Source organism: Rissa tridactyla, chromosome 2 (assembly GCF_028500815.1).
Source record: "Rissa tridactyla isolate bRisTri1 chromosome 2, bRisTri1.patW.cur.20221130, whole genome shotgun sequence".
NCBI lineage: Eukaryota > Metazoa > Chordata > Aves > Charadriiformes > Laridae > Rissa > Rissa tridactyla.
In genome coordinates, this window is record NC_071467.1 from 19,038,824 (window position 1) to 19,110,912 (window position 72,089).

Sequence of the window (72,089 nt, forward strand, 5' to 3'; positions counted from 1 at the left end):
TACATATATATGTTAATCTGCATCATGATACACGTGTGCATGCCACTGAATATGATTTATACTATGAGAAGCCCTAATCTGTGATAGATTGCAGTGTATGTCTAGCAAGTGAAATGCACATTTCATACTTCAATCTCCTACTGAAATACCTAATTGATTTGGCCTATTTTAGTAAGTGTCGGTGAATTTAGTGGAACTCAACATGAAAAAAAAGCACTTGCACTTATGCCAGAATAAAGGTGTATAAACAATTTTTCTCTCTTTCAGCACAGTTCATTGAAGTTTTGAAGGCAGAATATACTAGCAGTCTGTACAGATTCACAAACCCTGGGTAAAATATCCTATTCGCTAGTAAATTTTATGGGCCGTCTTTGTATTTCAATGCTAATATTTTCCACACTAGACTAGAGTAAGCTACCATCAATATGGTAGAAGATACAATAATCACTCCTTCATTTTTCTTGATATGTCTTAATCAGAAGCAGGATGAAATGGTTCTTGGAATAACCAATAAATCAAAAAGACATGATTTATAACTGGAGTATTTTTTATTTCAAAGGTTTTTTAAAAAATGTAAGCAAAGTGATTCCACTGTCACTCATTTATAAATTCTTCTGATCCACTCAGCAAACTTTAAATGTGACACGTTATTTGTAGACCAATGATAATTTTGTATTACTGATAACTCCATTAGTGATAGCGATTACTTTATATTGAATACCTGGATTCTTGGAGATTCTATCCAAAAGATACATAGCGTCTGCATATAACAGCTGTTAATCATAAGAAAGCTCAATGGATATAAAATGGGAAACTATATTTTAAAACACGTGAATTATTCAAAGCCTTAAAAGAGACAGTGACTTACCAGACAAAAATGAGTTTATAGCGTGATGCTGTGGCTGAAAAGAAAGTCATTCTATGAAACTGTAAACTCAAGTAGGGCAGTACAACTGAGACAACATACCCATTTGTGGCAGCAGTTTCTAAAACAGTGATGAAACAGTTGAGAAGCATGCTAAGAATAATGCACTACCTCTGCAATCTGCCTCATGATAATAGTCTAAGGAGGCTGAGCTGGAGCCTAATGTTTTACTACTCTGCAGTGACAGCACTAAATAGACTACTTTCTTGTTAATTCAGCACTCCAGCACAATTTTGTCATTAGACTGAACTGCTTTTGGCAAGAAGTTTCAAATTCCACCTGGGGTATTTCACATGCACATCACAAATTACACATCTTTTCTTTTATCATACTGTTCACTGTGGCTTTTTTACCATTAATCAGTATGATCAACAAAAATGAGAAGGGTAAATTGGTAATAAAAAAGTTTATATCATTATAATTAATTTTACATGCAAATCTTCAGCCTTGCACTCAGGAGGAAGCTAAGGAGATACCTGGAATGTGGTCAATAAGTTGGATAAAACTATGGTTTATGCATTCCTAATAGCCGAGAACTTTTTTTAAAAATTGTAACAAGTTTATATTTTAACCCTGAAAGGAGGTGAAACACAGCTAGACTACAAATAAAATACAAAGTTTAAAAAAATTTCTTCTACTGTGAGGGTTATTAACCACTGGAACATCTGTCCCAGTTCATGCTGCAGAATTTGCACTGGTAAACATTTAAGACACGGATCAGATATCGTATGAAGAGTCATTAATTGGTGCACATCTATGACTGGCTTGTGTTATACAATAGACATGCATCATTTTCCTTTTTGGCCTTAAAATGTATGAATCTATCAAGACGTGATTAGGGAGACTGCTGTAAAGTAACAGTTGTCAGCTATTTGACCAGAGAACTCTACACTTCCAGAGAAGCCAATGAGAGCTGTGATTTACAACAGAAGAAACCATGTAAGAATGTTATCACAGAAGAAAAGATCTGGTTTAAAAGGAGGAGGCTATGAGTACAGTACAAAGAGCATGAATGATAACATAATCCATAGGAAGTGAATCTGAGCGATGATTAATCAAGAGCACCCACCGGAGTATTTCACACATTATAATCTTGTTTTGTTCCATTTATGGAAGACAGTGAAAGCATGTATCAGGTCATGCTACTCATAGTGGTATTAACTATGAAACTATGCAAATGAAACTTAAGGAAAAGAGGAACATAAAAAAAATAAATTACATTTAACTGCTGTACATTTTGGTTCACTTGGTGTGAACCTACATAGCAGACTGCCATGAAATTACCCCAGTGTAGTTTTAAACAAGGCAGCACAGGTTCCACAGAAATCTAGTTTTGATTTGATCTTGGGTTAATTTACTCTTATCAACAGAAAGCAGTATGTATTTCCCTTAAACACATTTCTGTCTGCCAGCTCCCTTTGGAAACTGGGGAAGGAAGGCACAGGGAGGCTATTAAAAGAATGAATTTATACACTGAACACTCCAACTTTTAATATCAAGAATACAGGTCACGGAATCATTAATCCACCTTACTAAAGCTAATTTTCTAAACTTTCCTTTGTCAGTTAGGCTCCAGGATCAATATTTATGGGGTTTTTTGTTTGATAGACTTAATTTTCAGAAATTCTGACTCTGTAAAACCCCATTTAATGGAGTTAATGAAAGACACTTTTAAAACCAATAACTGATTAGAAATTGTTCAAGAACTTTTGTATCTACCCGCTCCGTGGAAACTTACTCCATTACATAAAACATACGCTTCAAAAGAACATCATCAAGAGATGACTGAGAGTATCTTTTGAAATTCCTTAGAAAGCTCAGGGTTTGCAGCCTTTATGGCCGACATTTTCAGTGTAAGTACAGAGTAGTTGTGCACAAACAAATACATATTGTTTATTTATATTCTAATCTCAAAAGTAAATTGATAGTTTCTAAAGAAGTTATAGAGCCTCTTATAAATAATTCAGAGTAAAATTCTATTTGGTTCAGCATAAATTCTACAGCCTCACATGCTTGATAGCTAATTTGGTCTCTTTAGTTCCTTTTAGTCCTGTTGTCAAGCATAAAATTTAGCATGAAAAACTAAGCGAAAAATCAAGCCCTAAACTCAGAAGCAAGCAGTGCAGAAAGGTGATTCAGAGACTTGCTAACATTAAATCAGTTTATTTAATGAAAATATAAAATCTATAGAGTTTAGTAATCTTTAAATCTTAGTAAACCAGGTATATTGCTATTGCAATATATCAAATATATATATAAACCAAATATTGCTATTGCTCTAGCATAATTAGAATATTATTTCATATACAACAGTCATTCTAAAAGCATACAGTTTAATCTGCTTTAAAAAGGTGTTCGGCGATAGTAGAAAAAGCCAGAGCATTTCTACCATTTTTATTTTATTCTGTAGACCTATGCTTTTCCAAAAAAAGCAATTTACTCTTTACTTGAGTGCTTTTCCTTATTACAGTTTTATATCTGTAGTTCCTCTGGGAGGAAAACCAATCCTTGATTACAAGAAAAAAGCTGCAGGTCAAAAAACAGCACCAACATGCTTAGAATGTAAATCTCAGCATTTCAGGAAAAGCTTTGTTAATTCTGGCAGCTAGTCATTAAAACCAGAGCTGCACAATGCTCAAGATAACCATATGCCTTATTTTCTGTGAAGGGAACATAATGTCATAGGTTTCTTCTTTCCAATTGTGTGTGGATTTTTGTTCCTCTTTTGTGGAAATGAGTGTATTTGCAACATCACATTGGGCATCTTCTAATGCCAGATCTCATTCATAATAACATCCCAGGAGACCTGTCTCTTCCTTTGTTCTTTCTCTCCATAACCATTTTGTTAAATACCACTCTTGTGAGCTTTCCCTTTCTAGCAACATCTAGGCTTTCTCCAGATCCTCTGGACACTCTCCCATTCGTTTCTCTCCCAGCTGGAGCTGGACTCATAAGTACTATAGTACATGTAATTCTCACATCCGAAATATATCTCATTATGGCTTTTGTGTCTTTTTCTTTCCTCCCTCATTTCCCTGTCCTAAAGTATAAAAATCTGTGAAGTTATTAGTTACACTGGAAAAATGCAAGTGTTTGTTCTTCCACTTCACTTTTCTTTATGTATTCAAATATGTACAGATCATTAAATATGAATACAATGAATGTATGTATACATCTTTTGAGGAATCAACTGCTTTAAACTGTGTAATGCTATAGATAGCTTGGGCTGGATATCTTACTGATGTCCACCTTATGGAGAAAATTTCATCTGTGTGCAGTGACTGCGAAGTGGTGAAAATGACTACTTTTCTGATTTAATGATGTTTTACATCCTCTTTGCTCTGATGTAAATAAATAAAGTAGATCACAATGAAAAATAGGACATCTGATGTGGAACCTAACATATAGTGCAGTTAGCAATGGAATAGGGTGACACAGGCAAAACTGAGATGTGGAAAGTGGGAGGAAGCCATATCCCTGCATAGTATGAGAAGTTGTACCATGGCAGCTGTCATGAAAATCTCTTAGAACTATTTCTGAATGCCTGCATTTTTGATCCATCATTTTATAGTATTCTGCTCTTAAAATGTCACATTTTATTACTCTCTAACTTGCTTATTCATTTAGACTGGTGTGAAGTGCCTACAGGGCTCACCTGTGGCCTGAATAACAACAGATGTTAAGACAGAAATGTGAATATACACAGTGTGTGACAATGAGACTCCTAAAACTCTTTGGAAGGGTGCTGTTTGGGAGGGTGTTCACCCAAAACTCAGCATGTTAAAGAAGACGATGACCATCAATCAGATGAAACAGTAGCCAGGGAATCATATAGAGACGTTTGAAACAAAGGAATCAGGTTGAAAAGAGATATAAAAAAAATACAAATATTTTTTAACAGTAGGGAGAGACCTTGGAGAGGAAGCAGCAGCACTTGCTGCTCCCTACCGGCATCGCAACCTGTCTACTTGTGTGAAGTGCCTGCCCCCAGGAGCTGGAGCACGAAGATGGGGTGCAGCACACAGAGACCCGCACTCGAGGGATGTGAACCTGAACTTGTGGTGTGCATTGTCACTGGTGTGGGCATCAGTGTGCTGTTGGCAGACACACAGGTTGGTCCAAATCTGCAGCACCCACTAAAGGGGCATGCAGGTAAGGGAGAGTGCACCCAGGAGAGTGAGTGCACTTGCAACTCTGTATGTGCACTGTATATGTCTGTGTGTGACAAGAACATTTCAGGATTAGTAATACAAGGCTGTTGAAAAATTTGTGGGTAAATAATAATATTTCGGAAGAGCCTAGTAAGTGATTTTCCTGTTGAATTGTTGATAGTGATCTTGAATCTATAGTTCACTGATTGCTGATTAATTATGTGTCATTAGTAAATCAATAAGCTACTTAGTCTTGGTTCAGTTTAAACTATCTGAACTAAGAAATACTGAGAAAACCATAGACTCTGCCAAGTCCAGATAACTTAGACTAGCCAAACAGACCACATAAGACTTCCAGCCTGTTACATACTCACCACCTTTTTATGGGTAAAAAGGGAAACACACTGTACATGTGGAGAAAAAAATTTGTTGTTAGTTCAGCTACTGATTTTGTATCCTTATAAAGATATAAAAAGCATTTTTAGTTCAGTTGTACTGCTAATGTCAGTGTTTATATTAATACAGAAAAGTTTCAGTAATACCCTTAAAATGATTATATAGGAAAACTTCAGAATATCCGTCCTTTTTCTGTGGTGTTATATTCACCCTTCCAGTGTCCCCCTGTGCCTCAGATCAGCAGCACCAGTCTGTCTCAAGAACAGAGCTGCGGGAGGTTGTGATGTATCATAAGCATACTTGACGTCTTCCTCAGGAGAAGTACAATGGTTGTGGTGGTGGACATCCCTTTCCGTTCACACTTGGGTATTTTTGAGGCTATTTTTAAGTGTTCTCTTATCCTGGCCTGCTTCCTTCACACTGGTTTCTGTCCCCTGCCTAGAAGGTACACCGCAGCCTTCCCCAGCCCCAGGGAAAACGTCTTGCAGTGACTTCTCCAGACTTTCCCATCTGTGGCCATTACAGGTGATCAGCTCAGGCCAGGCAATGGTCCTGTGACCAACAGGTCATTGTTGGTGCAAGCTGGCATCACCTCAGACCCAGGCAACCCCAGGCAAGTGCTGAGCCCTGCCCTGGCACCCCAGTGCGACACTGTGGCTTTGTGGTAATAATGGCAGATATCATATTAGTGGGGCCACGATAGAAACGAGGAAACTGATTGGCTCCTCCATTGTTTTAAATTTTTCTTTAGCAAAATGACACGATTTGGATAGTCTTTATCTAGTTTTGCTGTGCTATTCTGCTAGAAGCTTCAGAAAAATGTTCCTTATTCCAAATTAACTTTGATATTTAAAATGTGTGACGCTTCTTAGCAAAATGGAAACCAATCCCTTTAGAAGTTTTCTTTCAAACGTGGCACAGGGTCATGAGAATGAGTAACAGTGTGAGAGTTAGAATATCAACAATCACTTCCTTGGAGCCCTAATTCCAAGCTATATTTTCTTTTATATGGGCTTCATGTGAAATTTTAAAGTAAGAATTTTCACCTTTAAATGGAAAACATTTTCTTAATATTCCACTGGATGCATCAAAACACAAAATTACAATTTCAGTAGATCAGCATTTTATGATGAAAAACAACAGTGTCATGAAAAATTCTTTGCAAGTTCTAGTAAAACTTTTCATGTATTTATAGGAAACCTTTATGAAAGCATGTGCTAACAGAACAAGTGCTGAACTTAGATTGTAGTCTGAAGTGCTGAAAATAAGATTGTAATTTTTCTACTCTTTGTTGTTAAAATCTGTCCATTTACTTATCACCCCTTCCATTTTTTCAAAATCTGATCACTTACCCCCAAAACGGGCGAAAAATAACCAGAGAGCAAGTGATTATAAAAGAATGCCAGATGTAAACGCATGATGTATCACAGAGCCTTCCAAATAAAAAATTGCACCATAAATCATTATTCCCAATTGGTTCATAATACATTACATTCCAGTTGAATGCATTCTGTCATGAAGCCTTTACAAGCTAAGCTAATATCTCAAATGTAAAAATTATACATCATATAAAATAGAAAAAGTAAGGTCTCATTAATTTATTCCTTAGCTTTGATCATATTTACCTACAGCAGAAAGTATCAAAACAATTAAGTTAATTTTGGTGCAGTTTGACCATTCCCCATATCTTTCCATCATCCATTATCAACCCCAAAAGTGAATGTGTAAAGACTATTAAAGAAGTTTAGCCACCCAAAGTTTTTCAACCATTGCAGCTGATTTGAATCAACAAGAAAATAAAATGAGTAGATAATGTTTATAGGAATATCTATCACTTTATTCTAAATTCAAAGAAACATTTTTATTAATACTTGTGACCATGTCTGAAGCCCAAACTAGCACTAAGATTTGAAATTTCCATATGAATTTTTATCTCATATAGGATAAACCCTGTTGTTCTACATTAGCTTTCTTGAATCGGGATCTGTTAACTGTTTTCAAAACAAGGTCACTTTCAAAATACCATAAAAATCAAACGTGGGCTTAACAGCAAGAAGAGCATGTGCAAAGTATAGTGCAGATACTAACATGTTTGATTCTCAGAGGGGAATGTGCAAACCTGTAGATAGGATTTATGTTCCTTCTGCATTAACAAATGAGATGGCCAACACAGACTGCATTCCTTTATTGTCTCTCCGATGTGTCTGAAAGCACCTGAAAAATTCAATGCAGAGAGACGTGAAGTCCTACCCTACCCATGTACAGGATTGAAAGTAGTTTTTCTGTGTTGACTCCACATAAAATAATGGATCTTACTAGCATGAGCATCATTTTCTTTGGTTTAGCTACTTTCCCTGCACAGCCCAATGCTGTACTGAGGGACATAGAGTTCACTATTAGGATTAAGTCAAGATACTTCTGAAATCTTCACTATTCATAGAATCCTAGACTCTTCATGGTTGGAAGGGACCTTTGAGATCATTGAGTCCAACCATACACACACAAAAAACACCCCCTACAATCTGTGTCACTAGAGCATGCCCTGAAGTGCCACATCTACATGTTTCTTAAACACCTCGAGGGATGGTGACTCAACCACCTCCCTGGGCAGGCTGTTCCAGTGCCTGACCACTCTTTCAGTAAAGTCATTCTTCCTAATATCCAATCTAAACCTCCCCTGCCGCAACTTCAGACCATTTCCTCTGGTCCTGTCATTATTCACCTGGGAGAAGGGGCCAACACCCACCTCTCTACAGCCTCCTTTCAGGTAGTTGTAGAGGGCAATGAGGTCTCCCCTCAGCCTCCTCTTCTCCAAGCTAAACATGCCCAGCTCCATCAGCCTCTCCTCATATGACTTGGTCTCCAGACCCCTCACCAGCCTGGTAGCTCTCTTCTGGACACGCTCCAGCACTTCCATGTCCCTCTGGTACAGAGGGGCCCAGAACTGAACACAGCACTCGAGGTGAGGCCTCACCAGTGCCGAGTACAGAGGCACGATCACTTCCCTGCTCCTGCTGGCCACGCTATTCCTGATAGAAGCCAGAAGGCTGTTGGCCTTCTTGGCCACCTGGGCACACTGCTGGCTCATGTTCAGCTGGCCGTCCACCATCACCCCCAGGTCCTTTTCTGCTGGGCAGCTTTCCAGCCACGCTTCCCCAAGCCTGTAGCGTTGCTTGGGGTTGTTGTGACCGAAATGCAGGACCTGGCACTTGGCCTTATTAAACCTCATACAAATGGTCCTGGCCCATCGATCCAGCCTGTCCGGGTCCCTCTGTAGAGCCTTCCTACCCTCAAGCAGATCAACACTCCCACCTAGTTTGGTGTCATCTGCAAACTTTCTGAGGGTGCACTCAATCCCCTCATCCAGATCATTGATAAAGATCTTAAACAAAACCGTCCCCAAAACTGAGCCCTGAGGGACACCACTGGTGACGGGCCGCCAAGAGGATTTCACCCCATTAATCACAACTCTCTGGGCACGGCCATCCAGCCAGTTTTTAACCCAGCGAAGAGTACACTTGTCTAGGCCATGATTCGCCAGCTTCTCCAGGAGAATGCTGTGGGGGACAGTGTCAAAGGCCTTACCAAAGTCCAGACAGACAACGTCCACAGCCTTCCCCGCGTCTAGAACGCAGGTCACATGGTCATAGAAAGAGATCAGGTTGGTTAAGCAGGACCTCCCCTTCCTAAACCCATGCTGGCTGGCCCTGATCCCTTGGCTGCCCTGAACTTGATGTGAGAGCTCACTCAAGATGATCCTCTCCATGATCTTTCCTGGTACCGAGGTCAGGCTGACAGGCCTGTAGTTCCCCGGATCCTCCTTCTGACCCTTCTTGTAGATGGGCGTCACATTAGCCACCCTCCAGTCATCTGGTACCTCCGCTGTTGACCTGTTCTTTAAGTAGGCATGAGTCTATTTATCATTTTAATTTTAGCCTCCCCCAAAGGTGTTTTTTTTGTGGGTTTTTTTGGTTTTTGGGTTTGTTTGGGTTTTTTGGGTTTTTTTTTTAAAAAAGGCTCCCTGCCAAGAACTTCTGGAAAAGACTGATTATAAGGCTAATCAGTGTGTGTGATGTGATCCCTGAACCACCTTAGCAAAACTCAGCCTGAAAAGCCTCTTTGTCAAAATCAAGATGTTTCCACGTTTCACAAATCCAAAAAGCAAACCAAAAGATTATTGTAAAAAAGTTCATATGCATCCTGAATATAATTCTGCATAAAGATGTTAAGCTATTGCTGACAGCCATGGAATCCATTTATTTTCATGCACAGTAATAGTGGCTGGGACGTTCTTAATGTAAACAAAAAAAGTTTGAACTGAGATCTTCCAGGAAATATTTTGGAAGATTGATTGAAATTAAATGAAGACGCGGAGGCAAATACATATCTTGTGTCTTAAAATAACAGTACAATTCATTCTTCAGAAGAGAGTATGCATAGAGTATCTACCTATATTGTTTTCACAGCATGAAAGAAACTTCACTTGCTTAAAATCCCAGCCTGTAAAGTCTTTACTAATGATGTTTGGTCAATTTAATTATTTGCTGATATATATATGCGCTTCCTTCAACCATCCTATAAAATAAGCATACATCTATATGCATTCTCCCAAATAGCTTACCATAATAAAACACATACCTGTTTCATTTCTGAGGATGAGAGAAACTGCTAATCACACATGCCAAACGCAATACTTGACACCTGCAAAGCTGGAAATGGGGAAAAGGAAGCACTCAATGATGTGGCTATGATTTGGTTATATAGCAAAGATAAATCAGAGTCCATCTGCTTTAAAGTGTATCTGTGATGCATAAAGATGCTTTAGATTCCTCCAGCATTGTTGTACCACTGCAATACACAAGTTGACAAAGCAAGTACAGGGTCATTTGTGTCCAGTTCAGTTTGTCCTAATAGCAGACGGGAAAGCCATTTGCAAAATCAGATTTAGATTGCTGGTTTCCTCCACGATGTCCAGTTCTTCTGATCATAAAGCTTTAGCCTTAAAGTTTGTAAAATGGAATATCCAAGCAGCCAACTTCTGATTGTATAAAGAGAAATAAAATACTCATAAGGTGCACTGTCACAATGCCCAAAAAATGGTGTAATGCCAAAAGAGTCGCTGAAATAAAGTGGCTTTAAACATGTTTTCACAATGTATGATTTTTCTGTCATACCACTGCAAACAGTGCTTTCAAAGTCTAAGTACCTGAGGGAAAGTGCTGATTAATACTCCTGTTTAAACTGAGGTTAATGAATTGTGATAGAGATTAATTGGTCTCTCCCCTTCTCTCTCTTTGAAAATAATTTTTGTGATGAGACCATGACACCTATTAATCCATATCAAAGACTTATAAATGTAGAAATAGTGAAAGGGGGAAGGCAGAGGAAGATTTCAAGAATATAATTCTGAGAAAAAAAATGAACTGAACTAAAATACAGGCAAATTCCACTTTACAATGATCTGTTGATTTATCAGTCAGATATCGGCTGATTTATCAAGCAAGTCGAGGGAGGTCATCCTCCCCCTCTACTCTGCCTTGGTGAGGCTGCATCTGGAGTACTGCGTCCAGTTCTGGGCTCCCTGGTTCAAGAAGGACAGGGAACTGCTGGAGAGGGTGCAGCAAAGGGCTGCTGTACAGCAAAGATGATTAGGGGGCTGGAACATCTCTCTTATGAAGAAAGACTGAGGGTCTTGGGTCTTTTCAGTTTGGAAAAAAAGACGACTGAGGGGGAAACTTATCAACACTTTTAAATACTTAAAGGGTGGGTGTCAGGAGGATGGGGCCAGGCTCTTTTCAGTGGTGCCCGGGGACAGGACAAGAGGTAATGGGCACAAACTTGAGCATAGGAAGTTCCACCTAAACATGAGGAGGAACTTCTTTCCTTTGAGGGTGGCAGAGCACTGGAACAGGCTGCCCAGAGAGGTGGTGGAGTCTCCAACTCTGGAGACATTCAAAACCCGCCTGGACGCGTTCCTGTGCCACCTGCTCTAGGTGACCCTGCTCTGGCAGGGGGGTTGGACTAGATGATCTCCAGAGGTCCCTTCCAACCCCTACCATTCTGTGATTCTGTGATCTGTCACAGGAAGTGTGCGTGGAAACATGACTAATGGCCATAATAACATATATATATTCGTCCAAGCTATGGTCCAGTCTTGCAAGACACTGATTAAAAGAGCCTTATTGCTATCAATAGTGACTCGCTTTAAAAGAAGTTGAAGGTACTGGGCATTTTAGGAAGCATTTATGTATTTAATTGGAGGTCACTTGCCTAGACTCAGATGATTGAGACAAGACTTCCCCCCCTCACACACATACTTAACAGAAAAGCTCTTTGAAACCTATATATCCTGACAGATGTCTTAATATTCAGTGTTAGTACTGCAACTACATAGTGCAAGTGTCTTGAAATAAGGTATTTAATGGCAAGCAGACAGACAGAAATGGCTAAAACAGATTATATGAAGGGAAAAATGTAAAATCAAAGCCAGAATGAAAAAAAAAAAAGCGAACCCCCTCACATAAAAATGTGCTCCACCATGCCTTAAATGAAGTTGTTCCCTTACATACACTTGAAACCTGACCACCTATGGTATGTCCTATCATTAGAATACAATAGTGTCTGGAAAATGTAGTGCAACTCTATGCATTTGAATATTTAGCCCAGTAAAAAATGTCATTTTCTCTATGCGTAGCAGGTCTGGCTATATATTTTTCATATCTCTTATACAACACTTTGAAAATCTTCCCTGCTCAAAAGCTGTGGTGAATAAAACCCACAAAAAACTCCCCTACAAAAACCTTTCAGAAAGAACGTATAAAAATTAATGTCAAGTAGTTATTATTTTACATATTTTTTATTTTAATCCATTATTTAATATCATAAATAGTGGTCAAGAATTGCTTGAATATGATTAACAGTATACTGTGTAATTACATAGTTTAAACTTATTTCTCAAACTGATACTTGCTGCTACTTAGAACTATTTGTATCAGCTTATCTGGGAAATAAACGGTTTGACTCTTCAGGACTGGGAAAAGTGTGAACACCTTAATCAATAACAATTCACAGATGTTTTTCTTAGTGAAAAATACATCATCATATTTAATGTGTGGTACACATTCTTGAGCATTCCCATGTTAGATGGTACTGGTATCTCTTTAATGTCAAATAAACAACAACAAAAATTCTCTATAAAAAAAGAACATCCAGACATGACATTTATGGAACTTATATTTTAAAAAACAGATGCCAAAATTAATTACTTTTTTTAATTGTTCTGTTAGTTTGACTGAAATAAATAGCGTCATAAGAATCTGTGATTAAAATTTAAATTTTCCAAGCAGCTCAGTCATATGTTTGGAATTTTATTTTCATGCCCTCTGTACAGCCAAGCAGTGGAGTGCCGGGGCTCAGTGAGGATGGGTGGCTCCCTGGGAACGGGCACTGGAACCTCAGTGACTTGGCAGACAGAGCCTGTTCCATCGCCCCAGCCAGGAACCCGGGGGAACAAGGGCAGCCACATTCCCAGGCTTCAGGCACCTCCCCAGACATGGGGATGTGCTGGGGCCAGGCCAGGATGTGGGCTCAGCGAGGCCCATGGCCGAGCGGGGCTGGGCTGCAGGGAGCTGGAGACTGGCCCTGCTGTGACATTGCTGGGGCAGGGGCTGATGGCCCTGGGAACTTATATGGGGTCCTGGCCCTTGGGCAGTGTGAGGGGAGTCCATGGGCTGGGCAAGGTCAGGCAGGCCAGGCAGTATCCTCAGAACCCTGACAGAGGAGTTCACAAAGCCATCAGGCAGCAAATGATTTTTGGAAAGAAAAAAAAAAAAAAAACAACAAAAAGGAAAAAAATGAACTTTAGTGCAAACTACTGTAATGAAATAGAACTTTGTACCTTTCTTTAAAATCAATGATATGTACATTAAGAGATAATAGATATTTTAGATAGATATTTGTCCAAAGACACCAAGAAACTGTACAAAAGCAGGACATGGATGTGCTGCCTAAGGCTGTGAGGCCCTTTCATTTGTCAAAATGAGAACATTTCCATGTTCGGTATGCTCACACTTTTTTGCATAGTCAACAGATGAACAACAGAAAAATATCAGGAACCCTTAGAAATCTTCCTAATTTATATGCACAGAGTCTAATTAAGCAGAAATGTATAGAATTGCATTAAATACATATATATATATACCAAGTCTTATTTCTAGCTGTTCCAAAGAGCAGAATGAGTAGTATTGCTCACCAGAACCAATATCCCGCATAGCTGGGAGTGACTACTGAGTAGCTGACACTTATAGACTTGCATATGCAAGAGTAATGTTAAAAAATATTAGTTTTACACAACCCTGTGATAAGTAGACTGCATTCCCCTGGTCTCTGCTCTCTTAATGGTGTCAACAGTTAGACCAAAAAGCTCGTGTCATTAATCCAATCTGGAGCCTATGATCTTTCCCTAACATCACATTTCTATTATTATCAACTATTATTAAAGAACTCAGAGGGTTGTGACCAGCAGCATAGAGTCTAGTTGGAGGCCTGTAACCAGTGGTGTCCCCCAGGGGTCAATACTCGGTCCAATTTTGTTCAGTATATTCATTAATGACCTGGATGATGGGACAGAGTGTATCCTCAGCAAGTTCACTGATGATACCAAACTGGGAGGGGTGGCTGACACTCCGGAGGGCCGTGCTGCCATCCAGCGTGACCTGGACAGGCTGGAGAGCTGGGCAGAGAAGAATCTAATGAGGTTCAATAAAAGCAAGTGCAAGGTCCTGCACCTGGGGAGGAAGAATGCTAAGCACCAGTATAGGTTAGGGGTGGACCTGCTGGGAAGTAGTTCTGAGGAGAAGGATCTGGGGGTCCTGGTAGACAGTAAATTATCCATGAGCCAACAATGTGCCCTCGTTGCCAAAAAGGCCAATGGAATCCTGGGCTGCATAGGGAATAGTGTGGCCAGTAGGTTGAAGGAGGTCATTCTCCCTCTCTACTCTGCACTGGTGAGGCCACAACTGGAATACTGCATCCAGTTTTGGGCTCCCCAGTTCAAGAGAGACAGGGAACTGCTGGAGAGAGTCCAGCGAAGGGCAACTAAGATGATTGAGGGACTGGAGCATCTCCCTTATGAGGAAAGGCTGAGAGAGCTGGGACTCTTTAGCCTGGAGAAGAGAAGGTTGAGGGGAGACCTTATTATGGCATACAAGTATCTAAAGGGTGGGTTGAAGGAGGATGGTGCCAGACTCTTTTCAATGGTTCCCAGTGACAGGATGAGGGGCAATGGGCACAAGCTGGAACATAGGAAGTTCCATTCAAATACACAGAAAAACTTCTTTACGGTGAGGGTGACAGAGCACTGGAACAGGGTGCCCAGGGAGGTTGTGGAGTCCCCTTCTCTGGAGATTTGCAAGACTCGCCTGGATGCAGTCCTGAGTAATGTGCTCTAGGCAATCCTGCTTTAGCACGGGAGTTGGCCTAGATGATCTCTAGAGGTCCCTTCCAACTCTGAAGATTCTGTGATTCTGTGATAATTAGGTAGATTTGTTGGCTACTTTGCAAACATGCACATTTAATTACTGGAGAACTTTAAGGAAACTGTTCATATGATGTTAATGTACCTCCTTGGTGGAAAACCTAATTACATTTTAATCCTTTCAGGATGGATTCCACATCTGGTTGCTCAAGAAGTGTTTTTGACTTCATGTCCAATTGCTGAACTTCCTGGTAAAAATATCTCATGATTAAACCTTTTGTCATGTACACTGCAACATAAGAATATTTCCTTTATTATAGATTATAGGAATGCATTTAATGGCTTTGTTACTTGTTTGTGCACAGAGCAAGACATATGTAGGGTGTTCACAAAAAATATAATATTCTGCTATTGCATAACAAAACCTCTGGGTTTTTTAAGATATTTAAAGCAGAAATAGCTCTTTAAGCCCAGTTAAAAAAAACTGATGTAATTATATTCCAATGCACTTCTTTTAAATTGTAGAGGTTCTGCACTACAAAACATTAGTATTTGACTGTGTGAAGGATGACATTTAAAATTAACTTTTTATTCTTTTAATCGGCTTCATTTTCCGTTTGGTAAGATGAATTCCTGTCACTTAATTGCTTCAAGTGCACCAGCTGCAAAAACACTTGACTTTTTCAGAGGGCCCAAAAAAGAAATCCAGATATGCTATTTGGGAGTAAATAAGAAAAAAAAACCTCTTTACATGTTGTTTTGCTGAATTTTTTTCAATAGCAAATGACTCAAAAAGGAAAACAATTTTTCTTTAAAGCACTACAATGTAATTAAGTTCCCAAATTCAGTATATTCAGTGTATTCAGAATATTGTTTCAACCTATTGGAATTTAGTTTTTAGCTTTTAAATAATCACCTATTACTCATAAATTGGAGAAAAGTCACATAAATGCACTCCTCATCTACTCCCAAATGCTTGATTTCAGAGTGGAAAACAAGCCAAACAGCTTACAGTCAGCCTTGTTTTCTGCAGCCACACAGTTCCAATAGTGTAAATTGTTTCCTAAAGTTCTCTTCTCTGGCCACTGTTCACTAGTTTTGAGCACTTTTTCAGGTGCTCTGATAACAACTGTCTGTCTGAATTTGGTGCACTACCCAAACAGATAGAAAGCTCTAGCCAAGATCGTGGGAAACAAGTGCTCTGTGTTCTATGAAAAGACACAGCATTTTCAATCATTAAAATGGTTAAAATAATTGTTAGGAATGTAAGGTTATTAAAAATGCATATATAACTTTAAAGGCAAGAACTTTTTACTTGTTGCAGTTTTCATGCCGGAGAGAAAATTTTAACAATCTTGACAAGAACATCATTTACCTGACTGTGTAATTAATCACAGCTAAATTACAAGACAGAGGAATATCCTACAGATATGCTTCCAGAATGGGCACTTGGACTACAGCTCAACTGCAGACTAAATATATCCTCCTTATATCCTGATGTCCTGGTATCTTGATCATCCCTACTGAGGTGTGAATTTGAGTGCACCATGGCTCCCGGTCTGAGCCATGTGCTCATACAAATTCACTTCTAAGGTAAACAAGTCCAGTATATATTAAAGTATTACTCCTTAATGTAGGTGCTTCCTTGCTTTGTCTTCTCTTGCTTTAAGCAACATAAGGAGTTTAATTATACTTTTCTCTCTTTCTTTCTAGCATTAATAAATTAAAATTTCAAGTGCATAATGTCATGACTTTCAGACAAATTATACGAAAGTGGGGGGGAAAGCATGTCTTTGGCAGTGAAATTATTTGTAGACACATTTCCTTTGGATTAGTCTTTTATATAGTCTATTGGATAGGTAACAGTTATATTTTGGTTCCAAACTGGTATGGGAGATGTGCAAAAAGAACCACACTCACAAAAACATTGAATGCCTAGCGTGAGGAGGTAGAGAGCTGCTAGTAGTATCTTATTTCAAATGAACCATGCAAACTTCCTGATGACACAATTATCTGATCTGTGTTTAGGACAAAGCATCAAGCTGGGTAATGATATTATGCCTACTTATATGGGCACAAATGCTATAATAAATTATATCCTGTCAGTGAAAGTGTGTATACTTATGGTAAATCATCCTGAAGTAATTACTAGATGGTATTTTACATGCCTTATTCTAAATGGTTTGTTTTACCTCAGAGTGCTGTATGTGGATGCTGAGTTAAGTAATTCCTGTATGGCATTAAACTATTAGTATTCTATTTGTTTGTAAAGCACTTTGTGATCCACTGGCATAAAATGTAAGATGCTATCAAAAGTCTAGGCAGGTTCTTTCCTGGTAAGTTTAATACCATTTAAGTGGTTGAGAATTACCAGGCTGAAATAAAATGAGAAAATTAAAGACTCCAGACGAAGTCTGTGAAGATGGATTCAAATGAGAGTGGCAAAAACTGAGGAACCTGACTCCAGAATCCATTCACACATAATCTGTAGAATTATGTATCATATACATCATTAAAAGTGCCTGTAAACAGAAATCGGGTTGCTGAATAATATTTAAATAGCGAAACTATCCTTCCTTTCATCACACTTTGTCTGATAAGTGATTCATAGAATGAACAGTTATAGTGGGAAGTCAGCTGAAAGAGTGAAGAAAACCAAGGCAAAGAACTCACCAGTACAGGGTCCATCTCTTATTCACCAAGCAGATTCTCTGTTTCAAAAGTTAAAGTGTTAATGGTCTCCAAGGTTACATCCATACCTTTTAATGCAACCAATCCAGGAAGCAGGGTCTGCCCCCAGGCTAGCAGGGGCTGAGCAGTCATGTCCACATTGGCTGGGACTACCACCCTTTTTAGCAAATTGGTGCATTCACACTTCACTGAAGAAACCCCCATGTGGTGACTCTGCAGTCCTCAGACAGCAATGTTATCTTACCTTCTGTGTTTTTTATTTCAAAATAATAATAGGTTGTTCTGTTGTTGACCAGAGTGACTTTTCTTATGAAATGAAAATAAGTTAATGAAATACATGTTGTGCAACTCCTCTCAGTTTATGAGAAAGCTTTAGGACAAAAAGCTTTCTGAGACAGTGGCAGATGACTATATAGGGCACAACAAAATAAACACAATGCTACTGTGTCTATGCGGTCTAATGGAAGGGTTCCCTTGAGTGAAGTATCTCCAGAATAAAAAGAAATGGGTTTGGAAGAAAAAAAATAACTTAAAGAGAGCCCAAGCGTAAATGAAAATGTATCCAAAGCAGGCTATCAGAAACCTGGCAGCCAAGAAGATAAATTATTTGGCAGAGGGGACATACTTAAAGATACAGTTAGACTGGAAAGACAAAGACACTCCCCAAATATGCTAAAGTAGCAGAGAAAGAAGACAGTTTAGAACTGACATCATTCTGTGCTAAGAAAGAAGTCTATACTGCAGGCAGTACCACATGCTCCTCTGCTCAGTTAGAGACACAAGTGAGAAAGCTGTAGGAGTCATAGACACACATTATTTGGTTTCTATGATAATTAGTTGTTGCAAGGAAATTCAGTTCTATCCTCATATAGTCAATTAAAGAAGTACCATCAACTACCATTGTAACCAGATCAGGAGTACAGACATGCAGCTGATCCTGCTACAACTGCTAAAATTGGCACATAATGAAGTGGCTTCAACGGAATTTGAATATGATTTTTAATCCCTCATTACCCCTTTGATAATGTCTTATCTTACGACTTCCCAGTGGGAAAATAAAACTAGATTGTGGAGTCATTCTTAATCTTAGTAGAAATTTCTAAAATATGATTCCTTGCTTTCCTAATATACAGCTCATTCTAAAACACCTAAGGATAGCCAAAGCCATGTGAGGTGCTCACACAGAAAGAAAGGTATTTCAATATTTTCTAAGCATGAAAGTAATTTACATTACAATAAACAATCCAAGATCGTGTACACTAATAATAATTATAAAATCACAAATCTGCTTATTCTTTTTCTTATGACTCTAGATATATAATCTTATAAATACACAGATACATTTTTAAGTACAAATATATACATATGTATTTAGTTTTGAGACATGACCACTCCTTTTCACCTAAACGCTAAGATTGCTCAAGGACCATTGACATTAACTCTGTGAAAGACTGCTATTTGGCTATTTTAACTATTTTGTTTTTCTCCCACATGCTGAGATAATCTCTTATGAATCCACAATGTGTCCTCCTGACTCTCCTTCATGTTCTTCTCATCTTCATGCTTTAGAGAAAATTTTCTAGGAGCAGCTACTCCCACGGTATTATCAGTAACAGGATTCTGAAACAAACTACTACTCTTGTGCACAGACTGGTGTCAGGCATAAAGGCCAAATAGAGGGGGAAAAAAAAGCAATAATCTTGTCAATTCTGAAATTGCCTTTAAGACATTTTATAGCTCTCTTGATATAAACAGTGGTACATGCAAAATGGAACAGGCTTAGGAAGGAAATCTACTTTAAAAAGCATTATTTAAAGACTAGTATCACCATGCTATTGATTATTTAGAAGTTGTATGCAGTATACCTCTTTGTCTTACATACTGTCTACCTGTGAAGGGGACATTTAAAATGCAGGTCTTACGTTCCCTGCAGTATTGTTGAGAATGAATGAGAAGTGAGTGCCTGAGCAAACTGACATCCAGTATGCACTCTACAAATATAGCTGTATCAGCTATAGCTGATATGAAATTATATGGAATCTGAAGCCTGTTCATATAGGTCTCTTGGTTTATTGAGTAATGTTTCAGACAAAAAGAATACTGTACCGATGTCCAAAGATCTCAAAACTGTAGCTATTTGTATTAGAATCTAAAATCAGAAAAATTTAGACAATTATCTTTTTTTTTTTTCTTTATTCTGAAACCTCATATCCTATCATGTTGACAGCTATTTCAATCCTAACATGATTTTGAAGAAAGTTAGCTGTACCAGTGTTTTCACCGTAAATGGTTCTCAGGCCTCAGTTTCACTTTTCTCTTTGATGGTTTTTTGATCAATTCATCTTTTCTACTTTTTCGTTGCAGAGGAAAACAAACCCAATGTTTTCTCTTGGAGATGCAGTGACAACACTGAATAGCACTGAATTCCTATGCAGTGCTTCAGGCATTCTGTGTGTGTCTCTCTCTCCTGCATCTTATATGGACAAAAATGTTTGGCCTGATAAGAAACGAATTCACTCTGGTTTTGAACTATCAAGACAAATGTGAATTTCAACCACATGACACACTTCAATAATAGTCTTTTCCAGGACACCTGGAAATGCTTCGAATAATAGCAGGTAATACACAGGTATATATGTGTCATGGTTTCATCACCAAGCCAGAGCAGATGGTTACAGTCATGTTTGGCCTCAACCTAGAATCATTGATAATTTTATCTCAGGAATCTCAATCAGAAGCTTCCCAAGGTTAACAAAGATATACAATGTTGGTTTAAAATATAAGATTCAGTTCATCAGAGTTGTGCTGTAATGCATATATGGGGTCCAGCATAAAGGAAAAAATGTTAGGGTAAAGATAGGAGGGAAAAAGAAAACCAATCCATTTCTGAGTCAGTGACTTTAAGGACTGTCCAAGATGGCATCAGATCCACCAAAGAGGTGAAAGAGGAACAGCAGGAGATTCTCCAAGAAAAGTGAAAGGAAAATAATTTTTAGAAGAGAAAGATAGAACCTGCAGGGTATTCTTGCAGGTGTTCAAAAACCAGAGTGGTTAAAAAAGTTAACATCCGTCAACATACAGATTTCTTCCAGAAGGTTGTAACCTGAGACACAGGGTGCTCAGAGGGAATCTATCACACAGAAAAAGGCTCTGCAAAAGGTCTGCAAAACTAAGTATTTAGATTTGACTCGTGTAGTTTCTTTTCTTTAACCATCCATGCCATTTATAAGCATTTGAAGTTTCACTGCCCCTGTCAGTTGAAAATTAATAGCTTTACTTGAATTTTACATTGTTCTGAAAAACAGACAACTATTGATCTTCCTCATGACTGTGCATACTAAGTTGGGTAAATCCTCTTCAGTTTCTCACTCTCAAAATACTTTTCCTTAATGACACAAGGAAAAGAAGAACCAAAAAATTAGGAATATGAATTCTCAATATTTTGCCAAATATTGGCAAGACTTAGTATGGGGGAGTAAGATTCAAATTCCTAGTTTAGAGGAAACTCCACATGGTAAAGCAAGAAGTTCTGATTTAGAGTGATGCCGTATTCAACTACAAGTAGTGCATAGCTATACAAAGTTCTGAACCATTTTCTGTTATTCTGTAAAGATTGTGCAACCATAAACATGATCTTGCACCTTCAGATTACCAAAGGTGATAATATTGCATGTCTAGAGGAGAGAAAAAAGATGGCACTTGGTGGATATTAGACTTCAAAAATTGAAAAATTTATCAAACTTTCAAAAAGCAGTCTTTTTGAAAGCTCAAAAAAGCTATTAGCTCAAAAAGCTATTTTTCCTGGCTCAAAGAACTGCTTTTTATTGTGCAGAATTAAAACCTGTAATTTTCAATGCATTTATTTGGCCAGGATGATGACATATCCCAGAACCAGTTTGTTAGTAATGAAAGTGCACTGACTACTTTTATCCCAGTGATAGAGGAGTATATAAGATTATCAGAGAAGAGCTGTTGCAACATTTTCATTTATGACTTGAACACACCCCCCCCCCATTACCATTCTTCACTGCCACTTAACATTTTGAAATATAGGTCTTAAAACCTACATAGTAAAGTATTTGAATTAATGCTGCTAACCAGTTCATAAATAGACATTAAAGACTTTTCTGCCATTCTCTAATCTTTACAATACATTGAACAAACCTTCCTTGAAAAATAGGCATGGATAGAAAGAAACCTAACCAACAATAACAATGAAAAATATCACCCAAACGCCCAGACACACAAAAGATTAAGAGATTATCTTTAATTAAGACAAACTACATCATTTAATAAATGTACCTATAGTACTAACACAGTGAAATGTGGCCATCTTCATGAGATTCCATGTAGGTCAGTTAGGACTGAAGAGAGTAAGCAATGGTATGAATCAAGTAACACTTATAAGTACTGCTACTACTACTACATTCTCTTCAGCATCTGTGTGTAATTCTTCCTGCTCCTTCAAAAAACAGACAATATAAAGAAAGTAGTGGTTTAGCAGATATGAAGGCTAAACTGAATTTCTTCTGCCAAGGTGACAAATTTTGCCTACGCTTATGACTTCATAAGCCAAAGGTTGTTACAGAGAAGCACACTGGAAACATGGAAAACTATAAGAAATTTCTATATATTATTTGTTAGCATAAAGGACTGCATATGAATTCTAAAAGGAGGAAAAGCAATATGCCTCCCCTATGATGCTCCAATACAAAATAATAAGGTAGGTATTGAGAAAACAGAACACCTTCCTTTTTTAATTTTTTTTTTAATTATTATTAAATTTATGGTCCCATTCTAAAGAATCTAATGTTAGCAGTAGAAACAGTACTGTGCAAAATTCATAAAATATTTTAGATCACTCCTTGATTTGTACAGAAATTACACAATTGTGCTATGCTATCTCATTTTGCCTCACACTTTACAAAATTAGAATATAACATAGTATAGTGGAAGCTACTTCTAATCAGCTGAAACACCTGCATCCAAATCATTGCACAGACAATTTCTACTATTCAGCACACAAGTTAATTTAGTGATAGATTAATGAAAAACGTGTTCTGTAATTTTTCTTCCTCAAAATAGATAGATATAGAGAATACTGACATTTAATAGCCGAATGAAACCTGTAGATTCACAGTATTTTTATATAACAGCAGAGCTTGAGCTGAAAGGTATTTTAAAATAACATGAGTTTATTTCTGGGTGATAAACTGAAATCAATAAAATAATTCATACCATAGTAAGCAAACATCGAGAATGGGCATCTGCCAGAGGATAAATTAGACTTCAAGTGGGAGACTATTTCTTAGGCATATGTCATGAAACATTGATGCAGAAAGACAGCTCATCAAAAGCAGAGAGAGTGAAACAGAAAGGTAAGAGGGAGTCTATGCTATTGTTTGCCCATAAGTAACTTATAGAACATATTATATAATAAATTTGAAAGACTAATCATGACTGCAAAAGGTTAAGGTTACCTTTAATTTTTTCCATGTGCTTCCTCATTTCACTAGCACCTCACTGAAGTAATCATTCCTTTCAAGTGCATTTGCATTCCTCAAGGAAACAAAGTTATTTTTTCTAAAAAATTTTCAAAAGTCCTGTTTTAAAGACATCTATATGCTATTGATTTAAAGTTACTTATTTTGTTGTAATTATAATACTTTTTTCTACTAGCTCTTACTTTTTCCATAAACTCTCAGCAGCGGCCTTTTTAGATCATATTTTGATTACTTCATCCTACATGCTTGATATTCAGTCATGACAGTAAAAATGTTAGTGCTGCGGTCAGGAAAGAAGAAAACATTTAGGCAGCCTTAAGAGATTATACGATCTCCTAAGCCTAATAAAGTTTTGTACCTCTAACCCTTCCCCCACCACCACCCCCACCTCACCCCACTACCCCCGCTCCCAGTCCTTGGAGGAAACAGCAATATCCAAAACCAAAGAATCATTTCACAGTTTTTTGGGAAATAAGATGAAGAAACGTTATGGGTTTATGTTAAAGGATTGAACTGGAATTCAGAATGTATGGAGTTTAATCCTGGCTTTGTGAAGCCATCTGCAAACTTCGTGCATGACAGAACAAGGCACTTCTCTATGCTCCAATTCCAGCCATCATCCTTTGCCAATTTTAGGTCATTCAGGAAAGACTACCTTGTAAAGCAGACAAAATGGTACTTTCCAAAACACTATTGTAAAACCAGTCTAAATTCTTTTGCTTCTGAGATCAGAAACCAACAACTGAGCGACAGGGGAAGTTTGAGTACCAAGAGCAAGATGGATGGAAGAGAAACAGAAATTGAGCACCACCTAATGTTATGGTTCTCTTGTCCCAATTAGTGAAAATCGATACATCATTCATTCCGAATTTAATTCCTTTAAACTGAAGCAGCTTCAGCCTGAACAACTTTATAATGATTTCTAGGAAGAGATGAAAATCTTACAGGCAGAGAAGAAAACTCATGCATATATCCTGCTTTGAGAATGTAACCCTCAAAATATTTTAATGTGCAAATAGGGGAACATGGCTTTCACATGATGCCAAAAAATTATTATTAGTCTACTTAAAGTTTTTAATGTGTAACTATTTTACAACAGTTTTTATGGCTAGTCCACTTTACAACGATACTAACGTTTAGAGCCCAAATTATCTAAATAACTCAGAACAAATCTCATTAATAATACACTTAAAATTTGTTATAATGGAAAATTTCTAGTGCTCCCTTTTGTCTGCTGTTGCGCTCATCCTTATGCTGCTCCTTGGGACCCACTGCCGGTACACGCAACTGCTTCTCGCGGAAGCGGGGTGCTGCAAGTTGTCCTCATCCCAAGTTCTTCTCCTGGGGAACAGTGATGTCAATGACAACATTTCTTTTGCTTTGCCAGGAGGAACATTCTCTTGATTCTGATGGTTTCTTCTTCCTTATTGTGGGGTCTACTTCAGACTATTTTTCTATCCTTTATATACTTATACAATTAATGTATTTAAAAATAAATAAAATATTTCTGTATTTTAGATACTTATTCTTTTTTCTTTTAGCTACTGCAAGCCCAGTTTCGACCAGCTCTCAGATCAGCACTACTTTACCCGACCATTCTTTAATTCTTCATAGCTCCAGTCTCATGTGTCTTTTTTTTTTTTAATCACCTCATTCCTATACTTCTCCCCAATGTGGAGGCCTCTGCTTCACTTTCACGTTCAAGGCCTCTGTTATCATACCAGGCTGGCATTTTTGTGCTCTGTGTCATTACATTTTAGTCACAAATATTTCATCCTACACAGAATAATTAATCCTTATTATTTGCTATATAAAAATTGTAGTTATATCATACCAAGATAAGCAAAAAAAAAAAAAAAATTGTGTCAAAAATGCTGTTGCAGGTAAAGAAACTTAAAAAAAGAAAAAAAAAGTCAGTACAAAAGTCGTTGCCTTTTACTAGCAATGCCAATGCTGTATGTATTGGGCTGCAGGCTATAAGCCTGAGTACTATAAGAAGTCAGGAGTCACATCAAAAAAGAAAGCCTTTTCTTTCTGCTTTTAAAAGGAATAAAGCAGAATCATCACTATGTTTTGCAGAGTTTCTGCTCCTGATGGTGTTCTTTGACATGAACCTAGAAAACCCTGTAGACTGAAATCTATCAGGGGAGTTAGGTAGAGGAACAATAGTTCCTAAATCCTGACTGGATTTAATGTACGCTATATTCTGAGCCATCCAGCTCTGTCAAGACACAGTGTCAGTTGTCAAAAATCTTCACAGTAGAAAGGAAGGCTATGGATTGTAGGTGCCCCTCAAGGGGAGAAAAAGTCTTTGGAGCAGGCAGCAGCTAAGTACAGATTTTTTGAATTTCAATTACAGACAAAGCTCAAAATATTGCACAATCCCTACTGCAGATCTATCTGAGCTGAGCTAAGAGAAGTATAACAAAACAATGAAGAAGAGAAATACGAATTAACACCACCTCAAATAAAAAATGAAGAACTACAGATACCACATATTGTACACTTTATTTAAAACAGAAGTCACAGCCATAAGCAGCAATTATGCCAACTGTGTGTCCTTGTCTTTATCTAAAAAAGTAATAATTATCATGTGGACATCCTCTCTGTTGGACAGAATAGATTTGTTTTCTTATAAGAAAAATCTGTTATTGCTCAAATGGGATCTGCACGATGTGCTGCATGTGGCTCGGAGGCTCATTTGATGCTGCACAACTTGGGAGACCCAACATCTAAAGGGATGTAATATTATCTATACCTTTCTCACATTCTTTATAGAGTTAGCTCTAATAACTAACAGCATTTCAAATGATACATTGTAGAGTCTGAGTGCTTTTCTTACTGGGATCATCATGGACTAGCACCTCATGTTGCAAAGCAATTTGACAAGCATTTTTACACAAATATTTAGATTATTTATATTCTGTCTTTTTCTTTTATCTTCTGTTCAAAGAATCATGATTTTTAGAGGCTATTTAAAACAAAATAATCAGTAAATTGGCTGTAAAACTGCTTTATTCCCTCCCAAGAAAGAAAAGAGTTATAAAGTCTCTGCAGCCTTTAAATTTATATTCCTTTGAGCGTCTTGCCAATATTTAATGTATATGCAAAAAGCCAATCGCAGAGATTTTTGGCAGGCAAATAAGAATCCATTTAATTGCCTGTGAATCAATTTAGAAGAATCTTCTGCATTAAATTGCAGGGAAATTATTATACTGGAAATACAGAAGAGTAAGCTCTCATTTCTGGAAGTGTAGGTACTCTGAACTATCGATTAAAGTCATTAAATCATTTCTTACTATCCTCAGCCTTTACCTAGTTAAGTCATGACATACATTTTTCTCTGGCAGGTACATTACAGTCTCAGATTTTATGCCTCAAAGTCATCATACTTTTGTTGGGTTTGTTGTAAATATGTGTGAAGTTTTTCCTGTGCAATAGGAGAAATGTAAGCTGGATTGCTGCAGTATGCATCATGGGGATTTTAAATGTTCTGTATGTAGAACTCTGTAGAGCACAATTTGTCATGAAATAAACAACATGGAGTAAAATTTATATCTTGCGCATGTCTCAAGTGCATGATATGTAGGTTCAATTCAAATCCAAATGCCCATGAAATGCATTTGGAGAAAAAGGACAGCGAAACTAAAGCTTGCTACAGTATATTTTAATTCTTCTTGCAATTTCTTAACATTATCCACAGAAATTACTGTGAATATTAACATCAGCATTATCATCCAGCCTCCAAAAATATTTCTACACTGGGGAAATTACCTACTGTTATTTAAATTATTTTCACCAAAGCCAAATATGATATTTTGTACCCAGGGGCATGTTGATTTGGTGCCATTGCTTTCCCACCTATCCACCGTGCACACTGGAATATAATGTAATCAATAAAATAAAATAAGGTATTATAAAATATATTATAAAATACACATTTTTGTGATGTCACCACAGATTACTTAAAAACACTTAAAAACAGTTTTTGCAGGATTAGCGTTATTTGTATGAATGCACTTCCTGCAAAAGGCTTCCTGGGGTACAGTTCTTGTCCTGTTCTTACTGTAGCCATGCATTTGACACCACTATTTTGAGAGCAAAGCTGTTGACACTTAAAACTAAGAAAGTTGTCACTGAGCTTAGAAATTGAGGAGCTCAGGAAAGCTGACTGACTAAAAGGTGTAGAAAAGCACTCAGCCAGGGAAGATGTATCCAAAACTGTGTGTATAAAGATTTTTGCATTCTGAAATAGGATACCAATAAAATAGATTAAGAATGGCTGAAAGGGAAATGTGAAATATAATGCTTGCTACTTAAATAGGGTGTAAAGAAAGGGGCCAAAACAGTGGCAAGCATGTTTCTATAACAATATTACATGTCTAAAAAAATAAGAAAGAAGATAAGAAAACTGGAATAACTTGCCCTGGATGAACACATTAATAAAATAAATATATCAGAAGTTTGTTGACAGTCATTGGGACAGTATATGCAAAAATTTGTGCGGCTGTCTAATATTACAAGTAAAAGAGAACTTTTAACAAATTAACACATTAACAAATTCAGCACAGAATCTGAATAGAACAAAATCTCAAACTTAAATTAGAGGACAGTAAACTATGTACAGAGGACAGTAAACTATGTGCTTCATGCATATCTTTGTATCTGTGAAATCACTTAAATTTCGGACAGATTGCAAATATGACCATAGTGTAATCCTCATAGTTTTAGTGAATGAAGGAAAATAAAAACAAACATATATTCAGTAAAAATATAAGGGACCCAGGATACATATGTAAAAGCAGTATAAAGGAAATAAAAATCTTATTGATTGCATTATTGCCATATCACAAATCCAAGGTATTTGTAGATGTTCCCAACACAGAAGCAATTTTAAGAAAAGAAAGTGCAGGCAAAAGTTAAGCTCTATGTGCATTTCAGTATCTGAAATATGAAAACAAGAAATCAGTGATATGGCCTAAAATAAGGTGAAAATTGTTTTTCAAGATGCAGACTATTTCTATACATAATATTAAGTGGAAGTTTGTAAATGTGCAAAGCTTATTGAATAGTAAGAAATCAGGTTATTTGTAAAGGTTTACAAAGAAGAGATAAAAAGTAATATAAACTTTGAGGACAAACTGTTCAGAACCATATATTCTTAGGGGTAAAGTTACCATAAAATGGTAACTAACGTATTTGTATTCAAGATCACTGAACAAGAAATCGAAGTTACAGAGAACATTTCCCCAAGTTAATTGTTTTTATACTAGGTACTGCATAGTTATGTGTAGTTAAAAGCACTATACATGTAAGAAATCACTTGATCATAACTAAACTGAGGTCAAGAAAGACTGCCTGACTATTACACAAATGATTGCTGATGTTCTCATTACTTGAGAACAAGGCAATGTGAAGAGCAGTCATGAGCAGAAACTGCATTGAACTGAAATTGCATTGAATCTGGCTTACTAAGAGAAAGTGCCACATGTTATACTTCTGCTGACAAAAGAAGGATTAAACTATAATCTGAAAAAAATCATAAAGATGCTCAGTCCCATAAATATGTGCTAGTCAAAGAACCTTAAGGATAGTGCTAGACTTTATCACTTGCCAACAAACTGTGAGCCTCTGAGTCAGCTAACTCAAAGCCATCATATGGAAATGGACAGAAATACAAGAAAAAGCTTTTGAAGAAGTGAAAGTGTTAATTTAAAATTCTCCACTAATGAAATGTTATTACCCAAAGGAAAGGCTACTCTTAGAAAGTGACACATTGGACACCAGTCCATGTTAACCACATTAATGGAGAGAGAATGTCTAAAAGCACTTCTGAGCTGTGATTTCTTAGTTAACAAATGAGAAAGCATTAGCACTAGACCTTTACAAAACTGTGTAAAATTTTTTACAAGGTCTGTCAGGACAAGAAAGCAGTATAGTGTCATGTCTCCCCAGCTTTGCTTATGGTTTGAATTTCTGAAAACATTCTTTTTAATGGAGAATCTGAAACTGTGGCTCATCACCATGCACATGAGACTGGGCCTGACATAATGAGGATCTCCTGCAATGTTTTGCCAAACACCACCACATAGCAAAGAATTGTCCAACACATTTTCAGAACCATTTCTCTCATATAGTTAGTGTCTCCCAAAATCCAAAATTAAGCATTTGCCCATCAGCATAATGCCATCTTTCCTATTGAGGGCCTCTTCAGTCCTCTTCTTTCAAAGCTGTAACGCACCATCTTTTCCACCCGATACACTCTGGCCTCCAAAAAAATTTGTCAAGCAACCCAGATTTGAACATTTGTCACTTTCACTAAGACTGCATTTCCAGTGCCAGGCTGAACTGGCTTTAAGGCATTTGACCTTTACATTCGCAGTGCAAGGGCGCCGCATGGGCCAGCTGCTCCCTGGGGTCTGGGGGCAGAGGGGGCTGCCCGGGGCAGCAGGTCAGGGCCTGAGAAGACCCATCCCATCATGCCAGCCAGGAGCAGGGCAGATGGGGAGCACCAGGGCAGACCCAGTCCTGGGCAGGACACCTACTAGGTGACGGGCTGAAGCCAAGCAGGGATGTCAGCCCATGGGTAGGGGTCAGGATCAGGCCCAGTGAGGGGGACCAGGGTCAGATACAACCCCAGGCTACCCAGGAGGGGCTTTTACAGGAGAGTTAGGTTTGGTTATGCTCACTCAGCAGCTAGTCACAGACACATGCACTGTTGTTGTGTATAGAATTTTCTGAACGAAAGGTTTTCCACACACCTGAAAACTGTTTCTTTGGGTATTCCCAAGAAATCTCTCATCTCTGACAGATTAGAGGTAACAGCTGAGCACCAAACTGCTAGTTCTACGGGGATCCAGATGTTCAGCATGATTCTGCTTAAATCCTCAAATCTAGCAGATGCTCTCAGAATCCAATTAATAAAGAAGTCCCTATTTAACAAACAGGACCTGGTTAGTATCCATCTTGAAGATAGTGACCGCTGCTTCTCTGTAACACAGAGCTGTGGATCAATGGAGGAGTTTCCATTGCATGACAACATAAAGGCAGAGATACAAGTATGGGCACACTGATTAATTGTTGACAACTCAATTAAAGACATATAGAATTTTAGTATTTTATGACCTATAGAATATCCTGGTTATAGCAAATTTGATATTGCATGTATTTATAAGATACATTTCTAATTTTTTTCAAGATCAAATGTCAACATGAGTGTAATTTATGATGCCACCTCCTTTTATTAAACTCAGAATGGTGTAATTTCAAATATTTAATAGCTTTAGTAAGATACATGTCCTGAATTGCAAAACTTTATTTTCTTAGAATACTTGTCAAGCAGAAGACACAGAAAATGCACCATAAAGGCTGTCCAGGCATTACTGATGAAAATGAAAGGAACTGTGCCTTGTTCCCATCTGGCAATACAGCATCAAGTGAAACAACAGGGTTTAAAAGCAGTCTAACATGGAAACTAAGGATAAGAACACAAACATTGTCACCAGTCAAAACCTGACAGGCCTACATTTCTGTTGAATAATCTCTGGAGCGCAAATAAAGCAGGTAAGCATTATCCTACAACAGATTTGCCAAAAATGTAAATTAAATCAGTGAAACAAGTATAACAAGGTGCAATAGCATAATAACAATTATAGTAGGAGGAGAATGTTAAATTTTACAAGCGATCAACTGAGATACAAATGAAAAAGGAAGAGAATAAAGGGAAAATAGTGACATTTAAGTAGTAACATACAGTATCCCCAAATACCAGGCACAGTCAGTAGGCTGGAAGATGCAGAGACAGGGAGGTCAGAATGGTCAGCACAGGAAACAGAATGGATGTGGAGACGCCAGCTCTTCACCACAGCAAAGTACCTCAAGGACTTGAACTTTTTTATCTCATAGATACCTGGTGAGCCAGAAGCAAATAAGCTACAAAGACTAGGTCAGGTCAAATAATAATAATAAAGATATAAAGAGTGGTTTGAGACACCTTATAATGCACAGTATGGTGGAGCGCTAAATTCACACTTGAAAAATGAAAGTGGCACAGGGGCAGCACAAATAGAAAGCAGGAGGGAACAGAGAAAATCTGATCCCCATTTCCCTGGACCTTAACTGCTCATGATGGTCAAGCCTCAACAGACCCTGAACCTCAGTCACTTTGAGAGGCTTTTTGCTTGTTTCTTATCTCAAAAGAATCCTGTTTCTCAGTTCAGGTCTTCATGAGTATCTGTGGTTTTGTTTCATATTCTCTTAAAAACGTGGCAAAGTTATGCTTTGCTATTCCTTACAACCTCTGTTCATTAGAAATATGGAAAAAAGTTATTCATACTAAATAAATCATAGTCACCTGTCATGTATTTATGGTGACTGGGTATTATAGACCTCTGTGTCACATCTTCATAGATTTTCTTGTGGAATCTCTTCAAAGGTACAGCACTGACAATGAATCCCAGCAGGTAGGGTTGGAGAGGACAGCATGAAGAAAAGTAAAAAGTTTTTGGAATTACATCAGCTGTGCTGACTGGCATGGCACAGGGAATGCTTAGCTGATCATAAACTGAGGACTGAATTTTGCATCCACACTTTACTATCCCATCTGCAACAGACTGTCTCACTTGTTTGATCACATCCTTATGCAAATTCTAAATACAGGTTTGTTTCAGTTATGTATACATACGTACAAGTTCAATATACTCACAAGTATGGCAGCCATTCTTAGCAGTCATCCTAACTGTGCTATACTTAAATCCTGAGGCCAAGCCACAATTGTCCACACAAAATGGATTTTGGTTGTCTGTAATCCTATTTGAATTTATGTCTGGAATTGTCACCCTTAGAAATTGCCCTAGGAGTCCTTCCAGGAACAAGTCTAAATCATCTTTTCAACCCGGAGATGGTCACCTACTGTTGTTATGAATGAAGAAACAAACAAACAAAATAGATGAGGCAGCCTGATACACAATGCCAGGAGACATCCACGTTTCACAAGAGAGAATAACTGCACTCTTAAAAAAATTGAGTTTGCCTTTATCCATATCTGAGTTTTCCCTTCACACCCAAAGCAGTTCAGCTAGCTTGCACCAGAGATAAACATACGGTGCACCAGCCTTAAATAAGCAATGAGGAAAGCTGGCAAGTCTGGCTTTGAGCTTGACCTCAAGACCACTCCTGCACTACATTCCTAATTAGGTTCACCCAAAACTTCATTTTAACAAATAATGTTCCAACCTCTGAACATTTAATAACAGATGACATTATTTAACAAGAACTTTCCTGTTCATTTCTTATTTGGTATTTGGTTAATCCATAAGCAAGCAGGACATACACAGGGAAAGAGGTTAGATAAAATGCTGAAACAGTTTATTTCTTCATGAATATTCATTAATAACTTTGGAAAACATATTCTTTGGCGTATTCTACCTTAGCACATCACAAAATATGTAGTTTCAAACAGATAAGGACAGAAAAAGTAATCTCTAAGAAATATGGCCAATTATCCAGGATGAGGCACTCTGAGAATTTTAAACAGGAAAATAAAGCATAAGAGCTGAGGAGAACCGAAAGGTTTGCCAGCTGTTTAATATTAGATGTCTTCTCTCTGTTCTACACCAAGAGAGTTAAAGCATTGAAAATTAGTAATTTTAAGTGCAGTTAGTAACTTTTAGTATAGAAGTACATTGAAGTGGCAGAAATACATAAATTAAACAATTTTTTTACAATTAAACTATTTTATTTAAGTACTCACAGCACTGTAGCCAAACTCAGCAGAAGCTGCTAAATCAATTTGAGCAGCTAATACGTACTGTGCCTTCTACTGCTATAGATACAATAATGACAGCACCACCCATACACAGTCCTTTTGACTGCAGGGTAGGCACGTTAATGGTTATAACCCACATACAAAAACACTCATCAGCTTATTAGTGACAACTGAGTTCTGATTATGCTATATATCTAAAGACAAAAAACTGCAGGCATTGAATAGCTAACAGAATAATTCATTCCTCAGAAGAATATTGAATGTGACCAATATTAGGTTTCAAATGTATCTAAGATATATTTTTGCATATTCCCAAAGCTAGGAAATTCTGCATGACAAAATTTGTGGTTAATAAGTTCTTGAATCTGCCTGCAAGCACTTACATTGTCATCTCTGAGCACAGTAAGAACCATTGAAAAATCATCAGAGTTGCCCAAGGTTCACTGAGGAAATTACACTGGAGAAAATAGACTGTGGTTGTGTTTTAATATCCTAGCAACTTTCAACCAAAGGCCCTAGAATGGAAACAAAAAAAAACCCAGCCCCAAACATTCAATGACTGTACTCAAACATTTAAAAAGAATCTGATATAAGAATCCATTCTTTATTGTAATACTGATATTATTTCAAAATATTCGTACAGTAGTCTACTTGGCAGAAACACTGCATAATTTTCTTATCATACTTGCACATAATTTCAAATTTTGGCACCAAATCAAATTTTTGGGAGGCCATCATTTCTTTTCCACTGAATCTGATGGCTTAGTGAAATTCTATTAGACAGTAATATAAAATCAAAGCAACAGTTGGAAAATTAGAGAGACACTTGTCAAAGGCTGTTAGTCTAGGGAAAATTAATGTAGCAAATAGCTTCAAAACCTGCTGTTTAAGATTACAGTCTTCAATTCACACTTAGCATTATATATCAATAACCTCATTGAACACCTACCTGACTTACTGAACACAATAAGGACAGCTGAGCACCAGAAAAATTGGGCTGGAGTCGGTGGGAGTGGCATATGCTGATTGGTTCTCAAAATCCTGAACAGGCTTCTTGTTGGTACCTAATTGTGGACATAAGTATCTAATTTTAAGCCTCAGGGTCTGAAGGACAGTTAAATATGTTTCTGCTTGAAAATGACACTTTATATATCAATAATAATCCACAAAATGGAAATCTGCAAGAGCAAAAAAATAGATCTGATCATGTTGAATACATGAATATCGCAAGATTTGCTTTAGGACTAGAGCCCTCACATGAATGGTATTCTACAGATGATGAAGCGGTGCTTTGCCAACAGACACCAGATGGTTGATAAGTGACAGATGAGGGTCTATATTTGATAGAGTCAACAAACCAGGCTGTAGCATATTTAAAACTAGTAATCGATATGCACGTTTTAGAGACTAAGAACTCACTGATGATTACAAAAGGTTAGTTCAAAACCATTCAGCTTTCAAGGTTTACTTTGCCTCAACATTTTCCTGCTTGAAACAGTGTCTTTATTACTTACCTTTAAGTGGTAAATGCTAATAGCCTCACCTGTGGTAAATGCTAATAGTCTTCTATGATGGAATGACTGGCTGAGTGGATGCGGGGAGAGCAGTGAACGTTGTCTACCATGACTTCAGCAAGGCTTTTGACACTGTCTCCTGTAACATCCTCATAGGTGAGCTTAGGAAGTGTGGGTTAGATGAGCAGGCAGTGAGGTGGATTGAGAACTGGCTGAACGGCAGAGCTCAGGGTGTTGTGATCAGCGGTGCAGAGTCCAGTTGGAGGCCTGTAACTAGCAGTGTTCCCCAGGGGTCAGTGCTGGGTCCGATCTTGTCCAATATATTCATCAACAACCTGGACGAGGGGACTGAGTGTCCCCTCAGCAAGTTTGCTGATGACACAAAACTGGAGGAGTGGCTGACACACCAGAAGGCTGTGCTGCCATTCAGTGAGACCTGGCCAGGCTGGAGAGTTGGGCAGTGAGGAACATAATGAAATTCAACAAGGGCAAGTGTAGGGTCCTGCACCTAAGGAGGAATAACCCCACACACTGGTACAGGTTGGGGACTGACCAGTTGGAGAGCAGCTCTGTGGAGAGAGACCTGGGAGTCCTGGTGGACAACAAGTTGACCATGAGCCAGCAATGTGCCCTTGTGGCCAAAAAGGCCAATGGTCTCCTGGGGTGCATTAAAAAGAGTGTGGCAAGCAGGTCGAGGGACGTCATCCTCCCCCTCTATTCTGTCCTGGTGAGGCTGCACCTGGAGTACTGTGTCCAGTTCTGGGCTCCCCTGTTCAAGAAGGACAAGGAACTACTGGAGAGAGTCTAGCCGAGGGCTACAAAGATGATCAAGGGAATGGAGCACTTCTCTTATGAGGAAAGGTTGAGAGACCTAGGCCTGTTTAACCTGGAGAAGAGAAGACTAAGAGGGGATCTTATCAATTCTTACAAATATCGAAAGTGTGGGTGTCAAGAGGATGAGGTCAGGCTCTTATCAGTGGTGCCTGATGACAGGACAAAGGGCAACAGACACAAGCTGGAACACAGGAAGTTCCATCTGAACATGAAGAAAAACTTCTTTGAGGGTGGCAGAGCACTGGAACAGGCTTCCCAGAGACGTGGTGGAGTCTCCTTCTCTGGAGATACTTAAAACCCGCCTGGATGCATTCCTGTCCAGCCTGCTCTAGGCAAACCTGCTTTGCCAGGGGGGTTGGACTAGATGATCTCTGAAGGTCCCTTCCAACCCCTACAATTCCGTGATATTGTGATTCTGTAATGAGAGAGAAAACGGAGTGGTCTGATAGGAAAGGCTCATTCTTTACAGTGAATATTATGCTTTTAGTAAATAAGGAAAAGAGGATCCTATTGATTTAGATAAGAATTCTGTTCAGAATTTTCATGTGGCTGGCGATTAGAATAAGGTCTGACATAGAACTAGTATCCTAGAGCCCCTAAACCTACAGCACAGTGTTACCCTGATCTGATGCTTCATGAGTTGTTGGTAAAAGAGAAAACAGAAACAACATTTTCATTATGAAGTAGATACTACTTGCAGGTATTTGTGGAGAGAAAAGAAAAATCAGTCTTCATTCGTATTGTCAAGCAACATTTTATCTAATGACGTTGCTTTAGTAGCAGGAGATACTACCTAGGAAGACATATCTTTGTTCCTGCAAGGTATGAATTCTGGTATTTCTTACAAGTTCTTGTACAAATATAAGGACCCAATAAGGAGCTGACAAAAGTCAAGGAAGGATCTTCCCAAAATGGGAAAATATTTGGGTTTGGGTTATTTTTTCCCCTTTCACATCAGTAGAGGATTATAAAAGCCATTTCCTTTCTCAGGTTTCTGAATATAATTTTGTGTTCATGAAAATTGCTGAAAATCACTGAAATCTTTCTTTATCTGAAAATTAAATTGCATAATTTTGTGTTTTCTAGTTACATCGTTCAGCTTTGCACTGGGGCATAAAACGCCAACTGAGGCTACCAAGCACAAGTCAAAAATCCGTGCATACAGACTACTTTCTACTATTCCACAGATTAATAACTATGTTGCACTTCAACAGAAGATCAAAAAGGCTATTAAAGATGACCTTGACCAGAGAAAGCATATAAGTAATTAATTATTTCCACCAGAATCCTGGTAAGTGATGATAACATTGCAATAACTAACAAGATTGTGGAGAATGTAAAAATTGGACACTGTTTTTGACAGTGGAAACTCCCAGATGTCTTCTGTTTTATCTCTAGATAGACTTAAAGTCCATTTTGCTCTAATTGACTGTTTTTATTTTGTAGTTTAGAAAAGGGAGCATGCAAGAGTGTTTCATGTGTACACAGTTATTAATATTGACTGTTTTTTATATATGAATGGGAATATACGAATATGATGCTGGAATATAGCCTAAGATGCTGTTCTTTTCATCTTTGTACCAAAGTTAAGCTCTTCTATAGCATCTTAGAGTAAAATACTCATGCAAGAATGTAGTTTCTTCCAGTTCTTTCATTTGTCTCTGATAGTGTTTCCTACCCATCCTGGGCCCAAGGAGCTTGGTAAGCCTCTGCAGGGGAGACAGAATAAAGACCCCAATTAATAACAGATAAGAAAGTGATAACGAAGAACAGGGTCAGAATATGACAATGCCCTTAGTCGTTGGAGTGCAGGATGTGGTCTGTGTACTTCAAGTGAAGGCACTCAAGCAGCCCAAGCCTGTAGACTATGTGTTGCTTGTTCTGCCCTGTGTCAGTAATCTGTTACAGACAAAATTAGGGTCTCAGGGAGAACTGGAAGAGTCTGAGAGCTTAGATCTGTACTGTATATGTTTCTTAGTTATTTTGTCTCTCCTTTGTCAATCATAGTTGTCATCACACACTGAGGAGCAGATGGTTTCACTGGCATGTGCAGGGAATTGGGGAACAGCAGGTACGTAAGGGGATGGCCTAAATTCTCATGGACCGTTGCAAGTGTAAAGCTGAGTTGTGTATGGCAAGGCCCAAGAGGAGACCCTATTGATGTTAATATCACAGCTGTAGATGAAGATTAGAATGCTTCTTGCAGGCATTATAAGCGCATGTTAGCTGAGACCAATGCTACCCCTTTTCCTTTTGGTTATATGATATAAAACTTGCATGATAGGTATAAATGCACAGGAAACATCAGTATTTTATGTGTCTGTAAACATGTATGTACCAGATACAACTTTCGGTATGGCAGAAAATGTGGAATCAGGAAGAAATTAAAACAAGCTAGCTGGGCATAGCAAAATGCTAGGAGAGTTCTGGGAGGCATGAAGAAAAGGATTTGGGTGATAAATCTCTAGTGCACTTTTGTAACAATTGGGAAACCTTGGATCATCCTAGTAGTCTTCAGGGTGAACACCAAAATCACGGAGAGAGCCCTCAAGAATATCTTACAACAGCAGTGTGGACAATATCCAGCATGGTCTGAAATGCATGTTCTGTAACCCCCTGGCCAAGGAAGCCGCATATCTATTTGCTTCTGAAGCTCTACTTTATAACCCGTAAGTTGCAGGCACCTGCCTTAGTAAATGATCTGACTCCTCCTTTCTTTCATCAAGGCAACAGAAATGTTCGTTTGTTTGAAAGGTGCAGTGTTTCTGAAATCACTGGAGTCTATAAGGATGCCCAGCTCTTTGATAAACAAGGCAGAAGTGTCTAAGTGTATATTTCATTGTTATGGTTTAAAAAACCCATAACAATTTATTGTTGTTTAGAGAGTTATTCTATCACCTGATGACCCCTCACCCCCTGTGAAGGGGAATCGGGGAAAACAAGGAAACACAAGGGTTGAAATATAGATTTAATAGGATAAGACTAAGTAATTAACAATAATACTAAAGAACCAGTATTGATCCCAATACTAATATAAGATATACAAGGATTATACTCAGCCAATTTTATCAGTAGGAATCTGTGCACTCCCAGCAGTGGACAGCAAATGTCAGACACTGCCAGTGCTGTGGCTTCAGGAGAAAGGGAAGGGCTCAGGGGTCCATCACTGGGGCAAGAAGTTCTCTGGACCACCACCATCAAGGGAGATAGAGAACTATGCAGTAAACTTTCTAATTTATATTGAATGTGACGTTCATGGTATTAAATGACCCTGTTGGCCAGCCTGTGTCAAATGCCCAGGCCCCGTTCCTCCCCATCTCTGCACCTGGCAAGGCTTGAAAACACTGAGGCCTTGAATCCCACATAGCCTAGCTGGCTATGAAGTAAATATTTTCATGAATTTACACGCTGGAGTCTTCTGAAAGTGCAGTTTTCACAAGTATTAGAAGAGAAGTTAGTCCTGTGTCTCTCAAATCAGGACATGCATTTAACATTTTAAAAAGTATGTTATTGTGATGTTAACATAAGCTACCTAATTTCTTGCTTTTAAATGCAGAGTTTGGTGGTAAGGCAAAATTATGTTTTCATTAACTTTTAACTTGACATCTAAAAAGCTTTGCAGTGACTTTGAAAATCTGCATATTTATAAATCCGTCACTCATTGATATTGACTGAGGTCGTGAAAAGTGACAAAACCACGTTTGAAGAACATGAAGGTTGCAGTGTCCTGTACTGAGAAATGTGAAAAGGCCTTCACATCAGCTCAAAACTGAGTATACATAATCATAGTCTTTATCCCTCCATTCTCCACTTGTACAGTCCCTCTACCCTCAGCTTCATGGCCTGTGCAAGGCAGGATGCTGGGAACACAGATGCACTCTCCATGCTCCCAGCTTATGTGTCATGTTGCACACCAGGCAGAAGCAGCAGTTCAGAAGAAAGCTGATCTGATCACCAAGAATAGAGCGTAACAAGGATAAATGAGCTACCTATAAATGTTCAGATAAATGAACTACATAACTGGATCTTTTAGATGGCCATGACCATGTCATTGGATTTTGCATCGGCAAATATACTTTTCCTCTTCTTAACACCGTTCCTCTGAAACGCACCCATACATGAACACATCTATTTCAAGCATGTATCTGAAGAATCCTTTGAAAATCTTTTAATGTTCTTTTACATGAAAACACATGCCCCAAACTCAATCTGATTGAACAGCTTTTGCTGAAATTATGAAAATAAAATTAAATTTATGTTCAGGAAAATGTATATCATAGAAATTCTGATTTGAAATGCAGCAGAGCAGCAGAGTTCAAATCAGCTGAATGAATGCCTTAGGATGGAAGGTGTCAGCAATTTCTACCTGCTCTGCTTATTGTAAACATATTTAAGTAATATTGCAGCTCTTGAAATGTTGATGTTTGCAAAGTACAAGGGAGCATGTTGCAAGTACAAACACTGATAGTCATCTGCCAACTAACACTGCTATCGGGTAGTCACAGCATGAAATTGTAAATGGATTATTACACTTATAAGATAGCACCCAAAGTCTGGTAGGCACTTTTATCATAGATAACATATAAATAAAATTGTTTCCTGTTTTGACAGCAATTTTTTTCAAGATACAACCTGTAATTTTCACATGCCTTTCAGTTTGAGTATTAACTTGAGAAGAACATAGGAAGGTTCTGCTACAATAAAAGTTTTATTTGTTCATGGTAGGTATTAGTTCATTCCTGATGATCTGAAGGAAACTTGCAGAGAGCAAACTCAGGCTGAGCATAACACCTCGCAAAGCATGGTGTTCTGAGTGGTAAATAGGACAAATACGTAGTTTCTGGGAACTGAGATAGGTAGTCAGCTGCTCAGTTTTTTCATTTTGGACACATGAGAAAGCGCTTTGTTTAGCATTTGTCTGAGCATGGGTCATGGTGGTTTAGGCTGTTAAGGCTCTTTTTTTTTTTTTCTTTCATACAGCTTATTCTCAACCTCAGCCTGCACATAAAGGTTCTCAGCAGTTGTCGTTGTCCTTGAGGAACATATTACTAGCTTCAGCTGACTGCCCTGACCCTGAAGTAGCACTGTCTGCAAAATACAGTAAATTGCATCTTTGCTTACTCTGGTTGGTTAACTTGCATCACAAAAGGTGAACAACTAGTGCTGCAGGTGAGCATGTACTTCACATGCATGCTTCACATGCACTTAATGGATCTCTCATGAGCTGCTTAATTAAACATTTTTTACAAGCATGAAATAAATATTACAATAAAAAGACGTTAAATTCTAGTTTTGAGGAAAAGAAGTTACAGAAGAGACAAAGAAAAGGGAATACTAGTGCAGCCCCACAGAAATAAGATATTTAGGAAAACACAAGCCTTATAGAATAGTGTTCAAATATTCAGTAGTATTTCTTCAGAGCTTTATTTAATATATGTCACTTACATTTTGTTACTTAGGGTGTTAAATAATTTCTTGTGACATAATTTAACTGTCACAGAACACTCTCCAAAATATTAGGTGAAAAAATGAAATGCCTTGAGTATTTCATTGAATTCCATCAGCTCTAAATAGATGGGGTTTTTTTTAAAAAAAAGACAGTAGCATACACCTAATAAAAGCAACATATTAATAAATTAATAGACAAGAAAAACATACACATAGGATTCATTACTCTTATCAACGTCTGAAACACTGATGTACTATAAATATTTTCTGAAGTTAGTCACCAAAGGAAGGTACTTAAAATTGCACCTGTCATAATATTAATTATCAGCTCGATCACAAGAGTTCTTAATTAAATTTCTCTCTAATTATACTAAATAATTCTTCCAGTTGCATTTGATTTGTTCAGCTGTTAACAAAATCTTCCAGTTGACTTGGAGCAAACAAGAGACACACAAATGACTTTAAGAGTTCTTAAAACTTTTCCAGAAAGAAATTCTGTACTAAGATTTAAAGAGCTCATTTTAAAAAATGAACTCTTTACTATTATGAAAAACGTCTACTATGAATTATGCTGTCAGAAATATACACAACAATTCAAATTTTTAACCAACATAAGTATTTACACTATTTTCTTGTCAGAAAATAATCAAATTCTAGTAGAATTCTGTTCTAAAGTTCTATGTGACAAAGCACTTTTGTCAGAGAAGGATTCAGTGCATGGCATAGATTTCTAATGCACTTTCTGTAAGAAATAAGATTTTACTGGAATATGTGTCTGCTCTTGAATCTCACTTTCCGCTGATATTTTTGTAAGCAAAGTCTGGACACAGAGGCAAGGATCTATGACTTTTTAGCTTTTCCTAGCAAGATAATGGTTTAAATGTCATCCTTAACACCTCTTGTGATAGTGTTTTGATCATTCTCATTTTAAACCCACTTTGACTCTGCTGTTTCTTAGAGTCTTGCACAGATTCCTTTCCTACTAATTCACAGAATTATTCCAAGTACTTATTTAGTAAATTCCAAACCACCTGCTAAACTTTTACTCTCTTGATGCTCCAATGTCGGATAGATAGACTTCATTGGCAAGTCTAGGGAATTAACAGAAGTAACATTATTTTGATGATCAATAGAGCTGAAGGGAAAGAAAACTGAGATCCGCAGAAGTATACTGCTTTGATGGAGGTTGCAGGTGTTCAGATATCACTTCAGAACTGAGCACAAGAGACTAATTCAGTGTTCAGAAGACTGTGAGGAAGACCTCAGAAACCAGTTCCTGTAATTATCTTATCCTACTTCTGTGACAGTGTGAAATGCATAGGTTGGAAACTGTCTAAAAAAAAAACAATAAAAGAAATTACATTGGTAGTTTCTAATTAATTGGCTGAGGGATCAAAAGCAACACAAGAATAAGCTTACAAAAAGAGTTATGAACTAGGTTCAAACTGTAAGTTTTAAACCTAGTAAGTTTGTAGTAATGAGTAACAATAGGCTCAAGATACATCATCCTTTCCAGTCCAATGTCCTGACTGACAGATCTAGTCTAGCTGAAGCACTGAAAAATATGAGGTGACAGCAGTTTGTTGGGTGTTTTAATATCCTAAGATCATTGACTATGTCTAATTTACATATTGACCCAGGAATTCCAGGATTCATTTGTTTTCTCTTTTCAGTTATTTGTAGAATTTTTTTATGGGAGAGGAGGGGGAGTTCTGCCCAGAAGTTGATTTTTCAGTGGAGCTTCAGATTTGATTGTACTAAATTTTCCATGTACTAGAAGGATTTTTAATATATTTCTCTCCTGCACAGAGAAATACAAGCAGGATATTGCCCTTGCAAGATACCAGCTCTTCTGAGTGCTGTAACAGCTTTGTCATTTTCCTCTGCTTTGATAGAAGCAGTTAATGCAATGTTGTCTGACAGGAAACTGCCAAAACTGCTTGTGAATAGAAAATAAAATAGCTTTGTTATTTGTAGAATAATCTTGCACACTAGCAGGATGTCCCCTTCTGTCTCTGTTGTCTTCCTTATCTTTTTTCCATTGTCTTTCTTTTTTTTAAACATTACATTTTTCTGGATGACCTTAATTGTTTTTTTCCTGATGCCTTCTTTTAATGATAAAATTAATTAATCACTTCCATATGAATCAATTAATCCACTTCCATTTCAAGTTTTTGGAAGTTACATATAGGCAATTTTCCGGGGAAATTTTTTGTGTGAAGTTTGGGAGAATGGAAATATTATTTCTTTCCTTTTCTCCCACCTTGTTTCTTAATACTGATAGAATTAATGCTGAAGAAAGTTAGAAAGAAATGTTCTGGAGGGAAAAGGAATGAAAAATCAAACAGGAAACATAACTTCTAAAATTATGTCATAGACTTTAAGTGGTCAGTGGACGTCAGTCCATCAAGATTAGATTAATGATTAAATTTAAAACTGGATTAATTATATCATTCTCTGTAAATGTGAATACACCAAAAAAAGAAAAAAAATAGTTTTCCTAGAGTTCTATATGCATACTTTAAATTTTTCTAGCTTATGGATAGATGAAATATGAAATAAAACATTATTATAATTTGTTAATTCTAATGATATTCATGCTAATGTTGATCAAGTCATAATATTCCTCCAAGAAAATGCTGAAACTCCTCACTTTTCCTCTGGATTTCATAACGATTTCTAATATTTATGCTATGCAATCTCAGACTTATTTTAAAAACAACAACAACAAAAAGTCAGAATAAACACATAAAGGAACAACTAACGCAGTTAGCTTTTCCTCTCTGAGAAAAAAATATTAAATGGGAAAAAAGACCATTTACCCCAAAACTTATATCTCAAAAATCAAATTAAACAACACAAGGCTCTCTAATAATTAATGGAGAGAAGTGTTCTATAAACTTAAAATGCAAGAATTGTAACTCAGAAGTGTTTATTTCTTTGTCATAAGAAGAATGACAACCTAAAGATACTATTTGGGAGGTTGATACCTGCTGGTAGATTTCACCCCAAAATACTATAAAAGAATATCTGAGAAATAAAACCTCTAATTATTATAAACTAAAGTATGATACAGATTGTTTAAAGTTTTTTAATTAATCTGTTTACATCCTGAAGGATTTTTGTGGTGCATTGTCCTTTGAGGAGCATCATTCACACTATCTGTTAGTACAGTAAAGTTGAGTATTTTGAATTCCTTGAAAAATGTGTCCATATTGTGCTATGAGAGAAATGTTCATTTATTGCTCATGAGCGTGCTAAGATTCAAGCTTCTGTCTGAAAAAATGTCTAGCTATTTTATTAAAAAATAAAAGTCCTAATTATAGAAAAATGACAGTTGCTAGAAATGCCTCATGTACATGAAGGTAGCCATTTATATTGTAGAAATGCTATGGTTCCTCTCTTGAGAAAAAGTATCCCAAAACAGTCAAGAGAGACACCATTATGGTCATGATCTTTAAAAAAACTAGAAGAGGGGGAAAAAAACCTCAGGAAAGTATGAAACATAAAAGAGACACTTACCTTTGAAAGTAATTGATCAACTAGTGGGATTGAGTGCACCCTCAGCAAGTTTGCCTATGACAAGCTGTGTGGTGCGGTCAACATGCTGGAGGGAAGCAATGCCATCCAGGGGGACCTGGACAGGCTTGAGAGGTGGGTCCGTATGAACTTCATGAAGTTCAACCAGGTCAAGTGCATGGTCCTGCACCTGGGTCACGGCAATCCCAGGTGCAAATACAGGTTGGGCAGAGAATGGCTTGAGAGCAGCCCTGAGAAGGACTTGGGGGTGTTTGTGGATAAGAAGTTCAACATGAGCCAGCAATGTGTGCTCACAGCCCAGAAAGCCAACCACATCCAGGGCTGCATCAGAAGAAGCATGTCCAGGAGGTCAAGGAAGGTGATTTGAGTCCCTCTACTCCACTGTCATGAGACCTCACCTGCAGTACTGTGTGGAGCTTTGGAGTCTTCAGCACAGGAAGGACATGGACCTGTTGGAATGGGTCCAGAGGAGGGACACAAAGATGATGAGAGGGCTGGAGCACCTCTCCTATGAAGACAGGGTGAGAGAGTTGGGGTTATTCATTCTGGAGAAGAGAAGGCTCCAGGGAGACCTTATAATGGCCTTCCAGTACCTGAACGGGGCCTACAGAAAAGATGGGGAGGGACTCTTTATCAGGGAGTGTAGTGATAGGACAAGGGATAACAGGTTTAAACTGAAAGAAGGTAGATTTAGATTAGATATTAGGAAGAAATTCTTTACTGTGAGGGTGGTGAGCCACTGGAACAGGTTGCCCAGAGAAGTTGTGGATGCCCATCCCTGGAGTTTTTCAAGGCCAGGCTGGATGGGGGTTTGAGAAGGTGGTCTAGTGGGAGGTGTCCCTGCCCGTGGCAGGGGGTTTGGAACTAGATGATCTTTAAGGTCCCTTCCAGCCCAAACCATTGTATGAGTCTATGATTCTGTAACTAAAAAAGCAATTTCTTGTCTTCATAGAGTCACTCATGTAATCTAGTGGACAGATAAAAGGTTTGATAATATTTGATATTATTTTTAAGTCAGGATGTTAGAAGACATATTAATGGAAGTATTAATTTTATCAAGGAGCTTACAAAGAGAATACACCTATCTTATTCTAGATAGACCAGATAGTTGTCAGTTTTTCAGAAATATTTTGCTTTCACACTACATTTTTTTTAAAGCAACAATAGCACAAGATGATTACTACAGACTAGATGAGAGACTGAAAAAAAGAAGACAAAATGGGTGTCATATCAGAAATTTGAGTGATATTGTGCTGGAAGGAAATTGCTAATGTAATTGGGTAAATTCTCATGCAATATTTTCATTGTTCACTTTGCCACATAAAATAGAATTTGTTTAACAAGCTTTCAAGTTAAAGGAGGTATTACAGAAGCATGTAAGTATATTATAAATATATATATAATATTATAAATATATGATCAAAAAAATTTTTACAGAGGTCTTGGCAGGCAAGAGTCCCAAAAATAGCTGCACATAAATTGATGAAGACTTATTTATACCACTAGTCCAACAATACACAAGTTTTGGATTAATCCATTTTAGGGTTTGTCTATTTATGCTTTGGCTTCTCAATTTTAGTCACTATCAGAGCTTCCAGCTGTACAAAATGTTTCTTTGATCTGCTCATCTGCTCTCTAGAAGTGTAATCAAATTGCAGCACAGCAACATTTTAATGTGACCCATCAAATACTTCATTAAGACTACTTAACCATTGCTAATCTACACAACGAGTAGACACAAGAGTCTGGGCAAGCCCCTAAATGCAATTCATCTTTCCAAAAATATTATAGAAATAAAAAAAAAAAAAGAAAAAAAAACACTTGAGGGCCACATGTTTAAAAGAATTACATAGGAAGGAAAATTAAGCATCTGAAATCAGGGGAAATACAATTAATAGTTTTACTGGAGTTAAATAAATATTAAATGTTTCTGATACTGTGTATTTTGTAAACACCTTTATCTCATGATAACTTTTATTTTAGTAATAGTGAAAATTCTTTTTAGTAATGGTGAAAATCAAAGTCGTATTCCTCAGTGCACATCATTTAAACTATTACAGCTAATGTAGATGTAAGGGGTTTGTAACCGTTTTGTAGATATAAATATATAGCCATGAAAAACTAACACTTGGGATTGGGATATCAGACTCAGTGCTTCCTAATACCACATCACATAATGCTATTTCATGTGAAATGAGTAGCCACATTAAAGGCAGCCAGATGTCTCATTCACACCCAATCCTACATACCCATGCATGGCATGAAACATTTTTTTCTAGGGTTTCTAACAGAATTAGTTATATCTGTTGCATACTTTGTCCATCCCATTTAGCATTATGGAAGACTTCTGTTTGTCACTGTGCATCCCTTTCACCTTCTCCTTCTGAAAAACGTCTGATTATTGGTTTTGGAAAGAAAACACAAGTCAGCGATTAAGTTAAGGATAGGATCAGCTCTCAGACTGTGCAACAACCAGCAATTTTTGTCATCAGTCTGGCGGTCAGCACTTCAGACTCGCAGTAAGTAGCTCTGTAGAGGCACCTCTGAAAGAGCAGCACCTGGGGGGCGGTGAAAAGCTGAGGATGCTCCAAATGCTCAGCTTCACCGAAGCCAGCCCCCTTCATGCATTCAGCCTCTTGAAAAGCAATCATTCTGATCATATGTTTAATCCCAGCACAACGCATCTTTTCAAAACAATGTCTTGAGCTTCAGAGGGCACTCGGATGTTTTAAAAGAAGGGCTGCTGAGCAGTAGCTGTTACTAGTGCTATATAGTATTTAGAAGATTACAATATTTACTCGTTTGCAGGAAGATCTACTAGTGCATTCCTGCCTCTTTACCTCACAACAAGAAGAGTTAAACAGTCTTGCGGTGGAGTGGTCACACACTGAAACACGCATAACAGTGCTTTCAGTCAGCTCTCTGCTTCTGTGAATTTCTCTAGAATATTTGCAGGCTATTGTTACACTAAATTTGATCTGTCATGATCTAATTTATCTAAATCTAAATAGTCTATGTATATTCTGTGTATAACTGAGATATAGCAAAATGTTTCCGTCTAGGTAAAGGTCACAATAGAAATTCTTTTTAGACATATCAATGACACATTTAGTCACCCAAAGTAAATACCAGGGAAGACCTTACCTTCTATCTTGTTTTTTACTTTAGCAGTTTTCAGTGCCTCTCTTTCTAAAATTAAATCCACACAATCATCTTAAGAGTCTTCAAAAGGTCATCTTGTTCCCATATCCTCTGTATTTTGACTTTACTTTTTTTTTTTTTTTTTTTTTTTGGGGGGGGTATTTACTTCCTTCTGCAATCATCTCCCTTGTTTTTTTTTCTTAGAGATGTGCCAGTCTGGATCCATGGAGCTGACTCCCTCCTTGCTGCCTAGACCTGCTCTGACTCTACAACCCCGCAGGCTACAGGCTCCTTCCAGGGGAAAGAATGAGCTCTGCAAAGGTTCCTGTGAAATCACAGCCGGGACCCGTGGCAAAGCCACACAGACACCTTGTCTCTGCTGACCAGCCCTGTCCTTTTCAGAAATGTATAGTACTTGTGCAGAAAATTGTGAATGAAGAAAGGTATAATTATGCCCTTCATCACAAATGCAAATCTTTTCCCTCTCCCCACTCCCGATCAGTTCAGCATTCATAACAGAAAATCAGTGACACTTGTGAAAATCAATACTAAAATACTTCATAATGTTGGGAAATAAATTCCATTAGCAGTTGAAGGCAGACAGAAATCAGATGTTTTGGTGTTTTCTTTATTTTAGCAAAAGTGAATGTTTAGAAGGAACAAACCAGTACTTCAAGTTTAGTCATTGCATTTTAAGCAATACTTTTGTTTTAACCATTGTAGGAAAAAAATGCAACATATAGAGAGAGAAGCTTTTACAATCCAGCTGATGAATGTGCTATATAAAAAGATATTCCATTTAATATTGAATAATAACTGCAAAGTTAACTGCTAAAGTCATCTTTCATCTCTGTGTGTGTTTATGTGTATAAACAATGTCCTTTTAAGGGAAAGAAAATAAAGTGCCTATTCAGCTATGGAAATAATTTCCAAGTGTAGGTGTATATGTTCTTACACTCAAATGTGTATATTTTAAGGACAGGATACATAGTTCCCATGCTAGACTACTTAAATGCCTATACAGTAGTTAAATACTGGAACTCCTGCATATTTAATACAACCATGGGACTTTCATAAATAACTAAGCACAGAAATTTATGGACTTGTGACTGTACACTCCACAGTTTCATAGGGCTCCGTAGATTTGAATGTTTATTTGAGTAGTTGTATGTTTTAACTACTTTATTTAATAAAATCTGAGAAGAAAAGAGACGTCATGCCTGAAAGTCTGAAAAGTTAGGAAAGACTTATGTTCTGCTGCTTCACAACATATTATATTCCCACTCATTATGGAAATAGGATTCTTGTGTATAATTCTAGTAAAAATATTTTCATAGAAAGTGACAAGATAAATTATATTTTGGAGTGAGTAACAAAAGAAACAATATGTCTATATTCTTAGATTTGTGGTAATTTAAGATGATGATTTCTGGGCTTTTTTATTTCCATGCTGTCTCAGAACCTAACTCAATCTTTAAAATGAGACATGCTGCTGTTTACTTCAAGAGACAGAGATAATCCCAGTTAGTTATCACATAGGTTTGCTAGAAGATTGTATGTGATTCTGAATATCTAAGAAACTATTGCTGGTTTTAAATCCAAATAATATCTTTTTTTTTTTTTTTATTATGACAAATATTCTTATGCATGCAATTTATTCTTAATAACATCTATGAATATGCCAAAAGTATGAAAATATTATTTTACTGTTATAGAGTCAGTTAAAATCAAATACCAGTTATGTTAGCTGCCAACTAAAAAGCACAAGTTCACTAAACGAGAACCAGAGAGCTCAAATTGCAGGAGCTGCCTTTCTGATGGCAGCACAAAGTACTTGGCACTTTGTGGAGAAATGTCACTGACTATCACGTTCTTTGATAGCAGTGTTATGAATTAAAAAGGCTGAGTGAACTTTAAAGCCCCACTGCCCTTGCTCTTAGAGCTATGTGATTAACTGTCCCTGGATCTTCTTTCTTCCTTTCTTGTTTTGTGCTTTGCCTGTTTCTTTATGGTGTGCTCTATCCACACAGCATTTAAATCCTCTGCGCATCATGTAAGTCATTAGCTAAAACTTAGGTATTTGGCATATGGACTAACATAGTTGCGTTTAAGGCTTCTGTATGTATGTTTTTCTTTCTGAATATCTTTATTCCTTTTCTCTCTAGTTACAAAAGAAAAAAAGGTATAAAAAAAGGGAGTATCTAAGTGGATTCACAAATAAGAGAAGCCAAGAATAAGATATTTTTCACTAAAATTAAATATTTAAATTAATTCAGAATGTGATTTCATGTGAGAGGGAGATTAAGTTATACTTTGTTCTTTGTACTCTCTATCTTTTATCACCTCTGATTGTTTGACTTTTTCCTTTCACTGTGCCCTATCAATGACGCAGTGTTGGAGAGAGTAACTGTACGCAGACCTTATTATGAAATACTCCCTGACTCAAAATGCCATTTCAGTTCAATGGTATTCCCAAACACTAATACAATTATTTTTTTTAAAAAAAAAACCATATATTTAACTAATAGATACAATATCCCTGTTTTCTCAGAGAAAATTAGGAAAGTAGTATTGCAGCATGAATACCTTCTGGGGTCCATCTGCTTTTTATCCAAGCAGAGCGTTTCTAGGCAGATAAAAGCAGATGTACAAAATAAAGGGAAGGTATAGTGCTGCCCTGAGTCTCAGTAGGTTTTTGAGATTATTTTTAAAGTGCCTCTTGAAGTTTCATGCTGCATTAAGGGACACAACCTTTTTTTCACAATATAAGTTCTTTCACATATCTTCTTTTTTTTCTATTTTTTTTTTCCTATTTTCTTTTTTTTTTAAATTCCTCCTTTAGGTCCTAATACTATTTTAGGCTTTCAGGGAAGGCATCTGGTCTAAAAGAAGGTGAGAAAGGATGTAGGGAAACTGCATTATTATGCCTTGGTCAGCTACACTAGAACTTTCAAGCATGCTTATGTGCCTGAGTAATAGAGAAATGAAACAGAATTAGATAATTACTTGAGAGGGGAAAACATGTTTTTGTGTCAGCCATCTGAGAAAACGAGTGATAATTCTTCCCTCACCATTCCACTCCATCTTGTGAGGAGATAAATTTACAGAAATAGAGCCAGCAAGCGGGTTATGTATTTTCTGAGCAGCAAGTCATGAAAAGTGGTTGGTGAAGCACAAATATATGACACAGAAACACACACAAACACATTGAACACTGTACACCACTTCTCCAAATAACTCCAAGACCAGAAAATAGCTCAAGTGTGGTTTTGCTGCTGTTTTCAACTCAGCTCCCCTGCTGCATTAGTGCCCATTCCTTGCAAACATAGACTGTCTATTCTAGTTTTTAAAATGAAAAGACTCACTTTGTGAGCACTTTTATATTTGTTTGAAGGCAAAGAAAAGTTTGCTGCCAGTTTAACTAATCTTGATTCAAGTCTTTTTGACATTACTATACCACTTGAAATACTTGAAGTTCATATAAAGGTGTAAACGGAGGAATTTCTTCCTTTTGCTGTTTCCGTTTCTGAGGAAAAGGTTTTCCAATTACCCATTGCCCTTTGGAAAATACTAGCTTGGATCAGATAGTAAGTCAGCAAATATTTTTATTTCAATATAGGAAGTACTATGGAACTGGGAAGACAGAGTTGCAACTAGAGCTTTTATTTACATCGTATACTATCTTTGGAAGGCTATACATAGCTTTTATAAAATACCTTCATGTAGTGTTTTTTTAATCAGTACTATTTCATATTAATACGTATTGTATATTGAATATTGTTAAATATACTAAGACTTGGAGGCTTTTTGATAGGGTTAATAACTTCTCCAAGCCCTTTTTTATTTCTTATTCTTTCAGAGCTGGAAGACGCATGAATTCCAAGTACTACAGTACAAATTAGCAAATTTAAATTTTCTAATGTAATTAATGCCATTTTTAAAATGTACAAATCAATACATTGTAGACTAGTTCACATTGATAGAGATTGTGTCAGTCCCTCCAAAATCTTCAAATAAATCCAGAAAAAAAAATGGATTATAATGTTTAATGTAGGCATTACAGTTTAACAATGTAACTGATTTCCATTTTTTCAATACGTATTTATTTATGAGGTTCTTTTTTCATTTTTTTAATTAATGTTCAATGTTTTTAATCATCAATGCTAAAAAATAGATAATAAGTACCTTCGAAAGTGATGATATATTTCTTGACACTGTGGTGGCACTAAGAATCACTTCTTGTCCATTTTTCAGAGAGAGGTTCTTCACAACAGCTATGCCCTCATCATTCTAGCAACTCTTTATTTCCTGGCACTAATACAAAATAAGTCTTTTCATACAGGTAATATAAAGATTCAGTACTTATAAGTACTTTTAAGTCATAATCCCTCTAGACGTTCACAGAACTTCATCAAACCTTAATCTTTAAATGTGAAAAATGTAATTGCCAGCCACCTACTATGTGGAAACCAAAATAGAGGGCTGGGAGATGAGTGTGACCATGAGGAGGGCTGTCACCAGATGTGGTTTCAGTACACAAGCCTTCATGAGGTCCAAAATTCTGCTTAGACAATAAGGTAAGAAATGCCAAATTCCAGCAAAACAAGCCCAACTGAAATACCTCATATTTTATAAGCCAGATAGCAGTGGTAATAATAGTGTAAAAAAAGTGACATAACATTAAGATCTTTACTTCCAATAGGAAAATAAGTAGGATAGAAGTGCCATATATATGCTTTACACTGTAAACTTCACATTTCCCTTCTAGATATGAAATACTGTGGGTTATGATGAGACGATGCAGGACGGTGGTGGTGGTTGCTGTGGGGTTCTTTTTGTTTGTTTTTTTGTTGTTGCTGTTGTTGAGGTTTTTTTGTTGGGTTTGGTTTGGGTTTGGGTTTGGGTTTTTGTTTTTTAACTTCTAGAAATAATAGAGCAATAGAGACACCTACTGGTATTTTCCTAATATTGAAAATTAATAAGTCTCTTGGGAAAACACTAAAATATTTAGCTGTATTTTAAACTATTTTAATTCCTAATACAGGTTTTGAGCTTAAAAAAGGTCACGAATCTAGGAAAAAAAGTGATAGTTTACTTTCCACATTAAATTCAGAATGTTCCAGATATGCAATGTCTTCCTCAAATTCCTATTTTTTGAACATGACATATTCAATCTAAGAGTTCTTAATTAAGTAAGACTTTACATTAAAAGCATATAATCCTTTTCTTTTTTTTTTTCTTGTATAATTAAAGTGGCAGGGGACAAAATATATATTGACTACAGTGTGGAATAAAGTCATTATATTGTCCCTAGACTCTTTTGGACACCTAATGTAATTTTCCATTGTCTCCAGTTATTAACTTTTCACAATAGTAGTAAAATCTTGAATTTTCCTTTTATGCCTGGAAAAAATAACATTCTTAAATAATTACCATCTGCTTCTATTTTTTTTTTTTAATGAAGTTACTGGCAGTTCTTGAGAAGAAGTGCTCAGATTTTAAAATTGCAACTTTCTGAAAGATGTGGATGGATTCCACATTGAATGAGCCTGAAAAAAAAAAAATGTTATATGTTTCCAAAGCAACTGGTGACTTTCATTTAACAGACACAAGGCCAGTTTGATCACCATTCTCCATTTTTGTTTTTTAAAGATCAAGAACAAAAACATTTTTTCTTTGTGATACTTGGCTACCTGGCTATTATTTAATTAAAAACACAAACTGTTTATGTACTAATTATGATTCAGAACATTCCCCAGAGGGAGTAGAGATGAGAACCTGATGTAATGTGGTGTGACAGCTGGCTGCTATTCCTTTCTTAATATTAACGTCAGTTCTTAAGATGGTCTGTGCCATAGCTTGTTTTATCTAGGGGAAAAACACAACACTGGGAAAATTTTGAGAAAAGGTAATATCCTCAAATTGACCAGTGTTCCAATCCTAAAACAGAGATAGCTCGTTTTAACACAAATTATTGCACTACATTCTAAGAGTAAGGATGTTAAATCCTCATATTGAGCTCTGGTTGTGAGTAGATTCAATTGGGTATAAAATATTTTTATAATTAACATGTTCTTTACATTTTAACTATTTTATGCGATATATTGGTATTTATGTGTTTGTTTTGGTTAACACTGCATTGTAAAAAAATGCTCTTCTAAACTAAAATATATGTATTTCAGTGTAATTAAATAATTCATAAAGTGGCATGGAGTATCAGTAAATACTGGATTTGACTTATGCTGGCACAAGAAAAGCATGCCATTAACGTTAACCCTGTTACGAACGGCAAGAGAGTTGTACTCTAACCTAAGAATTCATATAACCAATTGAATACTGCTTCAAAATGAAATTAATTTTTTCCAGAACTGCCTTTTTTCACCATTTTTCATCATAAGTGGAGTTAAAGCCTCTCTGGCTCAACTGAACAGATATATCCCACTCTTTGTCTTCAAATAATAGCAGGAAACATTTCTTCTAACAAATGAGCTAATAGAAAAGTAATTGATAACAGCAGTTGTAAAATGTTTACATTTTTACAAATTTTACATTTACAAATTTTACATTGTAAAATGTGTTAGAAATTGTATGTCAGAGAAATGAGTCTATTGCATAGATCCTGTAGTAAACATCCAACTAACCACTAAAGAGTGGTAGGAAATCTGAGTTTCATAGAGAATCCATTCATAACTCTCTGACACCGAATGAAGGCACAGTTTGTGTTCCAGTTCTCGACTCCTTAAGCATTTCCTTAATTCCTTTTCCAGTCCTAATGATAAATACAGTCACTTTAAGCAACCACAGGCTATAAAACCTGCTTTCGTATCTTCAATTTTCCAGTCCCTAAATTGTTGAGTCTTTTTTATACATGTATTCTCAAATCCTACCTATCTTCTCTAGAAGAGATGAACTAACTGAACTATACAGGTTATGTACAGTTGTATGTCAGGCTGATATAGCATATGTCACTTTTTCTGTCCATATAGTATCCACAAACAGTTTTGTTTTCTGAAGATCTTTCTCAAAATAACTTTAACACATTGTGGAGGTGTATTTAACTTTATAAGTTTTTTGAAATCTACTTATCTTATCTGTATCTTTAAATTCTTGCCATCTGTTATTTATGGTATGTCTAGTTTGAAAAAAAAAAACACAATTGTTGTTCTAACCTAGGAAAATTTTTAGGATTCCTAAAAATGCTTCAGTCCTGAAGTGAAATGGTAAAATTAAACTTCAAGCGATATTGTACCTTGAATTAAACTAATTGCAAAATGTATTAGGTGAAAAAAAATCACACTTTAAGAATTTTTCATACTTTTTAATAACTTATTCAAAACTCCTATTGCCAGGATTCAGGGTTAAAGAATGAGTGTTTAACTTTGATAACGTAACATTTTATAACTTAAAAAAGGATTAATTTCTGGAAGTCCATCAAACAGCCTTTTTTCTAGCCTGTTTTACTTTTGAAAGTCCACAAGCTTTCACCAAAAAAAAAGAATAGTTAAAAAATTTGCCATCACTAGTTATGGAAGTATGCATTTTTTTAATGTACAGATAGAAACTGAATCTCAGCTTAGGAAGATTTTTTTTTATTTGAAAATTGAAAAAAAAAAAAAATTTCACACTCAACTAAATTGTATTTCTTTGTCATTATTACCTTCATCACTACCGTTCCCAAGGTAAAGGAATCAAATCATTCATTTCAAAGCATAGTTAGACTTTAGTCCTCCCTTTTTTCCTCACCACTTAGTATTTTTTGACTCCTTAATTTCATCATCAAGTGCAGTTGTAATCAACCACTGGGTTCAACAAGTATTATACGCAAATAAAGAAAGATCAAGTGGTTACATAAGCCTGTTTGCAATTAAAATAAGATCCAGAAAATAAGGTTTTCACATACTCCATACTGGTAAAACAATTGTTTATCTAACAATTTGTGATTAGGGAATATGCTAATTTAAGAGAATCTTAATGTCTCCTTGCTTGCTGTGCACGTTTTCAGAAGTCTAAGAGGCAATGACCTCAAATGAGAGTTTTCTTACTAGTTGAGTTTTTATTACAACTCTGCCCAATCATTTAAGAAAAATTATAGGAATTGAATGAGCTTTAAGAACTCAATGAAGGTTAGATATGACTTTTTTTAAGGCATAATAGAAGACACTATGTCATATGAGTTATATACACAACATTTTCTACAGAAAGCATTTCCACTTAAAAAGTAATGATGTTCAAGTTCATCAGAGTCTTCTCTATGGCTGATTGGTCACAGTACACAGCACTTGATTATAGGTTTCTCCTGGGTCAGATATGGTCCTCCCGTGTCCCTAAGAAATAATCTGTGTACACACATGGACACTGTACAGTATCTGAAATAAGTGGAAGGCTGTGTTACAGCCCACCAGAGTGACTCATGGGACAGGGTAATATTCTGCCTGCCTATGGCATGAAGTAAAAAGAGAGAGTGGTACTTGACCTGTTGAATCAGAACTAGAGACCTGTGCAGGGGAAAGACCTTATACAGTCTGGTGGATACAGGAGTGAGTTAGGTAGCTAAATATTCATACAGTGAAGAGGAGGATGTGATATAAACAATATGTGATTTCATTTAGATTTCAATTTAGTATCTGTATGATACAAAACACCATGAACATATCAGGCTAAAACATCAGAAACTCTTCCAGTTTCCACAGCGTTCTCCTTTTCATGCCTTATCAGTGTTCATCTGCTGTGAGCATGACAATTCTTATTGTTATTTCTGTATTATCTCTTTTTACTTTCTTGGTGCTCAGGAAAGTCATTGAAGTAATGTTCTTGAGTACTGATTCTGAACATAACCAAGTCAGAGCCAAGATGTATGTTGAGCCTTTAGTATCAAAGATAAATTTTCAAATAGGAAGAAGAGTTTAGGAGGCCAAGAAAGGGATTTTTGAATCTCCCTTGTTCATAAACAAAACTTGGTCATCAAATACCACTAACCAGAGAATGCTGTATTTCATCTTGTGACCTCTTAAGGAGTCAATTACCCCTTAAGACTGGAACTACATCCTTGCGCCCTAGCTTTGTCCTACAGTATTGTCAACTACTGTATTTCTACAAACTAATCTGTGACCCAGCTTCAGCCTTTTCCTCCTCACAAAAGAGGATAAACAGCAGCATCTTCAGCCTCTAGGATAGGTACCTCTGAGATTGTATCCTACCACCACCTTCATCGCCATTAAAGACGGTTGACATCCAAGTGAATTAACTTGTTCATCATTTCATTTCAGTCCTGCTTTCATCCATTAATAACAGGAAATCATCAGACAATACAAAAAATGAAATTTTCTGCATTTTTTCTAAACCTGAATCTTAAACTAGAAAAGTGGAAAAAATATGAAGACCTGTAGAATACCAGCCATACTCTCAGTCAGACACTATTTGAAAAACATGGAACGTCATTATTGTTATTTATGTTTACATGTATTTTAGCTATGAGGAATACCATTTTTCTTAAAGAGGACCAGGGCTAGGGTTTTACACAGTAATAAGATTCATACATAAATGTCTTTTTTCATATTGTCCACATGAAGAGATGCCTAAGAAGTGTTTTGTTGTCAAAATCAATGATTTAACCCTCAGAGAACTATGAAATGTCATTTTTCCATCAGTCTTTTATCTACTGCAAACACAATTTTTCCTGGAAAAAGTCTGTATAAGCCTATATTATTGAATTTGCAGCAGTCATATATGTGCACAATTTGAATGTTGGTGTCTAAATCAGATTTAAAAAAAAGTTTAATAATATCCCATGTTCTATACAAAAACATTATTCCGCTTTTTTGAAATGCTAATTTCTGAAGACATTTGGATGCATTTTTGCTGCAGGCTGTTAAAAATATTTTTCAGGATGTTGCATATATAATTATACATGAAATTCGCAGGAAGTGGCAGAAGTCTTAGTTAAGAATGAACTATGATGTACTAATAAGACAGTCTGCAGGTCCCATTACTCAGGTGCTACTGATGTTTCACAGCATCTTTTTAAAATAAGAGGCAGTGATAATTTTTTTGGCCTCAATTGATAAAGTATTTTTGACCATGTACGATATATATGAGAACACTCATATATATAATTCAGTTTTCTAAGCAATTGTCTATGAACTGCATAAGAGATTATTGGTATCTAGCAAAGATAGCCTTTTCACATCAACAGTTTTATTCCACAAGCTTATTTGCATATCTTAAATGAAACATTTTATGATATCAACAATAAATAAAATAGAAAAAATGCAACTCTTTAATTAAAGATCTTTTCCTAATTTCTGAAATATTTTTCTTTAGATGACAACTATTTTGATTTGCTTTGGTCTGCTTCATAAATAGCACTAATGAGTTTATAAATCACTGACAGATCTAACATTCATGTACCTAAGATCACTTTTCTCTATCTATTCTCTGTTTTTCTGTGTTCTCAATTTTTCTGTCCATTTCGGTTCCTGCTGCTGTGTTCTTCATTACCAGTAGTAGACTGCTCTATTGTACATTTAGGAACTAGGAATTTGGGAAGAAAGGGCTGCAACAGAGTCTCCTGAATAATAAAAACCAGCCTATTTCACTGCAAGTAACAAGGAAACAAGAATTTTAAGAAAGTTCTCTACAATATCCGGGGTAGACCCTGGCACTTTTCTTGGTGTACAAAAAAAAATTTCCATGTACCCTGGAAACAACTTAAAGACCTACAGTAATATACCAGAAGCCAAATATACACTATGCTGCATGAAGAGAGCAAAAACTTTATGAGCATCACAGGTACTCTAAACTCTCAGATGGAATTGATTAAGAAAAACTCCAAGGTGATCTTAGGATATGTACGCTTTCTGTGCTACAAAAGAGGGCACAGACCCAATTGGCAATCTGAGCTGGTAAAAATTTTCCTTTTTTATTTCAAAACAGCAATCTGATGAATATGGAAAGAACAATCAGGTCAGATCCATACATATTGTACCTAAGTATGACTAATCACCAGTTCTTGGGGGAAAAGGAAAATAAAAACAACAAGAAAAAAAAAAGCATAAATCAAGCAAGTAGTCTTAGGGTGGGATCATTCCTTGTTCTCTGGTTCATTCTTACAATCACCCTGGTAGATAGTCTGAGATTTAGTATTCCTGTACCGTTGAAAACATATAGTCCCTTTTTCAAATCTTAGAGATACCAAAAACATTGGATATCTGAAAATTCAAAGAAAAAACTCTTTGTTCTCCCATGTACTGAAATATATCTACATGGATTCCTTCCATAGGCTTATCATGAGTGCTCCTATCATAATTGTGGTGACATCTTCCTGTTTGGTTCAGACTGCTTTGATAGAGAAGTATTTCTTTTTAAATTCTGCAACTTACTCCTCCAAAAGTAGAGTAAACCATAACAACTACAGTCTCTGAAGCTTTGGAGAACACTGTAACTCTTGTCAAGGTTAAAATATGAAAGCCCTTGATTTTTTTATCACATTCTTTTTGCTTTTATATGTCAGAGAGACATGGGAACCCACTAGGAATTTGAAAAGACATGCTGCCAGCCAGGGAAGTGAATATTGTGTTTTAAATGGTGTGTGTAGAATCTCTCTCAGAACTACTGGGCATACTGGTTGTGGTTACATGTTATTTTTTGCTTCCATAAAAGGAAGGTGCTGGGAAGGCGTACCTTCACTGATGAAAGTTGAGCATAATGTTCTTACAGCTTTCCTATAAGCAGCATATGGTCAGGTGTTGAGCAATTACCATCAACAAACACTCTTAAATTAACGATTTCTCACTGCGAAACTCTCTTGTCCTTTAGGCACCAATGTTTAGAGTCCATGTAATAGACATTAAAAAATAAAAAAGCTATGTGTAACAAAGATCATTATTTCAAAATGACTAACGTTAATAACAAGAAACTAACAATTGTTTAACTGCCTTAATCTAAATTAAATACCGATTTGTCCCTCAGCTTCCTTTACACTTGACTCTATGTTTAAAAATAAAGTCAGAACAGCATAGAACCCAGCAGAAGGACCTGAAGCCTAGAGCATTTGTTGATGCAGGTAATGATGACTATTAAAAATAAAGACACAGCTGTCACTTGAAGAATGGTCTGAATTTTTGAGACTTCCACTATGTAGTTCACGTAGCCTCACAAACTTACCATATGGTTACCTCTTGGGGCATGTCTACACAAATTGGTTTATCTAAAACTGAGGTGCACTGAAGCAAAAGCTGCAGTGTAACTGCTCTGATGCAATTACATCTGCGATATCTGCCAAAGCATGCTACTTCTCAAATTATTATTTCTACATGAGGGAAATTTATCTCAAAGCGTGTGCTCAACCATGGTAGGTACGCTCACTATGTTTTTTGAACTGCTGCCTTGTCCTATGCACTGTGGGACTTTTTGGGCTGCAGCAAAGGAATAATTCTCCAATTACACTACTGGTTTTGATGGAAATCATATTCCTATTCTTGGTTCATGCCACAAGCATCACAATTCATAAATGAGAGGGTGTCTTCTTTATAGTCCCAGGACTCAGTCTTACCATCTGAGAAATATTCACAGCAAAATTTTTAGGAATTGTGGTCTTTATAATAACATAGAAAAAAAAGGTGTGAGCATTTCTTCTCTTTTTATTGAGATTCTACTACCATGTGTGCTGCAGCCTTGCACTTAGTACCTGGTTAACAGATAGACCTGCCTAATGAACAAGCAAGCAGCTGTGGGATGACAGTGCATCATACCTTTGGGTGACTAAAGATGATTATTAAGTGGGCAGATAGACAGTATCCAGGATTAGTGCTCAATACAGTAACTCTGAGAAGAACACTGAGTACTTTGCTGAAATCTGGGAGACAGAACAATGCTACTATCCAATAAGTAGCTTGCCTGTATGTGACCGTTCCTGTGGGCATATTATCTTCTATGCTTTTTACTCCACTCAAGAGTGAATATTTTGACTGCAAGAAGGTACCTTATAATGCTTTACCTGTCTTCATGATTTTTTAAAATTTAGACAACAACGTATCAACAGTTTTTTCAGGGAGGTCAGTAGATCTTCAGAATTTGTTTCCTTGACATCACACAATGGTATCCTCAGAAATTAGTGCATACAGTCTTCTAGTCTTTGTGGGCTCACTGGACATTTAAGGCACAAGCTATATATGTCTCCTGCGAAAACACACATTCCAAACTTCATGTACTTTCAGCTTTTAAATCTTAGCATGAGAAAGTGAAAATCCATAAGCTCTGAACTTTAAAGATGATAAAGCTTTGTGAATGTATGGTTATGTAAGCTTAGATAAAGCCCATGTCTATGTAAAGGGTCTGTTATGTATTTCAGCTGCAACAACCTTGTCAATATTGGAATGTATCTTTTTGCTCCATTAAATGAAATAGCAAAGGTGTCTCCAGAGTGTTATATTGACTACAGGGACACAACCATCAGTTTGGAAGCTAGACAAAGACAGTTATACCCTGTAATCTAAGAACTTTTGGTAGCGTTTTGAAAATTATTAAATTTGAAACTCCATTTTACATTCCTCATCTTCTGTATTATAGATTTTTCCATGTTGTGACAGTCATTTTGCAGTAAGATAGAGATATGCATGAAGGGTAGTAATAAGTTCAATATGTAGACCATGATTTTTGACTTCCTGCTTGTTTATGCTGTAGATAGTGTTCATGTTTGATTTGTTACAAGACAGTAAATAACATTGATAAGGGACTTATTGATAACAAACTTGAAGATTTATTGTTCTGTGAAATTTATAGCTCTGTTAATTTTGAAAGACACAATATTTTAGTGGGAAATCATATCAAACTTTCACTGACTTCTTGCTATACCCTCTTGTTATCAAAACTGATTATCTAGTTTGTTGAACAGCTATGCTTAAGAGTCTCCTTTGTTGCTTTGTTACTGTGTTTCACATCTTTCACATTCTGCACGCAAACTTGTGTGTTTTTCCCTGTCTATGTCAGTCTTGCTTATATCCTCAGACTGTTAAGACTAGAATCATAATACTGAGTTTTGAGTTTAACAAATGAAATGAGGAAGCTCACCACAAAGATCGGATAACGGCAACAGTATTTTCAGACATGTTCTGGGTGAATCCTGACAATTGGTGGGACTGAGAAGTTTACTCAGGTGTAAAACATCCTTGCAAGTATGCTACAATCCCACAGTGAAAGAGGAATTTAGTTTTAGTTTGGAAAGCATCTTTTGAGATCAGTTTAATGTTATGCACAATTTATTCTAATTGTGGTCTGCTACTGAAAGGGGTAATTGACTGTCTTCCACCTAATGCTATTTGCGAACTTTTATTGCCACTATTGCAACTACCTAAAGGGCATGCCATCTGGAGAGTTACTTGACCTGTTTAGAAAGAAATAAATTAAAACTACTTTTCTGATGATTTAACAAACTTAGAATCAAAGAATACCCAGAGCTGGAAGGGACCCATGAGGATCATCGAGTCCAACTCCTGACTTGTCTGGCTTGCTCATAAGTCATTCTTGCTTAATGTAATGCAATAGATACGTGCAGGATGTGCATTGTACTTGGGAATCAGGAGCAATTTGCATCTTCTGACAAGTTATATCACCTCTCCACAAAAGCTCCCTGCATCATATTTGGACTGGAGACAAAAATATGTGAATAGAAGTTTCTTATTTTGGCAGATGGAATGAATCTTTTGGCTAAAATTGACCACAAAAGAATTCAGCAAAGATAATTACATATATCCCATAGACAGAAAAAAACTGACTCAATTTGAAGCATGTTTATCAGCCTTTCACCAAACAAACTTATCTGAAACGTATTTTGTACCTGCCATTAACGTCAAATACAAAGGTTGTTTACAACTAGTTAATGTCTATATTAACATGCCATTGCAAATAATTAATTTGAATGACATAAGCATTTATTCCTTCATGAATTATTTTCAGATTGTTGCAGTTGTTTATAATGAAGTGTCAATAGTTTATAATGAAGTGTCAATAGTCATCACATTTAAAATATTTGGTAGTTTCCTCTACAATTTGTGTTTGTGTATGTGCATGAGTGCATTAATATTGTGACAACTAACTGGAGATTAAATTGCATCATTCATAACAAAATATTTAGTAAATGATTAATGCACTATATTTTATAAAAAGATGGAGTTAGAAGTTTCATATCAAAATTATTTTATTCAGAGGTTTATGGAAGATAAATGGACTAATGATAATGCTTCTCTTATGAAAAATCCCATTCTGATACAAGTATTTTACTTGTCTGTTTCCTAGATTACATTTTAAAAGAGTTAGTTTGTTATAAATTCCAAAATGGATTATTTTCATTCATTTCTGTGGTTTTGGTCCTATCTTTATAAAGATATATCTTCTTTTGAAATAATACACCTTTTAATTAGTGTGTGTTTAATTTTACTGGCCATGCACTAGGCTTTAAAACACTAAGTAAAAAGACAAACACAAAACCCATGTGGAAATTATTTGTGGCATTATATCATAAACACACAGGAGGTTTGGTTTGCACAAAGCTTCCTGTTCAGAAGATCAAGGAGATCTTGGGAAAATTGCCACCTTAGAATCGAACCCACATGCTGCATGCTGAACTGCTCTGCAGATATAGGGGAGACCTGACTGGGACTTCATTTATTCAGTAATGTTCCATTTCACCTTTTCTATACTTCCTGCAGTTTTTCCGTGCACTTTGTAGCAAATAGGTATCATGTACGGAAAGGGAGGGACATCTACATGGAGTCACCACCTGAATTTAATTGCGGGTCGTGGTGGAACCATGGTTAAAGACAGACATATGCTTCTGGGTACTTTTGAGGCACCCAGATTAAAACAAGTAGCCTGGAAACTGTGGAGCTGCAGTAACACGTGAATCTAGTGCTGGGCTTATGCTAATGAAACTGCAGCACCTTGGAGCTGGACACAGCTTGGAACTGGTTGGTTTGGAGCAAGAATAGAGCAGCTTGAATCTGTTTGAGTACACAAGTCTCAAACCTTCGTACTTGTGTTTTCCACTCTGCTGTAAGGTGCTGTTAGAGCTGTAACCCTGAACTGTTTTTCAATACACAGGGTTAATATTTCCATTGCAGTTATGATGAAAGACACTATAAATGAAAATGCTCAGCACCTCTGAGTAATTCTTAAGGCCATAAATGTAAGTTTTTAACCTGAGAATGAAGACTAGATGAGACTGATGTGGTTAAAATTAATTGAAGATTATATTGTTTAGATTAAAGATTAGATTTTCCAACCTTGCTTAAAAGTATAGGTTGCAGTTCTGCCTCTTCAGGCCTTAGTCACAGTACTTCCCTATCAGCCAAATCTTCTGTTTCTCTAAACCATTTCTGAGTGATGCTTGATGCAGTACTTGCCATTTTTTTCAGGAACTGCAGAATTAAATGAAGAAAGAGCTAGATAAATGGAAAATCTAGGTTGTCTGCAAAACATGGCATTCTGAGCTTTGTTGCTCTAAGAAGAATACGGTTACGGGATTGATTTACAATTCCATCGGTGAATATTTATCTATAATGTAAAACATTTCCCCACCCCCAAATTACACACTGAGGGAGCTTTACAGAACTCTGCTTGACCAAAAGAACCCATGTTTCTCTGAGTGTGAATTTTATCTGTGAAGATAGCTGAGTTATTCTCTCTAATTAGACTATGTATTTCTTTTTACATCTGAACTGTATTAAGAGCATTCTACTTAAATTGAAAATAGTCATCTGTACCTTCATTTCCTACAGTCGTTAGTGTAGATGTAAGAGCTGTGCAGAAGTTACACTGGTTTTGTAAATGCTTCAGTGAGCATGTTCGTATTTAAACTTGAAGTTGGACAAACGTCCTTTGTGTACAAGCATCACAGAATGTCCTGATTCTCTTGACATAGAATCATAGAATCATAGAATCTTCATGGTTGGAAAGGACCTTTGAGATCATCGAGTCCAACCAAACAACCTGCAATCTCTGCCACTAGAGCATGCCCTGAAGTGCCACATCTACATGTTTCTTAAACACCTCGAGGGATGGTGACACAACCACCTCCCTGGGCAGGCTGTTCCAGTGCCTGACCACTCTTTCAGTAAAGTCATTCTTCCTAATATCTAATCTAAACCTCCCCTGCCACAATTTCAGACCATTTCCTCTGGTCCTGTCATTATTCACCTGGGAGAAGGGGCCAACACCCACCTCTCTACAGCCTCCTTTCAGGTAGTTGTAGGGGGCAATGAGGTCTGCCCTCAGCCTCCTCTTCTCCAAGCTAAACATGCCCAGCTCCATCAGCCTCTCCTCATATGACTTGGTCTCCAGACCCCTCACCAGCCTGCTAGCTCTCCTCTGGACACGGTCCGGCACTTCCATGTCCCTCTTGTACAGAGGGGCCCAGAACTGAACACAGCACTCGGGGTGAGGCCTCACGAGTGCCGAGTACAGAGGCACGATCACTTCCCTGCTCCTGCTGGCCATGCTATTCCTGATACAAGCCAGAATGCTGTTGGCCTTCTTGGCCACCTGGGCACACTGCTGGCTCATGTTAAGCTGGCCGTCCACCATCACCCCCAGGTCCTTTTCTGCCTGGCAGCTTTCCAGCCACTCTTCCCCAAGCCTGTAGCGTTGCTTGGGGTTGTTGTGACCGAAATGCAGGACCTGGCACTTGGCCTTATTAAACCTCATACAAATGGCCCTGGCCCATCGATCCAGCCTGACCAGGTCCCTCTGTAGAGCCTTCCTACCCTCAAGCAGATCAACACTCCCACCTAGTTTGTTGTCATCTGCAAACTTTCTGAGGGTGCACTCAATCCCCTCATCCAGATCATTGATAAAGATATTAAACAAAACTAGCCCCAAAACTGAGCCCTGAGGGACACCACTGGTGACTGGCCGCCAAGAGGATTTCAGCCCATTAATCACAACTCTCTGGGCACGGCCATCCAGCCAGTTTTTAACCCAGCGAAGAGTACACTTGTCTAGGCCATGATTCACCAGCTTCTCCAGGAGAATGCTGTGGGGCATGGTGTCAAAGGCCTTACCATAGTCCAGATAGACAACAGCCACAGCCTTCCCTTCTCCTGCAAAGAAGTTTGCAGATGACACGAAGCTAAGTGGAAGTGTTGATCTACATGAGGATAGGGAGGCACTACAGAGAGACTTGGATAGATTGGATCGATGGGCCAATGCTAATGGAATGAGCTTCAACAAGGCCAAGTACCAGGTCCTGCACTTGGGCCACAACAACCCCATGCATTGCTCCAGGCTTGGGGAAGTGTGGCTGGAGAGCTGCCTGGCAGAAAATGACCTGGGGGTTCTAATGGACAAGCAGCTGAACATGAGCCAGCAGTGTGCCCAGGTGGCCAAGAAAGCCAATGGCACCCTGGCTTGTATTAGAAATAGTGTGACCAGCAGAAGGAGGGAGGTGATTGTCCCCCTGTACTCAGCACTGGTGAGGCCACCCCTTGAGTATTGTGTCCAGTTCTGGGCACCCCAATATGAGAGAGATATCGAGGTGCCGGAGCACGTGCAGAGGAGGGCAACGAAGCTGGTGAAGGGCCTGGAGAATAAATCTTATGAGGAACGATTGAAGGAGCTGGGACTGTTTAGTTTGAGGAAGAGGAGGCTGAGGGGAGACCTCATCACTCTCTACAACTACTTGAAAGGACATTGTAGAGAGGTTGGTGCTGGTCTCTTCTCACAGGTAATTAACGATAGAGCAAGAGGGAATGGATTCAAGCTGCAGCAGGGTAGGTTTAGGCTGGACATTAGGAAAAAATTTTTCACAGAAAGAGTGGTCAGATACTGGGATAGGCTGCCCAGGGAGGTGGTGGAGTCACCATCCCTGAATGTGTTTAAGAGTCGTTTAGATGTGGTGTTTGGGGATATGGTGTAAGGGAGAACTTTGTAGAGTGGAGCTGATGGTTGGACTCGATGATGCCAAGGGTCTTTTCCAACCTAAATGATTCTATAATTCTATGAATACTTCATCTGTCTCCTCTTCCTGGTTGTGTGGTCTATAGCATACTCCCAGCACAAGATCTCCCTTATTTCCCTTTCCCTTCATCCTTAGCCATAAACACTCGACTAGCATCTATAAGAGAATAGAAGTGTACTAAGGAAAATCAGTGAGAGTGTCTGTAATCGTAATTAGCTCAGGCATTATAACAGCATAATTATTCAATTTTAAAAAAAAGGAGATATATGTAATAAGCACTTAGTCTGGCAAACAGTCTTAGTCTGCACTGTCTTTCCTTAAGAATTGGTACTCTTGTTACTCAGCACTTTGAGAGGAAGCTCTATGCATTTCATAACTGTTAAGTATTTCAGTTACTTTTACTAAGTATTTTCTATGATTTATTCATATAGTCCTGTGAAAAACAGTGGGATATATGATATGTAACTGAATATGGACATCCTGATCAGAGGTCATACAAGCCTAATTGAAGTGCTGCAAAGACCAAAAAGTAATCACCTAAATCAAAGACAATGATTTGGAGCACTGGAACAAAGTATTTGGGTCAGCTGTGCAGACAGCAGAGACAGAAAAGTGCACTGAAAACTTCTCAGAATTCCAAGTACCTACTTGGACTACTACTGAGTGTTGTAAAGGCCCTGTGTGCAGCTCCTCCCGAGAATCCCTGTGTAGATTGAGTGGAAGATCTTTCTTGATGGAGACCATACACCTGCCAGAAGTGATTGCAAAATCCTGCCATAGCACAACAATGACCAAATCGATTTTTATCCTGCCTATACCTGCCTAGGAAGTTGCAGCAATTGCATTCCACATTCCAAGGGTTCTGCTTGTTCTTCAGCATATAGCCACAATGCTTTGGCTGTTGAAGCTTTGCAGAGAGAAAAGCTGTGGCAATGCATGAGGTCTTTATGGAGCCGATGGCTTGATAGGAACATACAACACCAGCAGGGTAAGAACTGTCACTACACGTATTTCTTCTGACTTGGGATGGCTATTTCTGCTTGTCTGTGTTATTACCTTCAAGTGAATTAAAAAATTTTATGTTTAATATCTGAGTTTTAGGATTCATCGGACAATGTGACATTGATTAACATCACTTTAGTAGTGTATTTTCACCTATATATTACCACTATGGTAATATGTCCCAAAATTCCTGCTCTCTAAGAGGAAAAAAAAAAAAAAGATAATTAAGCTGGCAATATAAATACAAACTAGCTATTTGCACCTAAGAGCGTGTACTGCATCTCTGCATGAACAGGGTTTGAAAAACTATATTTTATATAATCTCTACTGAGAAAATTCTTACTATGGTAGCTAAATTATAATTTTATATAAGAAAATTCTCCAATAATACCAAGTAGTAACGTAGTTAGTACTAATACAAACCAAGTGAACAACAACAACTTTTTTCTGTTTTTCCTTAGTGTATGTCTCTTGCCTTAAGACTTGTGTTGCTGTTTTCTTAGATTTAATGGCACTAAATTGAAAAACGATGTTCACATCAAAATAGGAGTTCATCTCTCCTTAAATGTATGCTGTGGGATTTTGTGCCACTTCATGAAGCCTACCAAGAAGTCGGTGAGCAGCAACGTTTAACCTTTAAAATAAATTATCATTGAATTGCATTAATATTAAAAATGCCTTTTATGTGCAAGCAAGGTACTTGGAATTCAGATTTTAAAAAGCATTGGAAGCACAAAAGAAAATTAGAAACTGATCTATGACCATGCTTAATTTGCAAATTAAATAAAGAGACAAAAAGCCTGGGAGCATTGAGTGTATGTAATTTTTCTCCTTAAAAAAAAAAAAAAAAGCCAATATAACATACCGAACAAAATTAGAATACAAATGTTATGAGACAAGATTTAACATAGATCCTTTAAAATACAGAATTGTTTAGAAACATTGCTGTTGATCAAGCATATCCTTAGATTAAGTTTTAGAGGCTTCACTTTCTTGTTTATTTTCCCTTGAATAACTTGTACTTTAAGAAAAATGTTCTGGTCCCACTGAAGGCGATGTGAGCTTTTGGAAAGCAACGGGAGTTTCTACCCTACAGCTCTGTAATGAGCTCAATGCAGCTGAAACTCTGCATCTCCCTGAGTCTCAGTGAGGTCAGTGGCATTCCAGGTTAATGCAATGGACTACTAGTACAAAGGATATTTCAAGATAATTCCCAAAGTATCACCCCTACAGAGAAATTCAGGTGTGCTTAACTTTAATGCTGACTTCAACAGGACAAAGAATATTTATAGGCTTGCATGACTTTGCATCAGGTTCAAGACAGTAAATAGAGCATCTGTAAGAATGTCTGGTTTTGCAACATAGAATCTAAATCATAAACATTTTCTTGAAGTAAGAAGATGTATATTCAATGACTCTCCAATGTTCTACTTCAGAGTTATGCAGACAAGACAGGCTATAAGAACATGTATTTAGTTAATACTTAATTAAGATGAAAATTATTTAGGAGATTATAAAGACTCTGAAAACCTAATTCTGATGCCCCACTTCATTCATTCATTCTCCCTGTCCCCCCCCAAAAAAAAAAAAAAAGAAAGATAGGATAAAGGATATACTTACTGTCATTTCATGTTTGAAGTTGATTTAAAAGGAGCAAATATTTCACATTTATATTCAGTCATTTATTTAGCAAGAGAGCATATAAAAGATACAGTCAGTTTCATTTCAGATGGCACTTTCATTGTGTTCAGTTTTGGGCCCCTTGTGTTCAGTTTTGGGCCTGTGCTACAAGAAAGACATTAATGTGCTGGAGCGTGTCCAGAGAAGGGTAACGAAGCTGGTGAAGGTTCTAGAGCACAAGTCTTATGAGGAGTGCCTGAGGGAACTGGGATTTTTAGGAGGCTGAGGGGAGACCTTATCGCTGTCTACAACTACCTGAAAGGAGGTTGTAGAGAGCTGTGGGATCAGTTGCTTCTCCCAAGTAACAGGACAAAAGGAAATGGCCTCAAATTGCACCAGGGCAGGTTTAGGTTGGATAGTAGGAAAAATTTCTCCACTGAAAGAGTTGTCAAGCATTGGAACAGACTGCCCAGGGAAGTGGTTGAGCCACCATGCCTGGAGGTATTTAAAATTCATGTAGATGTGGTGCTTAGGGACATGGTTTAATGGTGATTTTGGTAGTGTTAGGTTAACAGTTGGAATTGATGACCTTAAAGGTCCCTTCCAACCTAGACAATTCTATGATTCTATGATTCTATGTCTCATAGCAGTATATCTAGCACACTGACATAGTCATAATTGCTTTTGTATGGAATGTAATCATATATGCTCTAGTATGGTGATTGTATTATGCCCAAACATGATGAAATAGTATGACAGCTAACAATACTGAGCAGGGAATTCATCATGCTTATTTTGGGCTCCTGAGTGAGACATATCATTTAAAAGTTTCACCTCTTTCATCTCCCTCTACAATCAACAAAAAGAAATTGTCACCTCCAGGTTATGATACAGCGTGTATACCCGTTCCCTGGCCACTCTTCTGTCTTCTGAAGTTACTTGGAACTTGTTACATCTGAAGTTACACTGGCACAGGTTGCCCAGAGAGGTGCTGGATGCCCCATCCCTGGAGACATTCCAGGCCCCGCTTGATGAGGCTCTGAGCAATCTGGCCTAGTTAAAGATGTCACAACACATTCTATGTGATTCTACGATTCTACTTGGTGAGGAGCTCTTCCCTCATCTCTAAATGATAGCTTCTTCTCCAAAAGAGAGTGACTATAGTTCTGCCTTATATTTTATATATCAAACAAGAAACAAAATAACTTAATTTTAAAAATATAGGTAATTTTGTTACGATCCTTTTTCATTTACTGTTTGACCTTTTTTTTTTTTTTTGTAATTTCATGAGAAAATAAATACAAAAAGTAAACTGTATCCTGGCATTTCATAGATATGTCTCATCTCTATTAGCGATATTAAAGTGTGTGTTTATTTTAAAAATGGATTTTTCAGTCACACAGAAGGGGCAGTGGGAAAGGATCAAAGTTTTAAAGGTCAAAATGACTTTTCTTCAGTGAGACTTTTGTTTGTATTCAACAACTGGATGTAAATTAGGTGCACTGTTATAATCACATTATATACAAAAGTGCAGAACAAAAACATAAAATTATGAAAAAACAAATTTTAATCTTTAAATTTTAGATCTAAAAATTCCTTCTAGAAAGGAATTAAATTTAAAACAAATGTAAGTCTTTAAAAAAATATTATGTAATGAATAAAGTTAATGCTTTCAGAAATAGATTTATTTTAGTATCTAGACAAACAAAAAGAGAGTGAAGAATTTAAACCAGTGCATGCATGAACATGTACATGAGCTTGTCTCCATTGGAGTGCAATACTGGAGCTACGCAAACAGAAACCAGTTGAAAATTTTGTCCTCTAGGCTCATCATACGCTGACACTTATGCCAATAAAACTTCATTCATAAACTTGGAGTTACTCCCAATTTATATTTGTGCTAGTGAAAAGAGAATCAGAACCATTGATTTTGTGACAAACTGCTAATGGTTCTTTAAAGGTGTCCTGTTTTTAAATGAATGTAAGGGTTGATTGCTTCCATACTGCAGACTCACTGCTTCCTTATGTCCTTGACCTTTATCTGAGAGACACAATTTCAGGATGACTTGGTAAGAGATTTTTCAGGAGAGCCTGCACCTGGTATTCTGCAATTTTTCCTTTGATTTACATTTCACCAAAAAAAAAAAAAAAAAAGAACAAGAACAAAAGAAAGCAGATTAATCACATTGATTATCATTTATGTATATATGTGTGTTTGGTGGGTTTCAATACATGCACACACAAAAATAACAAAAATGAATGAATGGAAAGTGTTTCATTAGATCAGTTAAAACCTTTTTATTTGATGTATCAATCTTCCCTGAGGATTTTAAATCTCTTTCATTGCACTGGTTTCTGAAAAAAAGATAATGAGAAAGCCTAATGTCTTGTCTATTTTTCAGAAGATACATTGGAGATGTAAACAGTCTAAGCAAGGCAACACTATTTTTAAAGATGAATAGTGGTTTTATAACTGGTCCTTTTGAGAGTCGTAATCTCATCCCTGGTATTGGGACTTATATCATGCAGAGTGCTATGAAAACCTGGAGCCCGTTAGGAGATTCATAAGAAATATCAGCAAGTGAATATTGCCCATGAAATGCAAAATCTCTCTTTGGTAGACAAAGAGAGTCTGTGACAATATGGAAGTAATTCATCACTCATCTGCAAGTCTGTCCATCTCTCTCAACGATTTCTGGTAACCTACCTCTCTTGTACCGACACTAAGCTATTTGCTCCTCTATTGAATCAGCTTCAGTCTCTGGGAATGAGCTACCATTAATTTTGCAGGCTGGCTTTTGAAAATTGCCCCTTAAGGTCAGAAGGAAGTGTTCCTTAGCACCACTGTGTTTTTTCCTAACATATTTCCATTCCATTCCTTCCTTTCATTACACTTTAGAGTTCTATTTTTCCCTTCCTTATGTTGAATATTTTACCTTTCTCCAAACCACTCTGCCTTTTTGTACAATTAAACACACAATATTTGTTGTTGCTACTTTTTAAAGAATTGCCAATGGGTTTGGTTTTTTTGCAAGAACATAGCTTTGCATTGTAAATATGCTATGAATTTTTGTCAGGAATAAATGTATAAAATAATTAAAGGTTAACACCATTACCCAAGAAAAGTATCAAG